At 55.8% G+C, this 66,612-nt stretch overlaps 6 protein-coding genes across 6 annotated transcripts in view; 2 read left to right on the top strand and 4 right to left on the bottom strand.

The window, feature by feature from the left end:
- The window catches only part of LOC136564089 (BPI fold-containing family B member 4-like), a 7,475-nt gene extending 2,040 nt beyond the window's left edge, over nucleotides 1-5,435 (top strand). The window contains exons 2-10 of the mRNA XM_066561860.1: nucleotides 783-924; nucleotides 1,358-1,462; nucleotides 1,916-2,062; nucleotides 2,338-2,401; nucleotides 3,114-3,174; nucleotides 3,799-3,890; nucleotides 3,986-4,028; nucleotides 4,715-4,769; nucleotides 4,936-5,435. Coding sequence (XP_066417957.1) covers nucleotides 783-924; nucleotides 1,358-1,462; nucleotides 1,916-2,062; nucleotides 2,338-2,401; nucleotides 3,114-3,174; nucleotides 3,799-3,890; nucleotides 3,986-4,028; nucleotides 4,715-4,746 — 686 coding nt within the window. The 3' untranslated portion in view covers nucleotides 4,747-4,769; nucleotides 4,936-5,435. The remainder of the gene's footprint in view (nucleotides 1-782; nucleotides 925-1,357; nucleotides 1,463-1,915; nucleotides 2,063-2,337; nucleotides 2,402-3,113; nucleotides 3,175-3,798; nucleotides 3,891-3,985; nucleotides 4,029-4,714; nucleotides 4,770-4,935) is intronic.
- A 7,306-nt stretch (nucleotides 5,436-12,741) lies between these two features.
- CDK5RAP1 (CDK5 regulatory subunit associated protein 1) lies at nucleotides 12,742-19,349 on the bottom strand. The gene is made up of 13 exons (XM_066561388.1): nucleotides 19,109-19,349; nucleotides 18,415-18,518; nucleotides 17,918-17,952; nucleotides 17,142-17,242; nucleotides 16,795-17,005; nucleotides 15,925-16,045; nucleotides 15,424-15,654; nucleotides 15,070-15,167; nucleotides 14,904-14,959; nucleotides 14,658-14,788; nucleotides 13,648-13,797; nucleotides 13,107-13,247; nucleotides 12,742-12,983 (listed from the first exon to the last, which is right to left on the bottom strand). Exons 1-13 carry the CDS (start codon nucleotides 19,347-19,349, stop codon nucleotides 12,903-12,905), a joined length of 1,701 nt encoding a protein of 566 aa, XP_066417485.1. The 3' UTR covers nucleotides 12,742-12,902.
- Nucleotides 19,350-20,532: 1,183 nt separating this feature from the next.
- On the bottom strand, nucleotides 20,533-27,242 carry LOC136564028 (bactericidal permeability-increasing protein-like). Its single transcript, XM_066561759.1, has 15 exons — nucleotides 27,128-27,242; nucleotides 26,200-26,299; nucleotides 25,461-25,589; nucleotides 24,882-25,037; nucleotides 24,443-24,506; nucleotides 23,955-24,018; nucleotides 23,420-23,511; nucleotides 23,079-23,255; nucleotides 22,805-22,864; nucleotides 22,512-22,679; nucleotides 22,158-22,225; nucleotides 21,889-21,931; nucleotides 21,475-21,538; nucleotides 20,906-20,982; nucleotides 20,533-20,640 (listed from the first exon to the last, which is right to left on the bottom strand). Exons 1-15 carry the CDS (start codon nucleotides 27,240-27,242, stop codon nucleotides 20,593-20,595), a joined length of 1,425 nt encoding a protein of 474 aa, XP_066417856.1. The 3' UTR covers nucleotides 20,533-20,592.
- Nucleotides 27,243-28,248: 1,006 nt separating this feature from the next.
- Nucleotides 28,249-35,342, bottom strand: LOC136564012 (bactericidal permeability-increasing protein-like). The gene is made up of 15 exons (XM_066561742.1): nucleotides 35,228-35,342; nucleotides 34,300-34,399; nucleotides 33,561-33,689; nucleotides 32,960-33,115; nucleotides 32,517-32,580; nucleotides 32,013-32,076; nucleotides 31,475-31,566; nucleotides 31,134-31,310; nucleotides 30,860-30,919; nucleotides 30,567-30,734; nucleotides 30,213-30,280; nucleotides 29,944-29,986; nucleotides 29,530-29,593; nucleotides 28,961-29,037; nucleotides 28,249-28,355 (listed from the first exon to the last, which is right to left on the bottom strand). Exons 1-15 carry the CDS (start codon nucleotides 35,340-35,342, stop codon nucleotides 28,308-28,310), a joined length of 1,425 nt encoding a protein of 474 aa, XP_066417839.1. The 3' UTR covers nucleotides 28,249-28,307.
- Nucleotides 35,343-39,372: 4,030 nt separating this feature from the next.
- Nucleotides 39,373-47,390, bottom strand: LOC136563994 (bactericidal permeability-increasing protein-like). The gene is made up of 15 exons (XM_066561717.1): nucleotides 47,276-47,390; nucleotides 46,195-46,309; nucleotides 45,815-45,943; nucleotides 45,223-45,378; nucleotides 44,800-44,863; nucleotides 42,847-42,910; nucleotides 42,299-42,390; nucleotides 41,958-42,134; nucleotides 41,700-41,759; nucleotides 41,407-41,574; nucleotides 41,053-41,120; nucleotides 40,784-40,826; nucleotides 40,370-40,433; nucleotides 39,800-39,876; nucleotides 39,373-39,534 (listed from the first exon to the last, which is right to left on the bottom strand). The coding sequence occupies exons 1-15, from the start codon at nucleotides 47,388-47,390 to the stop codon at nucleotides 39,487-39,489; spliced, it is 1,440 nt and encodes a 479-aa protein (XP_066417814.1). The 3' UTR covers nucleotides 39,373-39,486.
- Nucleotides 47,391-53,142: 5,752 nt separating this feature from the next.
- On the top strand, nucleotides 53,143-66,218 carry KIAA1755 (KIAA1755 ortholog). The gene is made up of 14 exons (XM_066561440.1): nucleotides 53,143-53,216; nucleotides 55,896-56,093; nucleotides 56,590-57,877; nucleotides 57,986-58,150; nucleotides 58,687-58,810; nucleotides 59,116-59,233; nucleotides 59,862-59,948; nucleotides 60,033-60,149; nucleotides 60,483-60,581; nucleotides 60,822-60,970; nucleotides 61,858-61,996; nucleotides 62,268-62,390; nucleotides 63,006-63,197; nucleotides 63,277-66,218. Exons 1-14 carry the CDS (start codon nucleotides 53,214-53,216, stop codon nucleotides 64,261-64,263), a joined length of 3,789 nt encoding a protein of 1,262 aa, XP_066417537.1. The 5' UTR covers nucleotides 53,143-53,213; the 3' UTR covers nucleotides 64,264-66,218.
- The last annotated feature ends 394 nt before the right edge of the window (nucleotides 66,219-66,612 follow it).

Genomic DNA, 66,612 nt, shown 5'->3' with positions numbered 1-66,612 from the left:
TCCAGTCAGTAGCTGGGACTCTCTTGGTGCAGGCCTGCTTGGCACTGGTCTCATTGGTGGAAAAAGTGGATTGCCTGGCACAGGTGCTCTTGGTGAAGGAGGGCTGCTTGGCACAGGCCTCCTGGGCAAAGGAAGTCCAAGTGGAGCAGAAAGTGGAGGTCCCCTTGGTGCAGGAACTGAACCCAGTGGAGCTGGAGTCCTTGGCACAGGCCTCCTAGGTAAGAAAGTTTGGCAAAGGAAAGGTTTGGGACCCTAACCCTAGGTAGAACAGTAAAAGCACTTTTGATCTAAGGCTGGTTCCAAGGAGAAAGCTGTGGAAGCAGCCATGTTGTGGCTGTTTTGTGTTCCCCTTGGGATGCCTTTTGCAGCTGCAGTGTGCCTGGAGCTCTGGGCTTTGTGGTTTTCAGAACACTAACCCTAGGTGTAACCCTAACCCCAGGAGGAGCAGTAAAAGCAGCTTTGAGGAGGGTGTCTGGGTGGTAAAGGACAGAATAGTAAGGAAGTTCTGTCTGTTGCAGGAGGACAGCCTGGCAGCAGTGGGCTGCTTGGCACAGGCATCCTTGGTGGGAAAGGCCTTGGAGCAGGACTCCAGGGTGAAGGACTCAGCACAGGACTCCTTGGTGGAGAAGCACTTGGCACAGGACTCCTTGGTGGGAAAGGCCTTGCAACAGGCCTCCTTGGTGGGGAGGGACTTGGCAATGGCCTCCTCAACAGTGGCCTCCTTGGCAATGGCCTCCTTGGCAATAACAGCCTTCTTGGAGAGACAGGTCTGCTTGGCACAGGGCCTCTTGGAAAAGGAGGTCTCCTAGGCAATGGAAGTCTGCTTGGACTCGATGGTCTTCTGGGTGAAGCAGGAGGACTGCTGGGTGCAGCAGGAGGGCTGTTGGGTGGTGGAGCCCCCCAGAAGACGACACGCTACGCCTGGTGAGTCAGAAGCCCCGTGGTGGGGCTCACTGCAGGGTGGCCCATGATATCCAGGGGATCAGACCTTCCCTCTCATACAAACCACCAGTCCTAGGCTCACAGCTCACAGGAGAATCTGTGACAGGGGAAATTCCAACCAGAAATGGGAAAAGTCTTACCTGTGGGAGTGGTGTGACATTGCCATGGGCAATACAGCAGGTGAGGCAATCTCCACCCATGGAGATGGCTGAGACTCAGGAGGACAGAGCCTTGAGAAACCTGACCATGCTTTGAGATTGGCTGTTTGCAGAGTGGGAATTGGTCCTTCCTCACCTTCACTTTTACATAGGAATATCCACAGGTCAAACAAGGAGCAGGAAGAGATGGGACTGTAGGATCTGCTCCTGCTGATCCTGCCATCTCAAGGTGGGTTTGCCTTGGTGTCAACCCCCAGGCTGAAGGTGCTGAACCTCGAGAACGCCCGAGTGTCATGGAAGGTTCTTCGTGGGACTGAGCTTGTGCTGAACCTGTACTCGAAGCTGGTTCTCCGCTTCCCAGGGTGAGTGAGGCCAGACAGTGAGGCCATGGGCACCTGAGTGTGCTGGGGAGGATGGGACATTCCTGAGCGCTGGACAAACACCAAGCAACAGGCTGGTGAGGAAAGCTGTGCTGCTGACTCTCCCTGGAGGCATTTCCAGCTGTCCTTACTCCACAGATGCTCACCATCCGTGGAAGTGTTCAATAAACATGTGGATATGGCTCTGGAGGACATGGTTTAGTGAACATGGCAGTGGTGCTGGGTTGATAATTGGCTTCTTGATCTTAGAGGGAAATTCCAACCTGAACAATTCTATGGTTCTGTGATCTGCTACAGGAGAAGGAGCCTGAGAGAAGTCCCAGAACTGAAGCACTGTCCCAGCTGAGGCTCTGCTTGCAGCTCCACCACAGGCAATGATCTCCAGTGCTACTTTGGCTTCCTCCATAACCTTCCATGCCACTTCTTCTTTTCCAGGATTTTTCAGTTTCTGAGCGGATCCTCAGTAGAAGCAAACATCACATCACACATTGCCCTGACCCAGGACTCCCCTGGTGACCTTAAGCTGGTGATTAAGGATTGCAGCAACCTCCTTGGCAGCTTCAGCGTCAGCCTGAGGAAGGGGTGAGCGTGGGGGTCAGTGGGGGCAGAGGGGCAGAACTTCAGTCTCAAATCTGGGCACGGATTGACAGCATAACAAGCAGATTTTGGGATTCAGATAACAAAGTCCTGAGCACCTGTAATTCCTGCTGAAGCCTGGGGGAGCTCTGGGCTTGCAGCATCTCTTATCAGAGAAGAGGAGAGGGCTCCTCTACAGAGGAGCTCAGTTTTTTCTTGACGTCAAGTCCTGGGTTTTGACAACTTCCCTGGTAATTTTTGTCTGTCTTTTCCCTCCCCAGCCTCCTCACCAATCTGGTGAGCAGCTTGCTGAACAAGTCTCTTAAGTCCCTTGTCCCTGCACTGGTGAGTGTCTGAATATTCTTTGCTGTGAAGCTGCATTTCAGCTGCAGCCAGTGCTCCTGCCAGAACTGCCTGGTAGATTTACACACGCACACACAGAATCACAGAACAGTTTGGATTGGAAAGGACCTCAAAGGTTAGTTAAAGGTTAGTTAGTTCCAATCCCCCTGTCCTTGGCAGGGACAATATCTATTATATATATATAAAGATATATATAAATATATATATATATATATATATATATATATATATATATATATATATACACACATACACACACACATACATAGACAATATACATTTGTGCATGCACAGATACATGCCTGCAGCCCATAAGTGAGTTACACAAAATTGCTGATCTTCCTTACAGTCAGAATTTATTTGTTAAGAGTAATTTCAATTTCATCATGTTGATGTTATGGGGTAATTTATACTCAGCTGCTCCCTATGGGGGTGAACAGAAGCAGCAGCTCAGTTTAGAGCAAAGTGGCCTTTTAGAGGATCTTTTACCTTGTTCATTAGAACCTGTGCCATTTTGAGAAGGGGGCTGAACAAATCATACAGCTCTTTTTCCATGGGAGAATTATGCTCTAGGATGAAATCAGGATGTTTGTCCCATCCTGATTTCAATCTGTGAAACTCAAGTGGTGCTGGGGAACGCGCTGCTGCACCCGCAGTGCTCTCACCAAGACTGTGCCACTCTTTGCCATTGCAGCTCTGCCCATTAGTGAACATGTGGGTCAGCATCATCAACATTAATCTGCAGTTCCTCAACCGTAAGTCATTACATTTCCTTTCCTATATTAAGTTTTAGAATGACCCTGGGGGTTGTGTGTCTGGCCACCTCCACAGGCAGCAGGTGTCCTCAGGAGAGCTGGAGCTGTGCAAGCAGGGGTCTCTGCATGGAGCAGGAGCAGCTTTTCTCTGCTGGCAAAGCTGCTGTGGGTGGCACAGTCCTGGCTCACCACCACTGCCAGACACTACAGTCCTGCTCTTCTTACAGGTGTTTTTCTAACCAGGGCTAGACCCAAGCTGCTGCCAAGAGCTGGCTATGCCAGGACCCCCAGATGCAGCCCCACAGAGCCAGAGGGTTTCCCCTCCCCAGCTCTGTTTATGTCAAACCTCACACACAATTGCTGCTTCACTGAAAGCAGATCTGTTCCCCCCAACATGTCCTTTATGATGGGATCTGCACCTGTGAGCTCCAGGGTAGCAGCTTTCATGGGAGCCTTTGAACCCCAGGGAGTTTGAGATCTACAGGAAGGAGAAGGAGTTTTTCCTCCTTGCTGGGTAGGACAGTGCTCTCCCAGCCTCTGCCAGATGCTCTGGGTGGGCACAGGGCTCCAGCAGGCTCAGTGATCCACAGATAGCTCTGCCCAGCCTTGATGGCCTCTCCCCAGGTGTCATCTCCTTTGGGCTTCTGGGGAAAATCTTCTCTGCCTTCTCCAAACTGCCAGTGACATCTGGGCACTATGTGGAGCTGGATCTGCAGGTAGAGCATGTCCCATCCCATTTTCCATCCCATGTCCCCACACTGCTGCCCTCCCTCCACATTCCCATGCTCTAACACCCCCTTGTTCTTTGCAGAATTCCCCATTCCCAAGCACCTTCATCGACTGGCTCCTTCAGAGTAAGTCCAGCCCCAGGGCTGCCACGGGGATCCCCACGGGTGTGTGTGAGCCAGAACAGGGCAGCTGAAATGAGGGACACAGTCCTGGGGAGTGGCCAAGAGTGGGGAGGGTTCTCATGGCTCCGGGGGGCACCTCTAAACAGTCCCACAGAGCACTTGTACCTCACAGGGCACTGCAGTGCTGGGGGTGTTGGGGTCCCTGGTCCTCAGAGATGGCTCCCAGCTCAGATGTGAGCAGCTTTGCTCCTGTGCAGTGGCAGGTCTGGAATACAGTAGCAAGAGAAAGTCTGTGCACTCCTACTTGTGCCCTGCACAGCCCTGGAAAAGTCACTTCACCTCTTATAAAAGGATTTAATAATATTTGCTTAATAAGAGTGAATAATGGTCCTCAGGATGCTGCGAGGATTAATTAATATTTGCAGAGGTGATTGGAAGAGCTTTCAGCTTCATATGCATGGAAAGTTAATATATAGGGAAGGGAAGGAAGAGTTGGAAGTCTTCCCAGCTTCCCCAGAGCCGTATTCCTGAGGGCACTAAATCATCTCTGCCCATAAAGCTGGGCCCTCTCAGGCCACTGGTACAGCAGGCACTGCTGAGCCTGTTCCCGTGCTGGGGGACACCAGGGGACTGTCAGGCTTTGGGCACCTGGAGAAGGGAGTGCACTGACCTGGGTGTGTCTCCCCCAGCTGCAGGTGTCAATCCCACGATCAATCCATAGCTGCAGGACCGGCAGAGCCCTGGGTAAGGAGGATTGGCTGGCTGGGACCTGGCTCAGAGCTCTGCTGCCAGCTGTGCCGGTGCCAGAACCTGGCCTGGGTGAGAAGAGTCCTGCCCCTGCTGCCTGCTAATGGGAGGTGATAGGGGGAGCACAGGGCTGCCTAAAATCTCCACTCTGGTATCCCTCCAGGTTGCCCCTGCAGGTGATTCCCCAGGAAGAGGAGGGAAGGGAGGAAAACGACTCAGTAGGTGGAGAATAGACATAAAAATGGAGAAACCCAACCAAGAAAAGACTCTTTCCTCTATTCTACATTTCAGCCTTCTCAGATTTTGGTGTCTCTGTCCAGCCTAGAGTTATCTGTGCCAATGATATTCTGTGCCAATAATGATAAGTCAGTAATTAGCCATATTGATAATTAGCTATGTCAGTGATCAGCCATGTTGATGACACTGTCCCTCCTGGCTGTCATGGCCACAAACCACTTGTCATGGCACTCACTGATGAAGGGATGACCTTGATCCCTTGGTTTTCCCTCACACCCATCCCAGCTTCACTTGGGCTGGGGTTTAGGCCAGGTAATGGCTCAGCACAGAGGGAACGTTCCAGGTGCTGGATGCAGACAGTCAGGCAGGGGGGTTTGGTCCCCTCAGGAATTTCAGAGACTGCACCAACTGCCCAAATCCTTCTGAGAAAGGAAGAGAGAAAAGGGACGAATTCAATGAGCTGTAAACACATTGTCTTTGCTCTCCTTCTGCTTCTTGATTGGCTTACCATTTCAAAAGGGATTTTTGCTGTTTCCAGTGATTTCATACTGTTAAAAAGAGGCAAAAAAAGCCCCCAGCCTAATCCAGGCGCACACTCAGCCTATTTGTTCCCAAACAGCAAGGCTTTGAACTGATCAGAGTGAATGCTATCCTGCCTTGTAATCTCCAAGTGGATTTGGACGTGCTGCATTGTGGGTGAGGTGGATTTGAGGCAGATTCACACCCTTCTGTTACTCCTTACAATAAAAATGATTTTTCTTCATCTGCATTCAGCACGTGACTTGGTTCCTTTCCAAACTGCCAAAGGATTTTTGCATTTGCAAGGGTTTTGTTATTTATCTCTCCCATCAGCTACAGGAGTAACTCACATGTGAGGAATATTGAATAGGTGAGTCTTCTGGAAAGGTGGGGAACCACAGGGGCTGCAGCTCCAGAGCCAGGCCTAAGGGAAACCCAAGCCCTGCCCAGGCTGCTGGACCCCCACTCTCACAGCTTAAAGTAGCTACAGAAACATGGTCAATGTGGCAAATAAATATTCCCCTCATTTGTATTTATGCAGATTTATTCTGCCCCTGTCCCTGAGCTGCTGGTTCTTTTAGTGTGTATTCCTGCTCCTGCCTGTTGCCAGTGAGCTGGGGGCTGTTTGACATGAACAAACACATCCCTGGGGCTCCAGGGAGACAGCTCCCCCATAGGCTGGGGTTGGGACCCCCAGGGAGGGCAGTGGCAGTGGCAGTGGCAGAGCTTGCTCCTGGCTGCACTGGCATCAAACCTCATGCCAGGCTGGCAGTGCCACAGCCCTGGAGCTGAATGGCTGCAGGGTGAGAGGGGCCAGGGACAGATGCCCAAGCCCTGCAGCCTCCAAACCCACTGGCACAGCACTGTGTGCCACCAACCATTTCCAAGTGTCCACATTGGCTCTGTTGGGCATTCCTGGTGGGCAGCACCCACACCTTTCTCTGCCTCTGCCCAGCATGGGTCCCTCTGGTCCTGCCCAGGGCCCCAGAGCCCCATCCAACAGGCACAGGGGAATTCTGGTGCTGTTAGCTGAGAGTTTGCAGCCAGCATCCTCCTGGTACCACACTGCCAGGGCCAGGGCTCCTGCTCATATCTTCTGAGGGGCAAAATGTTCCCCTGAAAACCCTGGAGGTTTTCGCTGCTCTTTTCCCAAGGTAAAGGTGTGGCTGATGTGTCACCAGTGCCACAGGACCACAGCCCAGCCTCTCCTGCTGCTCCTTCAGTCCCTTTACCTCACCATTGTGAGCAGACCATACCCTGAGCAGCCAACACCACCCCTGCCCTGCCAATTAATGGCAGAGGTAACAATGCCAATGAGATGTGGGCACAGCCAGAACACCTCACTCTGGCTGCAGCAACACCCACACCTGGGGGCTCGGGGAATGGGTCTTGGTGCTGACGATCTGTGTGTGTGCTCAGTGCACAGAGATGAAGGGCAGGTGCTGGGTGTCCTTTGATGACAGTGGCAGAGCTCTGTCACACGAGGACAGGATGGGTGGCAGCCTTTGGCCCGAGCTATTGAATCTGTAACACCTCATTGGGCACCTTCAGTTTCCAGTTCCTAAGGAAACAGAAGGAGGAGGGTGAAGGAGGTTCACTTGCTGTGAATGATTGCAAAAAGAGGTGTAAATATTTCCTCAGCAACCCTAGAGCCAAAATGCCAAACGCCAAACCTCTCCTGGTGGCATGGTGCCATCAGGCTGGGTCCCACCTCTGCTGCCCCCGAGGCAGGGTTGGGCAGCCCCTGGCCACTGTGAGCCCCGTGGGGACAGCAGCAGCACCTGCACTGCTCTGACCCCACCAATATTAATGAAAACAGTGCCATGGGGAATGTCCCCACTGCTGGCACCACCCAGCCCCAGGGTGCCAGGACAGGTGACTCTGGAACAGCTCAGATCCTCGCCAGCTCTGGCTTCAAGGGCGCTGATGGGGTTTCTCCTGAGGTTCCTCTCACCCTACTGGGTTGCCCTGTGGAGTCTCTCTCAGGCTTCTGCACCCAATGACGCCTGTGTGCTGTGCAGAGCACCCCAGGGGTACTGTCAGCACTGCCACTGCTCTACTGGCTGCTGAGTGCGGCATAGGGAAAGCTTTGCCACCAACAGTATCAGGGCTTTTCAAAATGGATTTGGATAAGAAACTGTGGGAAGAATCTTCCCTTTAATGAAATGTCAGAATGTTTCCCATTTTTAAAGGAAAGCTGGTTGTGGAATTGCCTCCTGTTTGGTTCTGATAGCTTCAACCAAAGCCTCCTACTATTATTTTTTAAACTTCCTGTAGTTAAATTACAGAAAGATGACATAAAAAAAAAAAAAAGAAAAAGAGAAGGAACAGATTAAAAGACACTAAATAACCCAAAGAGAAGGGAGCAACTTGTTTAGTTTCAAAACCCCATAATCAGCCTGACCAAAAGTGAATCTCATTTCTGTTCCCATCATTGTCCTCATGGATGCAGGAAGGGGAGGAGGACAATCCTTTCTGCCTGTTCATTTTCACAGCAGTGTGTTGAATATTAATCACTCTCAGACCCTCTGCTGGAGGCACTGCTGCAAATTGCCTATCCTGCAGCCACTCTGTAATTCCTACATGTGAGCCACAGCTGGGGCAGGCAAGGGATCCCACAATGACCTCGCTCTGTAAGTGGCAAACACACCCCCAGCAGTGTCCCTGAACACCCTGACAGCTCCATTAGACATGCCACTGTGCATCAGGCTGTTGTCATCCCTGGGCTTGCTCTCCAGGAATTAGACACCTTTCTCCTCCTCCTTAATGCAAGAAGTCGATGTAGGGCAGTGAGGTTGAGATTTGGGTGTTTTCAACACTGATGGACTTTGCTTTTGACACCCTTGAAGACATAATGAGAAAGCCCCAAGCCTTGTCCTTGTGCTGACAGCCCTGCCTGTCCCCAGGCTGGCCACCCTGCCTGTCCCCAGGCTGGCAGCACTCCAGCTCCACATTCCTGGTGGCAGTGGCAGCTGCCCCAGACTGGCTGCTGGGGAAGGTGGCTCGGGCCCAGCAAGAACAGGGACCCTGGGCAGGGACCCCCTTGAAATAATGTGAAATAATTCCCTTTCACATTTCCTGGTGGAAGTTCTGCTGAAGGGGAAGAGCCCCTGCCGGGCACACAAAGCACAGAAAGTCCTCTGTTTTTCACAGATACAGCTGTCCAAATGAATTGCAGCACCTTCGCCTCACGGGAGGCATTTTAATTACTCTATTGACTCGTGCTCCTGAGAGCCCCAGGCGTGTCAGAGCTCAGGCTGGGATCAGAGGGATGCAGAGAGACAGGGAGGGAATGCATGACCACCCCTGAGAGCGCAGTGCTGCCCCACTGCTGCCCCATCACAGTCCCAGTGCTCTGCCCTGCACACCAAGTGGTGCTGGGCCATTCCACGCTGTCCCTGACCAGCATCAGACCATCTTCATGTCTCTGATCTGTGTCTGACTGTTAAATAACTCAGCAGCAGGAGAAAAAATACTTGAAAAAAATATCTGGAAGATATAGAGCCATTAATGAAAAACATCAGAAAATAGATATCAAGTAATGACACCGCGATGAGAGCTTATTAATAGGAAAGGCTAAAGATAAAACTAATTTAAACCTGATGAGACAAGACATCTCATCTTCAGGAGAATGAGAAGTCAATAGTTGTCTGTCAGCAAAGGAAATAAATTGCTCACAAGGGAGGAGGGAAAGCTGCAGGACTGCTGGGCCCCAGAGAGCAGCAGTGCCTGTGACAGACTGTGAGATACCCTCTGAATTCACAAACCCCACAGCTCGGAGCTGCCACTCACCACCTCTGTCATTGCCATGCAGGTCACAGCCCAGGAGTGCTCCAGGGAGGCACACAGACATGGAGGAAGGCTGGGGACACACAATGCCAACCTGGGGGGGGCTGCAGAGCAGCCTGGGGCTGGTCTGGGGTGCACCAAGCAATGGCAATGGAGAGCTCATTGCATTTCCAATGGCAATGGAGAGCTCATTGCATTTCCAATGGCAATGGAGAGCTCATTGCATTTCCAGCACAGCACAGAGTTCACCATCGGCTGCAGAGGAGCCTGCAGGAGCAGCTATACCTGCCCTGCCAGAGCCCAACCACTGCCAGTTTCAGAAAGGAGGGAACTGTAGAACTGGTTTTAGAAGTGGAAAACAGTTTTGAAAGCTCTTTATGTTGCATTAAATCCCAAAGCTCTGTGCAAAGAGCTGGCTTCAGAAATGGTGATGAAAAACTGCTGAAGGAAAACTCGCAGGACCCTCAGCCCACAGCAGTCCCAGAGCAGGGAGGAGGAGGAGGCCTGGGGGAATGGGCTGGCAGGCACATGGAGCCTGTCTGCTGAAGTGAAAAGCCACGAGAAAAGAGGAGGAAAGCATTTCCCCTGGCACAGGCTAGCAGGCTGCTGGCATCACTCAGAGGCAATGCCTTGTCACCTGCCACCCCCTCAGCAGAGCAAGCTCCAGCTGACCTAAAGCAAACTGTGCTTACAGGCTTCCATAAGGGAAAACATCCATCCTTCCCTCCACCAGCACCATGACATGCAGAGGGAACACAGACTGCAGAGCCTGAGGGCTTCTGGGGGAGGACATGACACGCCATGGCCAGCTCTGGCACCGGGAAAAGCCTGACTGCTCTGCCCAAACTGCTTCAAAAGTTTGGAGAAGGGAGCAATTTTGGGCAGGAGACTGTAGGCAGTGATTGGACTCATTTTTGAGGCTGTCCTTAGGCCAATAAAAGCCAGTGCTGAGCAGGGAACAGGGGCTGTGAGCACCTGCTGCTCTCTGTCCCTCCACTCCCTGAGCACAGCCAAGACCTGAGGACAAGCAAGTTTGTCCTCTGATGGGGGCCAGGGGAACAAACAGGCTCTTGTTCTCCCTGACAGCGACCTTTCTGCCAGGTGAAACTATTTGTGTGTGCCGGTGATGTCCAGCCTCACCCACACCCTGCCAGCAGAGAGGAAAGTGCAGGCTGTGATTTACGAAATTCCGGTGTCAGGAGACACCCTCAGGCCACGGCTTTTGGAAAGTAAATGTCATCCCAGCACTTCAGGTCTGTACTGGGAAACCTGATCTGCCAAAAGCCTCCTTAGGTGTTTGCCCATGGGTGTAACTGGGGCAGGACTGACTGTAAGGGCACAGCTTCGACCTGCAGAAGGCACAGGTGTACATCAGGGAGATGGGAGGTCTGGGAGGGTTCAGGTTCTCATCCCTGCTCAGGGTGGGAACAGAAACGTGCAAGAACACAAAGGAGGTAGGAGTCCAGCTTTCTCAACAGCTGGATTTAGGCAGCAAACCTGAAAAGTGACACAGAATCCGCATCCCACCTCCAGGCCTCAAGAAAAACAACACATTCCTTCTTCCACGCAGTGCCAAAGGACTGACTCAGCCTCCAAGGTCACCGTAAGCACTTCCTAATGGATGCTTTGCTGCCTTAAAACCTCGGTCTTCATTCCCGAGGCCTATAAAAACTAAGGAGGCGAAGCAAATGGTGAGTGCTATGGCTCCCCGGGGAGCCCGTGCAGTGAGCATTATCACCTCCTCATCAAAATGTAAAACCCAGCTCTCCTCCTCATTAGTCTCCCACTTTTAAAATAATGATTGTAAAACGGCCACAGCTGGCCTCAAAGCAGGATGGAGGGGGGAGGGCACAATGTGGTCTGCATTTCCTACTTGGAATAGATGCTCCTTGGGAGGTCAAAATGAGCAGGGAAAGGTGGGTGTCAGCCCTTTTTCCAGGGTGCTGGCTTGGGCCCTAGTCCCAGAATGCCTGGGAATTATGAGCTGAAAGATTTGCCACAGGGCAGTTAAATCTGGAGACGGCTCAGTGGGCTTGATGAGCCAAGCACGTTGGCCTCAGTGCCCATCTCCTCTGAGGGCTGTTGGCTTATACATGCTGCTGCTTCCTTTGGGATTTCACCCAAACTGCTGCCTCTTCCTGAAACCCCCCTGGACCACAGGCTCATGCTCACTGAGCAGCACAGATTCAGGCCCTGGTTTGTGAACTTGGGCCAAATACACATTCCCATGTGGAAGCAGGAGGGCAGATCAGCCCTGTGTGCCTGTCAGCCCCTCAGAGCCCACATGGACTGTGCTGTCTGTGCAGATTCACTTCCTGAGAAGGGACTCAGCTCTGATAATAAACAAAATGTATTTGTTTCTTGACGCCTAATGAATATTCAGTGAACCATGCTGTTTTCAAAGAGAAACAATTATAGCCCAGGAAGAACTGAGCAGGAGAGGCAGCTTTTGAGCAAAACTCTTTCACATTTATTTTAAAATTCTGCAAATTCATGTTGTGACTGCCCTGCTACCAGCTGTTCCTTCAAAACTGGTCACTGGCTTGAGCCTTTTACAAGGATTTATTTTAATGACATGATTATCTGTATGAAAAGGGGTGATCCTTTCTCACATCTCAGTTTACTCACAAGTGCAGGTCACAGGTCCTTGTTTGAATTTCACAGAGCAGGCTGGAATGTGACACTGCGCAGCCAGGGTCAGCTGCAGGCTGATGAAAACAAGGAACTGTCAGATGCACTTGAAGAACTTACTGGCCATTTAAATCAGTACAACCACTTCTCTTGGTAAGCAAAGGGAAGGACATCCATAGATGTTTGGATTACAAAACTGCACCCCATGTTTTAAGCAGCCATCTCTTCCCTCCCATTCGCCAGGCCTGGAAACAAGGAAATCTTCTCCAGACAAGATCCAATCCTCCCCAGTACCAGAGGATTGTGTCTGGGGCTGCATTCCTTCAGCCCCAGACACAACAGATTCACTGGAGCATGTTAAACACCATTTTTCATTCCACAGTCCAGTGCCACATTCCAACACACAAGTGTGGTGTGGGTTCTTGCATCTCCTTTCCAAGCATTTTGCCAATATTTGGAAAGAATTAATTAATCTTCTGTTATTTCAGGTCTTTCTAGCCTTTGACAGTACTCCTGCCATTCTCCAGCAGCTACTGGGGCTGTGTTTTGTAGGTACTACCAGCTTTTTGCTCCTAAATTCAGCTGAGCTCATAGGAAGCAACTGCTCTGCACATGCATCTCAGGCTGGGCTGTGCCAGAGAACGTGATCACAGTCAGAGGACAGACCTGCAGCACTCTGAGGGTGGGACAAGCCTCAGGGCAAGTTAAAATACACAATCTCACAGTATGTGGATTTTGCAAGTTCACACACAGCTTCTACCCCTTTGAACCTGCACACACTATGACAGATAACTTGGCACCAAAGCAAAAATACATATGTATTTTATTATTTCATTAATAAATTTTAATATACATATATATCTTCCTGGTTCTACCATATCTCTCCACCTCACCACACTTCTTATTTCTTCATGGAGAACATGTGCTGCTTCCATCCAGGGCAGCAGGGATCCCTCAGTGAGAAGCAGCAGCACGGGACAGGGTGGTCCGGCAGAGCGGAACTCCCCGCAGGGTCTGCGAGCTGGCAGAGGTTACCTGAAAGAAACAGCACAGGCCTTCAGGCACTGGGGAGGATCCATTCTAATTTTAGGCTCTTCTGGCAGCAGCTGCCCTAGAGAACAGCACTGTGCAAGGAAATGAGCACTGCAGGTAGGTCACCTTCACCATCACATAGTCCCCGGGCTGGGCTCTGCCTGGAGCCCCGGGCTCAGCAGCATCCTCCAGCTCGGCGTCGGGGAAGATCACCTTGATGTTGCCATCGTTCCTCCCACACAGCTCCAAGGCAGAGCGTTTGCTGGGCTGGAAAGAGGACAGGGAACATTACCTGCATGGCAATTGCTCTGATTCACTGCTGGGCTTTATTGCCTCAGGAATTAATTGAGCACTATTGATGGTATTAAACCCACATTAACCAAGCCCTGGAACACAGCACTGTGTCCAGAGCTGCTGAGTGACACTCACACACCAAAGCACAAATTCTGTGCTTGGCCAGAGATGCATCCCTAACTGATCCCATTCCCTGTGCTCAGCTCAGTGCTCTGGCAAAGTCAGGCTGTCTGCTTAAGTGTGAAGAAATGGTCTTGGGAGTCCTGGGATTACAAGGGGAAAGTGAGAAGGGAAGGCAGAAGTGGTGACTGCTGTGCACAGCCTCAGATCCAGCAAGAAAGGAGGAAGACAATTCCACTCCAGGCCCACTCACCCCTTCCACCAGCACCAGCTGGGCCTGTCCCACCAGTGCTGCGTTGGCCCTCGCAGCCTCCTCCCGGAAGGTGGCAATGAGCTGCTCCAGCCGCCGCTTCTTCACATCTGCGGGGACATCGTCCTGCAGCCGGTGATGTGCCCGTGTCTTCTGCACACACAGAGCCAGAGCAGCCCCTCAGCACCCAGCCTGAGCCCAGAGCCTTGTCTGACCCATTGCTCCTACAGCAACAGCTTCCCACATTCCAACAGCATTTCAGTTTGTATCACAAAGGAACTATTCCAGTGCCAGCCATGCCCTCATGCTCCTCACATCTTTCTCTTCCACCTTTTAGGCAGAAGGTCTGATGCAGGGCACTGAGTATCAGTGGCTGTGAAACAGTTTTGCAGCTCCTGTGTGGGATGTGCCTGTGCCTGTCCATCCATAGACAGGCAACAGATTCTACTACTTCTAATCTATATACTGAATGGCAATCCAAATCCCTTTGCTTCCTTAAGTTTCCCAACCTTTTGTCCTCTTCCCCAACAGTATCATACACTCTGGAGAGCATTCTAATGGAGACTTACCAACTACCCACTCTTCTCATGGAAACACCTTCTCAAAAATTCACCACTTCCCTCCAGAGTTGACTGACAGACCCTCATAGCTGGGCTCCAGCCCAACTCCATTAGCACATTCCTCATCAGCAAATAATGGATTCTCAGCCTCTGCTGACACAGTTACTTCCCTGCAATGACCCTGGAGCATCTGCAGAGCCAGGTCACCAAGCAGTTACCAACCCTGACACTCCTACAGAGAAGGTGGAAGCCTCCCAGGCACAACAACAGCCCTTGCAGAACCACATACCCTACAAGGGCTGCCTGGGACAAATGACATCTACCAGTATACCAAATCTTTGGGTATGATTTTCATCAGCTTTTTAAAAAATGTGTTAATATGAGAAAGAGTACTGAGGAGTTTAGGGGACACAGCCAGAGATAACAGCCTTCTCCACGAGGGCCTGCGCTCACCTGTCTCATGCTGTAGGCAAACAGGAAGCCAACGTTGTAGCGGACTTCCCGCAGCAAGGACACCGTTTGCAGGTGATCCTCCTCTGTCTCTCCACAGAACCCAGCAATGAAATCACTGCTCAGGCTCACTCCTGTAACAGAGACACAGCTGTACACTTCCCTCATGGAAGACAGGAATGCTGCACTCAGGAAAGGACAGTGAGATACAGTCATGCTGAATTCAGACCAAGCCAAAGGAACACGCACCTGGAATAGAGTCACGCACGTGGTGCACAAGCTCTAAATATGCTTCTCTTGTGTATCTGCAATGAACAGCACATGGATTTGCTAACTGGAAACCAACAACATCAGTGAGGAGAAACCAGCAGGCAAATCAAAGGGCAGCACACAGGGCTCCTCATGGGTGACCCACCCTCGCCGCATGGCCTCCAGGATTCGTGTGCTCCCACTCTGGGCTGGGAGGTGCAGCTGTTTGCAGATGTTGTGTCGCTCCTGGATGAGCTGCAGGACCTGTGGTAAGTGATCAGGACATGTCTCAGACAGCTTAACTGTACCTGGGTGCCAAAGGAAAAGTCTTCCCTGGTTAAAAGCCAGCAAACTGCAAACCTGCCAGCTTTAGCCCCAACATCCAACTCCCAGGAGCTGCTGTTCCCAGTTTGGGAACCCACATTCTCTTTGTTTGGGAAGGCAGCACAGCCCATACCTCACATTTCAGAGCTGCCTTGCTGCCTCCAAGCAGAGGCCAATGTGTTTATTTTACACCTGCCTCATCAGGAAAATCCTTGGGGTGTGGAGAGGTGAAACGGATCCTCATTTCTGGATCAATCCTAGAGACCTGGTCCAGCAGGTGTGAGAAGCGCAAACCTCCCGCTTTGGCTTTGTAGACTGTGCTAAAACCACGGCTGAGGCCCGGGGCAGCCACTGACTGAAACTGCACCTCAGACAGGTCTCGAAAGCTGTTGACATTCTGACCCAAGAGGGTCACTTCTTTCACTCCCTACAAAATAGAGAGGAAGAAATATAACCTGGGCAGGATGGCTGAGCTGCAAGGTCAGCCATGGTTTTACTGCAAGGAGTTTCCAACAGAAGCCCTCCCATTCCTGTCAGTGCGTATTACAAGGGGAATCCAAAAGCCACTGGTGGAACCCCACCACAACCTCATCTCTGCAGATAAAGGCAGTGACACTGGTTACAAGTAGCACTGAAAACATTGTTACCAGGAACTACCCTTCCTGCTTGGGACAGGCAGGAGGAGGCTCTGCCTCACCTGATCCGAGAGCATCCTCACTTCCTGCAGGATGGAGGCGATGGGGCGGCTCCTTTCCCGGCCTCGGGTGAAGGGCACGATGCAGTAACTGCACATGTTGTCACAGCCCCGCATGATGGACCTGCCCAGAGGTAAAGCATGGGTCACCTCCCTCCTGCAGAACCATCCACGCTGCATCCTGGCCAGGATGAGCCCAGAACTGCTGCCTGCAGCCAGCTCCACACACACACCATCCACATTGGATTCAGCTTGCCCTGAGCTAACACCTCCTGATTTTTTATGCACATTTTTAAGAAAGCTGGAAAGAGCTAATGAAGCACAGACAGCCACTGCAGCCTGGCAGTGATCAAAGATCCTTCTACATCCCACTCCTGCAGAGTGACACTGTCCTTCCATACACTATGGGCACGCTGAGCAGATTTCATGTCTGACAATGCTACCACCAAAACTAAACAATCAGAAGTTATCATATGTTTCTCTCAGCAGAGAACAAGAAATAGCAGAACCTGGGGCAGGGGACCACAGAAGGAAGGGGATGAGAGAAGCATGGACTTCAGGAAGGGACAGTGGCACAGAAATCACTCAATGCAGCATCAGGCTGAAAGTCAGCATTCCCAAAGCAGAGGGAGAGAAGTCCACAACAGCCAGAGTTCAGGGAATGCTCTCCAGGGCTCAGTCACACAGCAAAGCAACAGCAAAAACACACACACACACACACACACACACACACACACACACACACACACACTCTGGGAGAGACAGTGCAGCCAGGCACTGCATCTCCTGGGCAGCTGTTGTCACTGACACATCTACTCTGCACAGATTTCCAAATCAGAGCCACGGAAACAAGCACTGGGAAAAGGTACTCACACAAATGCTGTTGTGCCACCTGCACTAGTCTGGACAGGCAGAATGTCAGCATAGGTCTCATCTAGGGACAGCAGGATGTTGGCAGCTTGCTGGCCAGACTCTGCCACTGCCAGCAGCCGGGGAAGATCACGGTAGGCATCAGGGCCTGCCACGACATCGACCAGCTTCTCCCTGTGCAGAATCTCCTCCTTAAGCCTCTCAGCCATGCATCCTGCCACCAAAGGAGAAGGCTCCTTGTGAGGCAGTGCCTGCTCTCCGTTACTCCCCTGCAGCCCCTTCCAGCTGCTTTCACCCCAGGCCAAGGTGGCTGCTGCCAGCGGGACTCAGGCCATGCAGCCCGGCCGTACCCAGGATCCCGATGCGGAGCGGAGCTCGAGCCTGGGGCCGCCGGGCCTTCAGCGCCTTGAGGTGCTGCAGACGGTTCCAGATGGCCTGCTCTGCCTTCTCCCTGGGGAGCCAGCACAACGGGCTACTGCAGCTGCTGCTCCTGCACTGAGCCCCAGCCTGAGCGCCCCAAGTGCTCTGTAAGGAGAATTCAGCTAAAGCAGGCAACCTAATGGCACCTGAGAGTGCGTTTGTGGTGTGCAGATTATGTCTTGTCTCTGTCTTATCTGCTATCACTTTGCTTGCCTCAGAGCATCTCCCCTGCAGAAATACTTTAGGGACTAAGCTCTTGGGGAGAAAAAGTGCCTTGGCCACACTACAAAGTACCCTGCAATAAGCATTTGGTGTCTTCTGCATTCAGAAAAAACAAGGAAAGTTCCCTTTGTATCAAGCTGCCCCTAAACATATTTCTTACACTTTTTAAGTACAGACACTGTACTAGAGAGTCGCTTCAAGAGAAGATAGACTATTTTAAAATAAAATCATTAATTGTGCAGGTCTCTCACTGCCCATGGCATATACACAGAGATTATACTACCAAAGAACTTCTCACTACCCAGAGAAGCAATTCACAGCACAATTAATGTTGTAAATCATAGCACCAGCCAGCCCTACCCTCAACTGAATAGCCAGTTTCACACCTGCACACTCCTTTCCTCATGCAACATCTTTATTGCCTTGGTTTTCAAATGGTAATTCCTTAAAAAGTGTCCCAAACCAGCGAGAAACATCTCCTTACCTCACGGAACAGGTGACAAGAAGAACCACATCTGCCTAAATCGAAAGCAACAAAAAGAGAAGAATCTATAAAAATCAAACAATAAGTTCTCATGCCCTGCCCAGGTAACCTGAAGAGGTAGACTATAAAACCCACTAAACTCAGGGAAAAAGACCTACCTGAGTACACAGTAGGTTTCAGCAAAAAGAGTTGCAAGAAAGAAACAGAAGACAAGCAGAGTCTTCACTAAATGGTAAAAGTAAACTCAAAGATGAGACAGGAGGATCCCGCTGTGTCCAATCCCTCTCCAACTGAGACAGAGCCCAGTAGTTTAAAGAAAAAAGACAACCCACAGCTTTCTACCACACTTGTTAAGCAGTTTCCTTCACTTCACAGAACTCAGACTGCAAAACTCGTAACATCCCACAGGGTTGCACTCCAGAGAAAAGCTGGGACTTGCAGGCACAGCCAGGGCATGAGGGCTGTGCTCCAGGAGAGCTGCCAAGGTGCTGCCTTACCTCACCCAGCTCCTTTGTCCTGGCATAGCCATTCTTCTGCAGGATGGCCCAGACGATCTCGGTGTCACTGACGTTCATCTGGCAGCCGTAGGTCTCCAGGTACACTGCAACAAAGGCCATGTGACACAGGAGCCTGCTCAGCTCCTATCCACAACCTGTCCTAGCCCCTGCTCTGAGGGAACAAGCCCTCAACCCCACCACTGGAGCCAGGCAAGCAGCACAAAAGCTGCCTGCACCTGCAGCCCACAAGGGATAAACCGAAGGGCAGGCTCTGGGAAAACTGTGTGCTCTGCAACATGGCAGGGCTGGGCTGTGACTGCAGAGCAGCAGCAGCTGTGTCCTTACTGAGATACAACACTCAGGGCACTGCACACCATCCTCAACGGGGCACCACAGCCCCACAAGGGCTACCACAGCCCCACTGACAGCCAGCACACAATGCGGGCAGGTGCCAGAGCAAGCTGCTCTCTGCTCAACTCCGTGGTGGAAAAACACGACTTTGTAGCCAAGAACTAAACTCCTTCTAGCGTCAAAACCCCCTCAGGGCTCCCAAAGCAACCAAACAACCCATTTCCCCACTCTGCTCTGACTGGGAAGCACCATTGTCTGCACCGGCCTTACGGCTGCGCGCAGCAAGGCCAGAGCAGGGGGGTTCGGCTGACTCCAACAGCTCCGACCCCGAAGACCCACAGACCTTTCGGGGCCCCGGGGGTAGAGCCCGGCTCAGGCGGCAGCTCTGGCGACGGCCCCGGCTGTCCCGCGGCAGCTGCCTTCAGGAAGTGCCGCAGGTCGGGCCCCGCGGGCAGCGCGAAGCCGCGCCACGCCGGCCACGGTCGCGGCCCGCAGCGCGCCCTGCGGGCGGCCCCAGTACGGGGAGCGGCCCCGGGCGGGCGGAGCAGCCCCGCCGCCCGCAGCGCTCGGGCCCCGGGCAGCATGGCCGCGGCCGGGGGGGCGCTTTGGGGGACGGACCGACCGGCCAGGGACGGAGCGGCCCCGCCGTGCGCCGACAATGCGGCTCCGCCGCCGCCTCCGCCCCTCGGCGCCGCGTTCCGCCCCGCCGCCATTCCGGGCCCGCCCCGCTGCTGGGCGGCGCCGCCGTGGGAATCCCAAAATCACAGAATTAATTAGGTTGGAAAAGAACTCCGAGGTCATCGAGTTCAGCCTGTGACCCAGAAACACCATTTCAGCCAAAACAGGGCACTGAGCGCAATGTCCAGTCTTCCCTTAAACACCTCCAGAGACGGTGACTCTACCACCTCCCTGGGCTGCCCATTCCAAGGCCTGACAACCCTTAATGTGAAGGAATTTTTCCTAATATCCAAAGTAAAAGTCCCCTGGTGCAGCTTAAGACCACGTCCTCTCAACCTGTCCCTTTTTCCCTGGGAGCAGAGCCTGACCCCCACATGGCTGCTCCCTCCTGTCAGGGAGTTGTGAGGGTGAGAAGGTCCCCTCTGAGCCTCCCTTCTTCCAGGCTGAGTCCCCCCAGCTCCCTCAGCCTCTCTGATGCTGCAGCCCCTTCACCAGCTCCATTGCCCTTCTCTAGACACGCTCTGAACCTCCATGTGCATTTTGAAGTGAGAGACCCATAACTGGAAAAAGGACTTGAGGTGTGGGCCTCACAAACGCCAGGGGGACAATCCCTTCCCTAGTCTGGCTGCCCTACTGGTTACAGGCCATGCTGATAGAGGCCAAGATGTCCTTGACATTCCTGGCCACCTGGTGCTTATGTTCAGCTGCTGTTGACAGCAACCCCAGGGCCATTTCCACTGTGCTCTTTTACACCACTCTACCCCAAGGTGAAGTGAAGGCACAGGAGAGCAGGACACAGGTGATCCATGGTGCCTCGCTACGGCCATGGAAACAGACCAACGAAGTGGTCCTGATCCAGCTACAGCTCCTACCTGGCCCAGTGCAGCCCCAAGCACAGACAGTGACACCAACAGCAGAGCCGAAGCACCAACACCTTTATTGCTGCTGAGAGGGAGGAGGAGAGCGGGTAGGGCAGGGGACCCCCAGCTCATGGTAGCACCGGGTGAGGCCCCAGCAGGAGGATAGAGGGTCCGGGCCAAGGCAGCAGTGCAGGACAGTGGCAGGACTGGTGGTCTTCAGCTCAGGCAGGGAAGGGCAAAGTGGTGAATGGAGCAGATTTAGTGCTGAAGGGCTCTCATCACCCTGTCTTCATCCCCGGGGCTGGAAGCGAACGTCTGCTCCAAGCAGCAGGAAATTCTGGGAGAAAGAGAGAAAGCGCTGGGCTGCTACGGGCCCTGGCAGCTGCAGTGCCCAGCGCCCACCACATCCCTGAAGGCAGAATGGATTGGGACCTGTGCTCTGGTTTGCTGCTGGGCCATTGGGATCTCAGTGAAGAGCACCCTCCCATTTGTCACTTTCCAGCACAGCTGAGGGAACTGGATTTGGAGGCTGTGCTGGTAAGCAGGGCTTTGTGGGCAGCAGGATGGGCCCCAGCTGGGGCCAGCTGCTCCCTCTCACTCACCTGGTGGAACCTCACAAGGATATTGGAGAGCTGAATCCTGTCCAGAAGTGGCAGAGGGAAGCCCTCATCTAAGCGGGCTGGAAAAGACAACACATGTGTCTGCACTGGCATGGGAATGGGAGTCAAGGGAGCACGGAGCACTCAGAGAAGGTGGCTACCTCCTTCCCCCAGCCCTTTCCTCTCCTCCACTGCTCCTGGGGCAGGCAGAGGAAACTCCTGCCAAGCTCCACAGAAGGGCTGCCTGTTGTGCCATGACAGCCCCCTTGGCCACTCCTGCCACCAGCCCCACTCTGGTCTGAGCTGCTGGCGAGGCAGGAGATGCAGGGATTCGGGGAGAGGGTCTGGAAAGCATTAGGATCTGCACAGGGCTCATATTTTCCATTGCGTTTGCTGCTGGGAGCCTGTCAGAGCAGCAAGAGGCTCCCTCTGCTTCACTGCCGCCTCCTGCACACACTTTGCCCTGCATCAGCCTTGGCAATGAGGATTTAATTAGTGAGCTGGGACCCCTTGGATGGAGCAACCTGAGTCGGGGGTGCTCCAGCAACCCCATTCCCTCAGTAGGTTCTCACCATTAAGATGTGGGAGGAGAACATTGGAAGTCAGGATGTTCATTATGGACTGCAGAAATTGCACCTGGGGAGTGGGGAGAGAGGGAGGAAAAGCTTTAGTCTGCAGGACAGGAGACATGCGGGCACTGGAGGACAATTCTAAAAAGAGACAAGAAGCTGGGCTGTGCACAACACTTTGCAGAGACCAGCAGCTTTGTCTGTTCACACTGGCAGTGTAGGAAATGTTTGGGGTGAGAGCAGCAATGGATCAGGCTCTGCATCCTTTCCCAGCCTTGCAGGCTGAGGCAGGAGGTGGCTGCTGGGTCAGTGTGGGGTCCCATGTTGGGAGGCAGCGAGGAATGAGTCCCTGTCCTGGCCCCCAGCAGGCTGCCAGCTCCATGCTGGGGGCTCTGGTTGTGGTCAAGGATAGCTTACCTGGAAAGTGCCAACAGCTGAATCCTTCAGAGAGAGCCTGATCCTGCACAGAGACAGAAGTGGTGCTGTGGAGGATGTGCCAAGGGAGGGAGCAATCCCACCCATCCATGGCCATGCAGATCCCACTCCCTCCAGCTCCAGCTCATTCCTTCCCTCCACAGCAAGCCCACGTCCCAGGGACCTTCCCATCCCCTCTCTGTCCCTGGGCACCCAAAACAGAAGGACCCCCAGCCACCCCCTGCCCAGTCAGTGGCTGCTCCCCTCTGTACCTGCCCACATCCAGGCTCCCAACTATGCGGCCGGATCTCACGTTGATGACAGCGGACACGTTCCCTGTCTGGGGAGAGAGCACAGAGCTCTGGCAGTGCTCACCCCACCTCAGCCCAAAGCAGACACCCAGGGGAACAGCCCTGACCAGCTGAAACACACCACTGCCCATCCAGGGGTGTGTCTGCATCCAGCATTAAACCTGGCATTTGTCAGCTCAGGAATTGTTCAGTTGGGGACACCCTCACTGTGCCTGGACAGCACCTGGGTGCGCCCCTGGCAGGATCTGGGCAACAGGACAGGGCACAGCTCAAACTCCCTTCTGCCCCATCACCACAGGCTGTGTCTGAACTCACCAGGCTGAGGAGGAAGAGAGGAGCCAGTTTGGAGTTGGGAAGGATGGCATAAGCCTGGATATCCACAATGGGCTGGAATGAGATTCCTCCTGGTCCAATAGTCAGGAATGGAGCAGTGGGAGCGGACAGCCTGAACTTCATTGGCATGTTTGGATACTTCTCCTCCAGCTGTGTGGGAGTAGGGAGAGGATGGGAATGATGGCACAAACCCCCAGTCCTCAGGGGAGAACACCTGGCACAGAGCAAAGCCTGTGTGTGCAGGAGCTCTGGGCAGGCAGGGCCAGACTGCTCACCTGGGGAATGAAGGCTGAGAAGATAGAGGTGTCCAAACTGAATCTCGCTTCCTTTGGGATCTGCAGGGAGATGATTGTCACACTGGGGCAATGTGGCACAGAGCAGCCCATGGCGAGCCCATTGCATCCCCAAATGCTGCCATGTGTGACAGCCCAGCCTCATCCCACAGCCCCCAGGTCTCTCTCTGTGGCTTCTCCAGGATTGCTGGCTGCTCCTGGAGCTCCTCAGCAAATGGAACCTCTTTCCCTGCCCTGTCCCACTCATGCCACTCACCATGGCCTCTGTGATTTCAAAGACCAGTGCCCCAGCCTCGTGGTAGGCAATGCCGGCTGTGTTGAAGAAGTAGCTGGAGGCTCCAAAGTAAACCATGCGCTCGTGATCCGAGGGGAAGGCCAGCGGCAGAGGTGAGAAGGGGACGGGGGAGCGGTGGGCCAGGGAGTAGAATTCACCCTGGGAGGAGGGAGAGACGTGGAGAAGGGCTGCAAATAGCAGTGGGTCTCACCTGCTGACTCACGCTGGCAAACAGCATTTGCAGCAGGTTCCAAAACCTCGGCTCCCACCTGCCTTTGGCAATGGCATTGGCCAAATCAAGTGTTCCCAGGGCTGCTTCTCACCTTCAGGTCTGCATCCAGAGACTGGGCGGTAGCTCTTGGGGGTGCCACCAAGGAGTAATTGATCCCAGTCTTGTTATCTATCCTGACTGTGACTGCAAACCCATGGAAGAGAGATGAGTATGAATGACATGGTTGGCAGCAGATGGCCTGCAATGGCATCTGGGCAGTGCCGTGATTGGGCTTCCTGGTGCACCAGCTCACTACCCACTGCTCCTCTGCTTGCTTTTGCTAGGAAGCAAAAACCCCCACTTTTCCCCTGTCTTTTTCACAGCCATTTCCTGGACCTGAGAAGTGGCCATCACCCCCAGTTAAGGTAGCCTACGCCCCCACCAGCCCATGGGCACAGATTCTGCAGGTATTCCCACAGCCAGACAGGACACACAGTGATTTCTCTCTGCTGAGAAAGTGCTCCCCAGCTCCCAGCTTGGGTGCCAGAACACCCCGAGATGGAGAGTGGACATAAAGTAAAACTTTCCTCACAGCTGGGAAAAACCAGGAAGAGCAGCTCCTAAACCCACTTAAAGCCCCCCAGTACCTGGCATCGTCTGGACCTGCTTCTGGAGCTTGTTTTGTACAGACTTGGCCACATTATCACACACCTGTGGGACAGAAAGGCCACAGAGCTGAGCAGGGGCAGCTGGGTCACAGCTCCATGACAAAGCTTGCTTAAGTAAATGAGCACACAGTGATGATTGCCTCCATTCATCAGGCAGCACATTAAGTGTCCAAGACACAAGCAGGGTTTATACCTACAAGCATCTGCCTGCAGCAATTTCCCCTCAGCACAGTTCAGCTCTGGGGAGACCCTTGGAAGGGAAATCTCATGTGGCCCATACAGGAATGAACCGTGCTGAGTAGCCAGGGAATGGCTGAGGAAGAGCAACAGAGAGGATTATCCTACCCACAGGGGTGTGCTCTGGCTATATTTGGATCCCTATACTTGATCCTTTGAGCACATTACCTACAAGTGAGGACTAAAGACAACCAGGAATCCCAGGGCTCTGCCTTTCACTGCTCACATACCGTGGTCTCTAAATGATTCTGCAACAGGGACGTAGCAGTCTTCTTGAATGTGTTGTAAAGCCACCTACAGAGAAACACAGAGAGAAGCCCTGCCTAGCTCAGTTCCATACTGCAGAAGTATGTGCCCAGGAAAGGGAGACGATATAGAACATCATCCTCAAGCAAGACCCGGGAACATCATTCCTACACTAAACTGGCATCTGGCTTTGCCCCAGGGTTTACATTTGAAAACAGACTCACTGGTAAACCCCACTCACCACCTTAAATGTCCAGCCACAACAGGAGAAATTCAGGCAGATTTAAGACCAGGCAACATCAGATTTGCCAACAACATACTCCTCACACGAGGGCCCCATTCTAATGGCAAAGCATCATTCCCATGGCATTCCCATATGGGCTAACACACAGCATTTCCAGAACTTCCAGTGAAGTCACATACGCAAGCTTGCCAGAAAAGCGCAACCCGACTTTGGAGGCGCGGGCACTGCAGTTCGAGGTGCTGATGGTGGGCCTCCCAGTGGTGTCACTGCCCAGCCTCAGGATGAATTTGATCGAGATATTTTCCACCTTCAGGTCAAAAGATCCGGGCCCACGGCTGCAGGGAGAAGGGGTAATAAGAAAGAGATATTTGTCAAAGCCAAGGCCTGGTGAAGAGACCTCAAATCTGCTTGAGGATGCATCAGTCTGGATCAGTCTCCCCCTTGTATGGTGCATCCAGAGGAGATTTGGAAAGTGTTTAAATTCAAGGGGAGCAAATTTCACTGGCACATAAACTAGGAGAGGTAACTTTTACACAGAGAGGAGTGAGAGCAATTAGGGGTGGTGAAAGAGAGACCTGAGGGTCGATGTATAACTCCCCTTTCATGTGCCTTGTTCCTGCCTCCCACCCTGTTTTATCCGGGGGATCAAAGTGACAGCTGCCCAAAACAGAAGGGAGAGGAGAAAAAACCTGTCGAATTCAAGAGTGGGAGACACAGAGTAGGTGCCTGAATAGGGAAAGGAAGAGCTGGCCACTCACATAAAGAGAAACTTCACCAAGCAGTCCCCATTCAGCTCAACAGAGGCATTGGAGATGGAGACCTGCAGGCCCACATTGGGGACTGGGGTAATCCGTGAGTGTGGCAAGCGGAAAGTGGGAATGTGCAGCCTAAAATATACAAATAAAATGAAAAATCATGTTACAGTGGTTCCACACTCCCAAGGACAAGGCAAAGGAGGGATGGAGGGAGGGAGACAATCAGGGAGGGAAGAAGGGTGAGCAGGATGGAGTCACTGCACTGGCAGCATTTCCAGCTGCAGTTCTGATGCTGCAAAGCTATGCCTGGCAGGGTCACACAGTGCAGAGTGGCACCTTTGGGAATGGGGCCCTTGCAGCCACCCAAGGCAGCTCCAAACACTGCGCTGCAGAAGAAGAGAGGCACCCGGGCAGCAGGGAGCTGGCATTTCCACAGGAACTGGGTTCCTGCTTCACATGCCTTGTCCCACAGGCAAGGCCATCTCCACTACCCAGGCTGTGATTGCACACAGTCCACCCATGCCCACACTGCTGTGACCCTCGTTCCATTTTTCGCCTTGGGCAAGGAGAAAAACAGGAACATGCACCAAGGACATGGCCAACATCTCAGGGACCTGTGGAGGGGACAGGATGCTCCTCACTGCTCAGGGGGCTCTCCACCATCCCCACTCCTCCTGCCCCTCGCCCTGGTCAGGAGGGCAGTGGGTGGCTCCAGGCCACTGGCAAGGCTCACAGGGCTTACCTGGAGAGCGAATAGTGCAACTCCCCCGATTTACCCGAGAAGTCTGGCAGCTTCAGCTGGGCCAGCTCCTTCTCCAGGATCGCGATCCCCTGCTCTTGGGCTACAGGGACACAGGGACAGCGTCACTCCACCACTCCACCACTCCATCATTCCAGCCACAGGAGCTGCAGCACACACTGGGCATGCAGCAGAAGGATCAAAGGAGAGATCCAGGTGATGCTGCCTCCCAGGCTGGTTTTAAAGCAAACCTCCGTGCACACAGCCCTGAGAGCACACAGGCAATGCTGCCTGGAGCCCTGCTTGCAGCCCCAGGGGAAGGTGGTGGCTGCAGAAAGGAGAGAGGTGTCCCAGCCTCACTCTCCAGGCAGTGCACTGGGGGAGAGCTGCATGAGGTCTGAGGCCCTGGGATGCTGTGTATTACTCACACAGTGTATTTCAATCCATAACTGTGCTCTGCTGGAGCCAGGGCCCTGCCTGCCTCGATAAAACCAGCACGGGGCCCATCCATCTCTGTCACAGCCCCTCCCTAAACTCCCCAGCTCCTCTCTCCTCTGCAGCTCCCTCCTCCAGGGCTCACGGCTCAGCTGCCTGGATGTGCTGTGGGACCAGCACCCTCCTGCTGTGCCAGCCTCCCACACTGCCTGGCTGCAGCTCCCTGAGACCCCACAGGGCTGGGCCCCTCTGCAGGGGCTCCATCAAGCTCTGGTGTAGGGGGCAGGCAGGTGCAGCAGGGGAAGCCCTGGCTGATGGTGCATTTGGCACCCCTGGCCAAGGATTTCCCCACCCTGTCCCTGTGCTCCTCACATGGGCACCCATGGCCAAGGATCTCCCATCCTGCCCCAGGACCCTGCACTTCTCACAGGGTACCTGGCTCCACACCTCTGCCACCAGCACATCTGTCAGGAGAGAAATCAGAAGCAGAACCCACCATAGTCCAAGCCTGCCTGGGTGATCCTCACCACGAAGCCGGGGTTGGTGGCTGTGCTGAGTGCCAGGCACAAGGCCAGTGCCCCACAAGCCACAGCCACGCTCTGCATTCCCATCCTGGCTTCCTGCAAGGCTGCACTATGTTGGGCTCTCCCTGCCCACACCACCTTTATATCCCTGCCAAAACAGGAACCTTGGGCAAAGGTGGTGTTAGGAACCATGGGGGCCTCTCTGGGACTTCCTGCTTGGCTACCACCCTGCTCCACTGTGCTGCTGGCACCATGGGCACATGGCCCAGCACAGAGGCACACCTGGTGCCACTCTCTGAAGGCAAGGAAGGAGCAGTGGAAACTGGGAGGCAACAGCCCAGTTTCCAGCTCTCTGTCACTGCCAGCCTGGGAATTCCCCGGGCAGCTTGTACCAGTGCCAGAGGCAGGACTGCTGCTGCTCTCCAGCCTCACACTGGCAGGTGTATGTGGGCTGGGAACCAGATGGAAAACCCGTGGACACAGGAAGAAAAATGAGACCACCCTGCCTCAGTTTGGAGAGAACTTGGAAAGAGAAGTCATCAGCCCAAAATAAAGCCTCTCTTAGCCATATCCAGGAGAAGTTCATTGTCACCCATAGGATTGGTCAATGGTCAGGATCAGTGACAACTGAGGTTGTCCCTAGACCTACAGGAACTTCAGCACAGAGAGGTCATGGTAGGCATCAGGGCCTGCCAGGACATCAAGCAGCTTCTCCTGTGCAGAATCTCCCCCTTAAGCCACTGTACTTTTTCCAATCACTCTGTCTCAAGGCTGGAGTGAAGGCACAGGAGAGCAGGACACAGGTGTTCCGTGGTGCCTTGGAATGACCATGGAAACAGCCAAACCAGGTGGTCCCAATCCAGCTCCCATCTGTCCCTGTGTGGCCCGAGGTGCAGACAGTGACACCAAGAGCACAGCCCCAGCACCGACGCCTTTATTGCTGCTCAGAGGAAGGAGGGGAGGAAATGGCCCAGGGCAGGGGACCCCCAGCTCATGGTAGCACTGGGTGAGGCCCCAGCAGGAGGATGGAGGGTCCGGGCCAAGGCAGCAGTGCAGGACAGTGGCAGGACTGGTGGTCTTCAGCTCAGGCAGGGAAGGGCAAAGTGGTGAATGGAGCAGATTTAGTGCTGAAGGGCTCTCATCACCCTGTCTTCATCCCCGGGGCTGGAAGCGAACATCTGCTCCAAGCAGCAGGAAATTCTGGGAGAAAGAGAGAAAGCGCTGGGCTGCTACGGGCCCTGGCAGCTGCACTGCCCAGCGCCCACCACATCCCTGAATGCAGAACGGATTGGGATCTATGGCTCTGGCAACCCCTGTGCCAGTTTTTCCCCCGGCAGGCTCTGGAGGCATTTCACAGCCACACTTCACTACAGATTTTCAGCATCCCCATTGTGACCCTGCTTTGGGGTTTCCCAAAGGCACCCCACAACAGGGGCTCTCTCTGCTCCTCTGGACCTGGTACAGCTGCTAACAGCTGAGGAGGCAGGGGCTGCATCCTAGCAGGCATCACAGCATCCATCCAGGCACTGCCAGTCAGGGAGAGCAGGGATTTGGGGCTGACACTGCTATAAAAAGCAGCATTGGAAACTCAGACCCCAGGCTTAAGAACTGGAGAATGATGTGGTGTCATCCCAGACACCCAAAATGCAGCCAAGAAAAGCAGAGAACTGGTTTTTGCTGAGAGCTCCCATCGATCACATCATGGCACAGCTGAGGGAACCGGATTTGGAGGCTGTGCTGGTAAGCAGGGCTTTGTGGGCAGCAGGATGGGCCCCAGCTGGGGCCAGCTGCTCCCTCTCACTCACCTGGTGGAACCTCACAAGGATATTGGAGAGCTGAATCTTATCCGGCAGTGGCAGACGGAAACCCTCATCTAAGCGGGCTGGAAAAGACAACACATGTGTCTGCACTGGCATGGGAATGGGAGTCAAGGGAGCACGGAGCACTCAGAGAAGGTGGCTACCTCCTTCCCCCAGCCCTTTCCTCTCCTCCACTGCTCCTGGGGCAGGCAGAGGAAACTCCTGCCAAGCTCCACAGAAGGGCTGCCTGTTGTGCCATGACAGCCCCCTTGGCCACTCCTGCCACCAGCCCCACTCTGGTCTGAGCTGCTGGCGAGGCAGGAGATGCAGGGATTCGGGGAGAGGGTCTGGAAAGCATTAGGATCTGCACAGGGCTCATATTTTCCATTGCGTTTGCTGCTGGGAGCCTGTCAGAGCAGCAAGAGGCTCCCTCTGCTTCACTGCCGCCTCCTGCACACACTTTGCCCTGCATCAGCCTTGGCAATGAGGATTTAATTAGTGAGCTGGGACCCCTTGGATGGAGCAACCTGAGTCGGGGGTGCTCCAGCAACCCCATTCCCTCAGTAGGTTCTCACCATTAAGATGTGGGAGGAGAACATTGGAAGTCAGGATGTTCATTATGGACTGCAGAAATTGCACCTGGGGAGTGGGGAGAGAGGGAGGAAAAGCTTTAGTCTGCAGGACAGGAGACATGCGGGCACTGGAGGACAATTCTAAAAAGAGACAAGAAGCTGGGCTGTGCACAACACTTTGCAGAGACCAGCAGCTTTGTCTGTTCACACTGGCAGTGTAGGAAATGTTTGGGGTGAGAGCAGCAATGGATCAGGCTCTGCATCCTTTCCCAGCCTTGCAGGCTGAGGCAGGAGGTGGCTGCTGGGTCAGTGTGGGGTCCCATGTTGGGAGGCAGCGAGGAATGAGTCCCTGTCCTGGCCCCCAGCAGGCTGCCAGCTCCATGCTGGGGGCTCTGGTTGTGGTCAAGGATAGCTTACCTGGAAAGTGCCAACAGCTGAATCCTTCAGAGAGAGCCTGATCCTGCACAGAGACAGAAGTGGTGCTGTGGAGGATGTGCCAAGGGAGGGAGCAATCCCACCCATCCATGGCCATGCAGATCCCACTCCCTCCAGCTCCAGCTCATTCCTTCCCTCCACAGCAAGCCCACGTCCCAGGGACCTTCCCATCCCCTCTCTGTCCCTGGGCACCCAAAACAGAAGGACCCCCAGCCACCCCCTGCCCAGTCAGTGGCTGCTCCCCTCTGTACCTGCCCACATCCAGGCTCCCAACTATGCGGCCGGATCTCACGTTGATGACAGCGGACACGTTCCCTGTCTGGGGAGAGAGCACAGAGCTCTGGCAGTGCTCACCCCACCTCAGCCCAAAGCAGACACCCAGGGGAACAGCCCTGACCAGCTGAAACACACCACTGCCCATCCAGGGGTGTGTCTGCATCCAGCATTAAACCTGGCATTTGTCAGCTCAGGAATTGTTCAGTTGGGGACACCCTCACTGTGCCTGGACAGCACCTGGGTGCGCCCCTGGCAGGATCTGGGCAACAGGACAGGGCACAGCTCAAACTCTCTTCTGCCCCATCACCACAGGCTGTGTCTGAACTCACCAGGCTGAGGAGGAAGAGAGGAGCCAGTTTGGAGTTGGGAAGGATGGCATAAGCCTGGATATCCACAATGGGCTGGAATGAGATTCCTCCTGGTCCAATAGTCAGGAATGGAGCAGTGGGAGCGGACAGCCTGAACTTCATTGGCATGTTTGGATACTTCTCCTCCAGCTGTGTGGGAGTAGGGAGAGGATGGGAATGATGGCACAAACCCCCAGTCCTCAGGGGAGAACACCTGGCACAGAGCAAAGCCTGTGTGTGCAGGAGCTCTGGGCAGGCAGGGCCAGACTGCTCACCTGGGGAATGAAGGCTGAGAAGATAGAGGTGTCCAAACTGAATCTCGCTTCCTTTGGGATCTGCAGGGAGATGATTGTCACACTGGGGCAATGTGGCACAGAGCAGCCCATGGCGAGCCCATTGCATCCCCAAATGCTGCCATGTGTGACAGCCCAGCCTCATCCCACAGCCCCCAGGTCTCTCTCTGTGGCTTCTCCAGGATTGCTGGCTGCTCCTGGAGCTCCTCAGCAAATGGAACCTCTTTCCCTGCCCTGTCCCACTCATGCCACTCACCATGGCCTCTGTGATTTCAAAGACCAGTGCCCCAGCCTCGTGGTAGGCAATGCCGGCTGTGTTGAAGAAGTAGCTGGAGGCTCCAAAGTAAACCATGCGCTCGTGATCCGAGGGGAAGGCCAGCGGCAGAGGTGAGAAGGGGACGGGGGAGCGGTGGGCCAGGGAGTAGAATTCACCCTGGGAGGAGGGAGAGACGTGGAGAAGGGCTGCAAATAGCAGTGGGTCTCACCTGCTGACTCACGCTGGCAAACAGCATTTGCAGCAGGTTCCAAAACCTCGGCTCCCACCTGCCTTTGGCAATGGCATTGGCCAAATCAAGTGTTCCCAGGGCTGCTTCTCACCTTCAGGTCCAGGTCCAAGGACTTGGGTGTAGCTCTTGGGGGTGCCACCAAGGAATAATCAATACCAAACTTGTTATCTATCTTGGCTGTGACTGCAAACATAAGGGAGATAAGTAAGGAGATGGTCAGGAAAGCTGGCAGCAGATGGCCTTCACTGGCATCTGGACAGTGCCATGATTGGGCTTCCTGGTGCATCAACTCACTACCAACTGCTCCTCTGCTTGCTTTTGCTAGGAAGCAAAAACCCCCACTTTTCTCCTGACTTTTTCACAGCCATCTCCTGGATCTGAGAAGTGGCCAGTGTCCCCCAGCTAAAGTAGCCAAAGCCCCTGACATTCCGTGGGCACAGATTCTGAAGGAATTCCCACAGCCTGACAGGACACACAGTGATTTCTCTCTGCTGAGAAAGTGCTCCCCAGCTCCCAGCTTGGGTGCCAGAACACCAGGACATGGGGAGGGGACACAAAGTAAAACTTTCCTCACGGCTGGGAAAAGCCAGGAAGAGCAGCTCCTAAACCCACTTAAAGCCCCCCAGTACCTGGCAGCGTCCGCATGTACCTCTGTAGCTCATTGTGCACAGACTTGGCCACATTATCACACACCTGTGGGACAGAAAGGCCACAGAGGTGAGCAGGGGCAGCCGGGTCACAGCTCCATGACAAAGCTTGCTTAAGTAAATGAGCACACAGTGATGATTGCCTCCATTCATCAGGCAGCACATTAAGTGTCCAAGACACAAGCAGGATTTATACCTACAAGCATCTGCCTGCAGCAATTTCCCTCAGCACAGTTCAGCTCTGGGGAGACCCTTGGAAGGGAAATCTCATGTGGCCCATGCAGGAATGAACCGTGCTGAGCAGCCCCCCGGGGTGGGGGGCAAGGGCGTGGCCAAGAAAGAGCAACATTAAGGATTAACCCACCTACAGGGATGTGCTCTTACTCTCCTTACATCCCTACTTCTGAGCCTTCTGGACGTTACCAACAAGTGGGAGCTTAAACACAACCAGTAAACACAGGACCCTGCCTTCCACTGCTCACATACCTTGCTCTCTAAATTCTTTCGCAACTTCCTCTCAATAACGCGGTGGAAGAGGTTGTAAAGCCACCTGCAGAGAAACACAGAGAGAAGCCCTGCCTAGCTCAGTTCCATACTGCAGAAGTATGTGCCCAGGAAAGGGAGATGATAGAGAACATCATTCTCAAGCAATTCTTCAAACATCATTCTCACCTGGGAACATCATTCCCACACCAATTTGGCATGTGGCTTTGCCCCAGGGCAAAGCCCTGTTTGAAAACAGAAACAGACTCACTGGTAAACCCCACCCAGCCCCTTAAATGTGCAGCAACAGCAGGAGAAATTTAGGCCAGATTTAAGAGCAGGCAACATCAGATTTGCCAACAAGCTACACCTCTAAACAAGGTCACATTCCAGTGACAGGCGGGCTAATACACAGCATTTCCAGACCTTCCAGTGAAGTCACATACCCAAGCCTGCCAGAAAAGCGCACCCGGACATTGGAAATGTGGGCACTGCAGTCTGAGGTGCTGATGGTGGGCCTCCCAGTGGTGTCACTGCCCAGCCTCAGGATGATTTTCATGTTGACATTTTCTACCTTCAGGTTGAAAGATCCATGTCCCTTGCTGCAGGGAGAAAGGGGAATAAGAAAGAGATATTTGTCAAAGCCAAGGCCTGGTGAAGAGACCTCACATTTGGTTCAGGATGCGTCAGTCCGGATCAGTCTCTCCCTTGTATGGTGCATCCACAGGAGATTGGGAAAGTGTTTAGATTCAGGGGAAGCAAATTTCACTGGCACATAAACTAGGAGAGGTAACTTTTACACAGAGAGGAGTGAGAGCAAGTAGGGGTGGTGAAAGAGAGACCTGAGGGTCGATGTATACCTCTCCTTTCATGTGCCTTGTTCCTGCCTCCCACCCTGTTTTATCCATCATATCTGGGAGAGCAAAGTGACAGCTGCCCAAAACAGAAGGGAGAGGGAGAGGGAGAGGGGAAAAAACCTGTCCAATTCAAGAGTAGGAGACACAGAGTGGGGTGCCTGAATAGGGAAAGGAAGAGCTGGCCACTCACATAAAGAGAAACTTCACCCGCCAGTCTCCATTCAGTTCGGCAAAGGCGTTGGAGATGGAGACCTGCAGACCCACATTGGACACTGGGGTAATCCGTGAGTGTGGCAAGCGGAAAGTGGGAATGTGCAGCCTAAAATATACAAATAAAATGAAAAATCATGTTACAGTGGTTCCACACTCCCAAGGACAAGGCAAAGGAGGGATGGAGGGAGGGAGACAATCAGGGAGGGAAGAAGGGTGAGCAGGATGGAGTCACTGCACTGGCAGCATTTCCAGCTGCAGTTCTGATGCTGCAAAGCTATGCCTGGCAGGGTCACACAGTGCAGAGTGGCACCTTTGGGAATGGGGCCCTTGCAGCCACCCAAGGCAGCTCCAAACACTGCGCTGCAGAAGAAGAGAGGCACCCGGGCAGCAGGGAGCTGGCATTTCCACAGGAACTGGGCTCCTGCTTCACATGCCTTGTCCCACAGGCAAGGCCATCTCCACTACCCAGGCTGTGATTGCACACAGTCCACCCATGCCCACACTGCTGTGACCCTCGTTCCATTTTTCGCCTTGGGCAAGGAGAAAAACAGGAACATGCACCAAGGACACGGCCAACATCTCAGGGACCTGTGGAGGGGACAGGATGCTCCTCACTGCTCAGGGGGCTCTCCACCATCCCCACTCCTCCTGCCCCTCGCCCTGGTCAGGAGGGCAGTGGGTGGCTCCAGGCCACTGGCGAGGCTCACAGGGCTTACCTGGAGAATGAATAGCGCACCTTCCCCGATTTACCCGAGAAGTCTGGCAGCTTCAGCTGGGCCAGCTCCTTCTCCAGGATCGCGATCCCCTGCTCTTGGGCTACAGGGACACAGGGACAGCGTCACTCCACCACTCCACCACTCCATCATTCCAGCCACAGGAGCTGCAGCACACACTGGGCATGCAGCAGAAGGATCAAAGGAGAGATCCAGGTGATGCTGCCTCCCAGGCTGGTTTTAAAGCAAACCTCCGTGCACACAGCCCTGAGAGCACACAGGCAATGCTGCCTGGAGCCCTGCTTGCAGCCCCAGGGGAAGGTGGTGGCTGCAGAAAGGAGAGAGGTGTCCCAGCCTCACTCTCCAGGCAGTGCACTGGGGGAGAGCTGCATGAGGTCTGAGGCCCTGGGATGCTGTGTATTACTCACACAGTGTATTTCAATCCATAACTGTGCTCTGCTGGAGCCAGGGCCCTGCCTGCCTCGATAAAACCAGCACGGGGCCCATCCATCTCTGTCACAGCCCCTCCCTAAACTCCCCAGCTCCTCTCTCCTCTGCAGCTCCCTCCTCCAGGGCTCACGGCTCAGCTGCCTGGATGTGCTGTGGGACCAGCACCCTCCTGCTGTGCCAGCCTCCCACACTGCCTGGCTGCAGCTCCCTGAGACCCCACAGGGCTGGGCCCCTCTGCAGGGGCTCCATTAAGCTGTGGTGTAGGGGGCAGGCAGGTGCAGCAGGGGAAGCCCTGGCTGATGGTGCATTTGGCACCCCTGGCCAAGGATTTCCCCACCCTGTCCCTGTGCTCCTCACATGGGCACCCATGGCCAAGGATCTCCCATCCTGCCCCAGGACCCTGCACTTCTCACAGGGTACCTGGCTCCACACCTCTGCCACCAGCACATCTGTCAGGAGAGAAATCAGAAGCAGAACCCACCATAGTCCAAGCCTGCCTGGGTGATCCTCACCACGAAGCCGGGGTTGGTGGCTGTGCTGAGTGCCAGGCACAAGGCCAGTGCCCCACAAGCCACAGCCACGCTCTGCATTCCCATCCTGGCTTCCTGCAAGGCTGCACTATGTTGGGCTCTCCCTGCCCACACCACCTTTATATCCCTGCCAAAACAGGAACCTTGGGCAAAGGTGGTGTGCGGAGCCACGGGGGGCGTCCCCAGGATTTCCTGCTTGGCCACCACCCTGCTCTGCTGTGCTGCTGGCACCGTGGGCACATGGCCCAGCACAGAGGCACACCTGGTGCCTCCCACCCAAGAAAGGGAAGGAGCAGTGGAAACTGGGAGGCAACAGCCTAGTTTCCAACTCTCTGTCACTGCCAGCAATCCCTGCCTGTGGCATCCTCAGTGGAGCAGAGCTGGGTTTGGCACTGGCAGCTGAGCCTGACAGAGCCACATGTCTGCAGCCTGCCCCCAGAAAAAACTGGGAACAGCCTGGGCTGCCCAGGAGCAGGGTCCCAGCCCTGCTGCTCTTCATCTCTGTCCCTGTCCCATGGCTCTCCTGGCTGCTCTGTGAGCTGCTTCTGTCACACCATGGACCTGCCAAGGGCACCAGAGCAGCCACAGGGCACCAGAGCAGCCATGGGCCACCAGAGCAGCCATGGGGCACAGCAGTGGCTAAAGAAGGCGGGTCACAGCTTCTCACCTCATGTGAGCAGATCACAGGGACCCCCACACCCAGCAGGGCTGGCAAAGGGGCACCTGCCTGGGCTGGGCAGCTGCACCAGGGCAACTACCTCAGTGCAGTGCCCTGCAACTCCAGATCCTATCACGGGTTCCTGCACAGAGCAGCCACGCACAGGAAGAGACATTCATCACCCCAGGATCAAACTCCAAAGACATCACTTCTGAGGCCTGATATGTCCCAGCTCCTGTCATGATGGCTGGATACAGGGGCAGGATTTGGGTGCAGCCAGGCAGGTGTGAGGGAGGAACACCCCTGTGCCCGCCCAGGCAGGAGAGCTGGGCTGGCTGGTCTCTCCTTGCAAGATAAGGGTGATGGAGGAAGAAATAATTCAGTCAATTTCATTTCCTGTGCCTGGTGTCCAGGCAAAGGAAACCTGATGGCTGCTGATGCAGGGAGATCTCATGCTGGATCCAGGGAAGTCCTGGCTGCCAGAGGCAACATCCTTCAGCCTGTGAGAAGAGCTCCTTGTGCCCAGAGCTTCTTTTGCCCAGAAAGAAACATGTATGAACAAAGGAGAAAGGCAAAAGCCAAATCCTCACTCACAGCCTCCTTGGCATTGTGACCCTCCCTGTCACCCATCATCAGCTCTTAACTGGGTCTGGCTCAGTTCAGAGCAGGAGATCCCAAACCTGCCATGGTGACAAGCCCATCTCACTGAAGGGCTGTGACAAAACAACGTTCAAGATGTTCAGGAAGAGCATGGAGGAAGCAGAACTCTTCCATAAGGAGAAATGAAATTTTATAAGGAATAGCATAGAGAGGAAGCAAAACCAGGAAGTCTTCCCCCAGGCTTTGAGCAAATTTTGAAGTTGAACTGAAAAACAAGCCTTCAAAGAGCCGAACTCTGACCAAACACTGCTGTGTTTGGCAAGGAGCAGCCAAAACCACATCTAAAGCTCAACATATGTGCCGGTCCCGGTAGTGCTTCCTGCAAGTGGTGACAGAGGGAATGGAACATGAGATCCTGCCCTGCTGGCCCCAACCCTTTGGACGGGTAAAGGCTTCTGCTGAGCTGCTCTGCCTGTCCTGGGAGTGTGGGGTCTGCTCCACTGGGGAAAGGCTGGCTCCCCCAGGCTGCTGGAGAAGGAATGGGAATGATCACATGGGAACCAGGAGCCCAGGAGGAGTCCTGTGCTGCTGCTGTCCTTTGCCCAGGACTGCAGGTCAACACCCCTCTCTCCACTGTCCATAGGCTCCCCCCCTGCTCCCCAGGTCAGAAGTCCCTCTGGCCCCACACGCTCCTCAGCACGTGTGGGCAGTTCCCCATCCTGTCCCAGCTCTTTCCACATCTTTCTTGTGGTGCTATGGCTCAAGACCCCCTGCAGCCACGTGCTGGGGCTACCAAGTAGTACAAACCAGCCAGGGGTTTGCTCTTTGTGCTCTGAGCAGTGCAGGCACATTTGCCATCTGCAAGAAAATCTGAATACATCTTTGTTCTGTGGTGCCATAACCTGCTCGTTTGCCATCTGCAAGGAAATCCAGACACATCTGTGTTCCCTGGTGCCATTACCAGTGGGGAATTCCCCGGGCAGCTTGTACCAGTGCCAGAAGCAGTACTGCTGCTGTTCTCCAGCCTTCCACTGGCAGGTGTATGTGGGCTGGGGAACCATAATGAAAAACCTGTGGGCACAGGAAAAAAAGTGAGAGCAGTGTGCCTGGGTTTGGAGAGAATATGGAAAGAGAAGTCATCAGCCCAAAATAAAACCTCCCTTACCCGTTTCCAGCCAGGACAAGTTCATTGTCACCCATAGGACTGGGCAGTGGTCAGAACCAGTGGCAACTGAAGTTGTCCCTAGACCTACAGGAACTTCAGCACAGAGAGGTCACGCTAAGCATCAGGGCCTGCCATGACATCAACCAGCTTCTCCCTGTGCAGAATCTCCCCCTTAAGCTTCTTGGCCATGCATCCTGCCACCAAAGGATCCAGCTGCTTTCACCCCAGGCCAAGGTGGCTGCTGCCAGCGGGACTCAGGCCATGCAGCCCGGCCGTACCCAGGATCCCGATGCGGAGCGGAGCTCGAGCCTGGGGCCGCCGGGCCTTCAGCGCCTTGAGGTGCTGCAGACGGTTCCAGATGGCCTGCTCTGCCTTCTCCCTGGGGAGCCAGCACAACGGGCTACTGCAGCTGCTGCTCCTGCACTGAGCCCCAGCCTGAGCGCCCCAAGTGCTCTGTAAGGAGAATTCAGCTAAAGCAGGCAACCTAATGGCACCTGAGAGTGCGTTTGTGGTGTGCAGATTATGTCTTGTCTCTGTCTTATCTGCTATCACTTTGCTTGCCTCAGAGCATCTCCCCTGCAGAAACTCTTTAGGGACTAAGCTCTTGGGGAGAAAAAGTGCCTTGGCCACAGCACACAGGGGAGCGTCGGGAACGAAGCGGCCGGCGAGGGACGGGAAGACACCGCCGCCGCCTCCGCCCCTCGGCGCCGCGTTCTGCCCCGCCGCCATTCCGGGCCCGCCCCGCTGCTGGGCGGTGCCGCCGCGGGAATCACAAAATCTCAGAATTAATTAGGTTGGAAAAGAACTCCGAGGTCATCGAGTTGAGCCTGTGACCCAGAAACACCATTTCAGCCAAAACAGGGCACTGAAATCCTGGCCATGTCCAGCCTTCCCTTAAACACCTTCAGGGACGGTGACTCCACCACCTTCCTGGGCTGCCAATTCCAAGGTCTAACGACCCTTAATGTGAAGGAATTTTTCCTAATATCCAACGTAAAAGGCCCCTGGTGCAGCTTAAGACCATCTCCTCTCAACCTGTCCCTTGTTCCCTGGGAGCAGAGCCTGAAACCCACATGGCTGCTCCCTCCTGTCAGGGAGTTGTGAGGCCTCACCCTGAACCTCCCTTCTTCCAGGCTGAGGCCCCTCAGCCTCTTTGGTGCTCCACCATCTCCCCTGGTTTCATTGCCCTTCTCTGGACATGATCCAGCACCTCCATGTCCTTCTTGAAGTGTGGGACCCAGAACTGGACACAACACAAACCCTTCCGTGGTCCTGTTTCCCCACTATGGCTGGTACAGGCCAGGATGCCCCTGGCCTTGTTGGCCACCTGGTGCTCATGTTCAGCTGCTGTTGACAGCACCCCAAGGGCCTTTTCCACTGTGCTTTTTTCAACCACTGCCCCAAGGCTGAAGTGAAGGCACAGGAGAGCAGGACACAGGTGTTCCGTGGTGCCTTGGAATGACCATGCAAACAGCCAAACCAGGGGGTCCCAATCCAGCTCCCACATGGCCCTGTGTGGCCCGAGGTGCAGACAGTGACACCAAGAGCACAGCCCCAGCACCGACGCCTTTATTGCTGCTCAGAGGGAGGAGGGGAGCAGGTGGCCCAGGGCAGGGGACCCCCAGCTCATGGTAGCACTGGGTGAGGCCCCAGCAGGAGGATGGAGGGTCCGGGCCAAGGCAGCAATGCAGGACAGTGGCAGGACTGGTGGTCTTCAGCTCAGGCAGGGAAGGGCAAAGTGGTGAATGGAGCAGATTTAGTGCTGAAGGGCTCTCATCACCCTGTCTTCATCCCCGGGGCTGGAAGCGAACGTCTGCTCCAAGCAGCAGGAAATTCTGGGAGAAAGAGAGAAAGCGCTGGGCTGCTACGGGCCCTGGCAGCTGCAGTGCCCAGCGCCCACCACATCCCTGAAGGCAGAATGGATTGGGACCTGTGCTCTGGTTTGCTGCTGGGCCATTGGGATCTCAGTGAAGAGCACCCTCCCATTTGTCACTTTCCAGCACAGCTGAGGGAACTGGATTTGGAGGCTGTGCTGGTAAGCAGGGCTTTGTGGGCAGCAGGATGGGCCCCAGTTGGGGCCAGCTGCTCCCTCTCACTCACCTGGTGGAACCTCACAAGGATATTGGAGAGCTGAATCCTGTCCAGAAGTGGCAGAGGGAAGCCCTCATCTAAGCGGGCTGGAAAAGACAACACATGTGTCTGCACTGGCATGGGAATGGGAGTCAAGGGAGCACGGAGCACTCAGAGAAGGTGGCCACCTCCTTCCCCCAGCCCTTTCCTCTCCTCCACTGCTCCTGGGGCAGGCAGAGGAAACTCCTGCCAAGCTCCACAGAAGGGCTGCCTGTTGTGCCATGACAGCCCCCTTGGCCACTCCTGCCACCAGCCCCACTCTGGTCTGAGCTGCTGGCGAGGCAGGAGATGCAGGGATTCGGGGAGAGGGTCTGGAAAGCATTAGGATCTGCACAGGGCTCATATTTTCCATTGCGTTTGCTGCTGGGAGCCTGTCAGAGCAGCAAGAGGCTCCCTCTGCTTCACTGCCGCCTCCTGCACACACTTTGCCCTGCATCAGCCTTGGCAATGAGGATTTAATTAGTGAGCTGGGACCCCTTGGATGGAGCAACCTGAGTCGGGGGTGCTCCAGCAACCTCGTTCCCCTCATTGAGTTCTCACCATTGAGACGTGGGAGCAGGGTACTGGAAGTCAGGATGTTCATTAAGGACTGCATCATTCGTACCTGGGGAGTGGGGAGAGAGGGAGGAAAAGCTTTAGTCTGCAGGACAGGAGACATGCGGGCACTGGAGGACAATTCTAAAAAGAGACAAGAAGCTGGGCTGTGCACAACACTTTGCAGAGACCAGCAGCTTTGTCTGTTCACACTGGCAGTGTAGGAAATGTTTGGGGTGAGAGCAGCAATGGATCAGGCTCTGCATCCTTTCCCAGCCTTGCAGGCTGAGGCAGGAGGTGGCTGCTGGGTCAGTGTGGGGTCCCATGTTGGGAGGCAGCGAGGAATGAGTCCCTGTCCTGGCCCCCAGCAGGCTGCCAGCTCCATGCTGGGGGCTCTGGTTGTGGTCAAGGATAGCTTACCTGGAAAGTGCCAACAGCTGAATCCTTCAGAGAGAGCCTGATCCTGCACAGAGACAGAAGTGGTGCTGTGGAGGATGTGCCAAGGGAGGGAGCAATCCCACCCATCCATGGCCATGCAGATCCCACTCCCTCCAGCTCCAGCTCATTCCTTCCCTCCACAGCAAGCCCACGTCCCAGGGACCTTCCCATCCCCTCTCTGTCCCTGGGCACCCAAAACAGAAGGACCCCCAGCCACCCCCTGCCCAGTCAGTGGCTGCTCCCCTCTGTACCTGCCCACATCCAGGCTCCCAACTATGCGGCCGGATCTCACGTTGATGACAGCGGACACGTTCCCTGTCTGGGGAGAGAGCACAGAGCTCTGGCAGTGCTCACCCCACCTCAGCCCAAAGCAGACACCCAGGGGAACAGCCCTGACCAGCTGAAACACACCACTGCCCATCCAGGGGTGTGTCTGCATCCAGCATTAAACCCGGCATTTGTCAGCTCAGGAATTGTTCAGTTGGGGACACCCTCACTGTGCCTGGACAGCACCTGGGTGCGCCCCTGGCAGGATCTGGGCAACAGGACAGGGCACAGCTCAAACTCCCTTCTGCCCCATCACCACAGGCTGTGTCTGAACTCACCAGGCTGAGGAGGAAGAGAGGAGCCAGGCTGGAGTTGGGAAGGATGGCATAAGCCTGGGCATCCACAATGGGCTGGAATGAGATTCCTCCTGGTCCAATAGTCAGGAATGGAGCAGTGGGAGCGGACAGCCTGAACTTCATTGGCATATTGGGGTACATCTCCTCCAGCTGTGTGGGGGTAAGGAGAGGATGGGAATGATGGCACAAACCCCCAGTCCTCAGGGGAGAACACCTGGAACAGAGCAAAGCCTGTGTGTGCAGGAGCTCTGGGCAGGCAGGGCCAGACTGCTCACCTGGGGAATGAAGGCTGAGAAGACAGAGGTGTCCAACTTGAATTCTACATCCTTTGGGATCTGCAGGGAGACGATTGTCACACTGGGGCAATGTGGCACAGAGCAGCCCATGGCATCCCCAAATCCTGCCACGTCTGACAGCCTCATCCCACAGCCCCCAGCTCTCTCTCTGTGGCTTCTCCAGGACTGCTGGCTGCTCCTGGAGCTCCTCAGCAAATGGAACCTCTTTCCCTGCCCTGTCCCACTCATGCCACTCACCATGGCCTCTGTGATTTCAAAGACCAGTTCCCCAGCCTTGTGGTAGGCAATGCCGGCTGTGTTGAAGAAGTAGCTGGAGGCTCCAAAGTAAACCATGCGCTCGTGATCCGAGGGGAAGGCCAGCGGCAGAGGTGAGAAGGGGACGGGGGAGCGGTGGGCCAGGGAGTAGAATTCACCCTGGGAGGAGGGAGAGACGTGGAGAAGGGCTGCAAATAGCAGTGGGTCTCACCTGCTGACTCACGCTGGCAAACAGCATTTGCAGCAGGTTCCAAAACCTCGGCTCCCACCTGCCTTTGGCAATGGCATTGGCCAAATCAAGTGTTCCCAGGGCTGCTTCTCACCTTCAGGTCTGCATCCAGAGACTGGGCAGTTGCTCTTGGGGGTGCCACCAAGGAATAAGCTATCCCAAACTTGTTATCTATCTTGGCTGTGACTAAACACAAGGAAGAGAGATGAGTAAGGAGATGGTCAGGAAAGCTGGCAGCAGATGGCCTCCGCTGGCATCTGGACTGTGCCATGATTTGGCTTCCTGGTGCATCAACTCACTACCAACTGCCCCCTCTGCTTGCTTCTCTTTAGAAGAGGAAAAAACATTTTCTTCCTCAATGTTTCTCAGCAATACAAACCATCTCCTGGACCTGAGAAGTGGCTAGTGTCCCCCAGCTAAAGCAGCCAAAGCCCCCCAAGTCCATGGGCACAGATTCTGAAGGAATTCCCACAGCCAGACAGGACACACAGTGATTTCTCTCTGCTGAGAAGGTGCTCCCCAGCTCCCAGCTTGGGTGCCAGAACACCAGGACATGGGGAGGGGACACAAAGTAAAACTTTCCTCACGGCTGGGAAAAGCCAGGAAGAGCAGCTCCTAAACCCACTTAAAGCCCCCCAATACCTGGCAGCGTCCGGATGTAGCTCTGTAGCTCATTGTGCACAGACTTGGCCACATTGTCACACACCTGTGGGACAGAAAGGCCACAGAGCTGAGCAGGGGCAGCCGGGTCACAGCCACACTCCCAGCTCCTTGACAAAGTTTGCTTAAGTAAATGAGCACACAGTGATGATTGCCTCCATTCATCAGGCAGCACATTAAGTGTCCAAGACACAAGCAGGGTTTATACCTACAAGCATCTGCCTGCAGCAGTTTCCCTCAGCACAGTTCAGCTCTGGGGAGACCCTCGGAAGGGAAATCTCATGTGGCCCATGCAGGAATGAACCGTGCTGAGCAGCCAGGGCGTGGCCGAGAAAGAACAACATAAAGGATTATCCCACCCACAGGGGCAGGAGCACCGAGTGCCCTGAAGCTGAGCTTTGCTCAGTTCCTACAGTTCTGTGTGCCAGGACAGGAGAGTGCATCCCTCTGCCTCTGTCATGCACAAGTGAAGCCCTGGCATTTGTGGGGATTTTATTGCTGGCTAATCACTACCCTGGGAAATTTATTGCGGGGCACTGTCCTGCAGATGGCTGAGGAAATCCACACAAGCTCTTTTCAATGTTTTCACTGTAACATCACAGCAACCACGGGCAGGATCTGTCTGTCATCTGTCTGACTGGGCATGCAGCCCACAGAGCTGATGGTCAGATGGAGCGCTGCGGAGGGGCAGCGACCACACTGACAGAGATGAGGAGGAGGAGGCGACACAGCTTTGGGCATGGCCTTAGTGACAGCAGGTTGCAGCTCTTCCCTGTCCCCAGTGATATTTTTCTGTCTGTGCTGGAAATGCTCCATTGCTGCCTGTGAGGATGTCGCTGCAGGCAGAAGAATGCAGTCCCAGTGACTGGGATTTCCCCATGACCCTCATTTCTCTGTGACCTGGATTTCCCTGTGACAGGGATCTCCCTGTGAATGGACTCCCAGAACTGGGAGTACTAGAACTGCCCAAGCATTGCAGCAACAGCAGGAGGCAGACACAGGCTGCCTGGCCTGGGTCGAGGCCCAGCTGTGCCCAGGGTGCAGCTCAGTCCCTGCTCCTGCCCTCTCCTGCCCATTGCCCCTCACACCATGACTCCACAAAGACAATGAAGAATGTGTGTGGGGCAGAGGGAGTTTGGAGGAGGAACAGAGGGCAGTGGGGTCCCTTTGCAGTCCCAGAGCTGTCCTCCTTCCAGGTGACAAAACAGCAGAAAAGGCCTCTGAGCCCTGGTGCTGTTCCTGCTGCCAGACCATCTGCTGCCACACACCCCAGGGGACTTGGGAACGGTGTTGCATGGAATTGGGAATAGAGCCTGGGCAGGATGGGATCTGCTGCAGGAATGGGATTTGCCTGTTCTCCAAATGCCTCCTTCCCAAGCAAGGTTCACATCCAGAGAGGCTGTAACTCATGCCAGTTATCCTTGTAGTAATTATTGCTAACAGCTTGTTTCCGTGTCTTGTTGCAGGTCTCCTGCACGTCAGTGTCTGTAGTAGGCAGCGGTACCAGAACTCCCTGACCCCCTCAGTAAAACAAAACACCAAATGTCTCAAATCCAGGAATGAGAGTTTCCCCTCAAGTGCTCCCCAAAGCCCTCCAGAATATGGCTGGTTAAAGGACAGCTCTGATCAGGTTACAATGAATTTGGCTGAGACATAAGATCAAATTAACTGACCACATGGAAAGAAAAGTCTTTGTTAATTAGGAACCAATTATGCTGGGCTTTGGCAAAGTCTCCAGGTTTCAAATTCAGCCTGAGTCACTCTATCCTATGGAGCCTGCGACGCCCATTCCTTTGGTTTTACTGAATTGGCAACACAGTCATGTGCTCTGGCTATAGTTACATCCCTACCTCTGATCCTTCCAGCACATCACCCACAAGTGAGGGTTAAAGACCACCAGAAAACCCAGGGCCCTGCCCTCCACTGCTCACATACCTTGTCTTCCAAAATCTTTCGCAACCTGGACTCAATAACGCGGTGGAAGAGGTTGTAAAGCCACCTGCAGAGAAACACAGAGAGAAGCCCTGCCTAGCTCAGTTCCATACTGCAGAAGTATGTGCCCAGGAAAGGGAGACCCTAGAGATGCAAGCCCCTGGGAACATCATTCCCACACCCATTTGGCATCTGGCTTTGCCCCAGGGTTTACATTTGAAAACAGACTCACTGGTAAACCCAACCCACCCCCTTAAATGTGCAGCCACAGCAGAAGAAATTTAGGCCAGATTTAAGACCAGGCAACATCAGATTTGCCAACAACATACTCCTCACACAAGGCCCACATTCCAATGGCAGAACCACATTCCCATAGCAGGTGGGCTAACACACAGTGTTTCCAGACCTTCCAGTAAAATCACATACGCAAGCTTGCCAGAAAAGAGCACCCGGACTTTGGAGATGTGGGCACTGCAGTCCGGGGTGCTGATGGTGGGCCTCCCAGTGGTGTCACTGCCCAGCCTCAGGAGAATTTTGATGTAGATATTTTCCACCTTCAGGTCAAAAGATCCATGGTCCCGGCTGCTGGTAGAGGGGGATGAGAAAGGGAAGTTTGTCAAAGCCAAGGCCTGGTGAAGAGACCTCAAATCTGCTTGAGGATGAATCAGTCTGGATCAGTCTCCCCCTTGTATGGTGCATCCAGAGTAGATTGGGAAAGTGTTTAGATTCAGGGGAAGCAAATTTCAATGGCACATAAACTAGGAGAGGTAACTTTTACACAGAGAGGAGTGAGAGCAAGTCGGGGTGGTGAAAGAGAGACCTGAGGGTCCACGTATAGCTCTACCTTCACATGCCTTTTACCTGCCTCCCACCCTGTTTTATCCATCATATCTGGGGGAGCAAAGTTACAGCTGCCCAAAACAGAAGGGAGAGGGGGAGGAGAAAAAACTTGTCCAGATCCAGAGTGGGAGACACAGAGTGGGTGCCTGAATAGGGAGAGGAAGAGCTGGCCACTCACATAAAGAGAAACTTCACCCGCCAGTCCCCGTCCAGCTCAGCAAAGGCGTTGGAGATGGAGACCTGCAGGCCCACGTTGGAGATCGGGGTAATCCGTGAGTACGGCAACTGGAAATCACGAAGGCGCAGCCTAAAAATATACAAATAAAAAGGAAAGTCATGTTACAGTGGTTCCACAGTCCCAAGCACAAGTCTAGGGAGGGAGGAAGAAAATCAGGGAGGGAAAGAGGGCAAGCAGGATGAACAGGGCCAACATGTCAGGGATCTGTGGAGGGGACAGGATGGTCCTCACTGTTCCAGGGGCCCCACCCTCCCCACTCCTCCTGTCCCTCGCCTGGGTCAGGGGGCAGTGGGTGGCTCCAGACCACTGGCAGGGCTCACCTGGAGAGCTCATAGTGTACCTTCCCCACACGCAAGACACGAGAGTCCCCTGAGATATCTGGCAGCTTCAGCTGGGCCAGCTCCTTCTCCAGGATCGCGATCCCCTGCTCTTGGGCTACAGGGACACAGGGACAGCGTCACTCCACCACTCCATCATTCCAGCCACAGGAGCTGCAGCACACACTGGGCATGCAGCAGAAGGATCAAAGGAGAGATCCAGGTGATGCTGCCTCCCAGGCTGGCTTTAAAGCAAACCTCTGTGCACACAGCCCTGAGAGCACAAAGGCAATGCTGCCTGGAGCCCTGCTTGCAGCCCCAGGGGAAGGTGGTGGCTGCAGAAATGAAAGAGGTGTCCTAGTCCTCACTTTCCAGGCTGCCAACCAGGCGAGGTGTGTGGGAGGTCGGAGGCACTGGGCTGCTCCATGCCCATTGCTAGCAGGTGAAGATGGATGGAGGTTATGTCCTAGGGAGCAGCACAGCATCAGTGGGTGCTGCACCCCAGCCTCCGTCTGAGAGGGGGAGTCACGTTCTCTCTCACACGGCTGGCAGAGCTGCCTGGTAAATGAGCTGTTTCTCACACAGTGTATTTCAATCCATAACTGTGCTCTGCTGGAGCCAGGGCCCTGCCTGCCTCGATAAAACCAGCACGGGGCCCATCCATCTCTGTCACAGCCCCTCCCTAAACTCCCCAGCTCCTCTCTCCTCTGCAGCTCCCTCCTCCAGGGCTCACGGCTCAGCTGCCTGGATGTGCTGTGGGACCAGCACCCTCCTGCTGTGCCAGCCTCCCACACTGCCTGGCTGCAGCTCCCTGAGACCCCACAGGGCTGGGCCCCTCTGCAGGGGCTCCATCAAGCTCTGGTGTAGGGGGCAGGCAGGTGCAGCAGGGGAAGCCCTGGCTGATGGTGCATTTGGCACCCCTGGCCAAGGATTTCCCCACCCTGTCCCTGTGCTCCTCACATGGGCACCCATGGCCAAGGATCTCCCATCCTGCCCCAGGACCCTGCACTTCTCACAGGGTACCTGGCTCCACACCTCTGCCACCAGCACATCTGTCAGGAGAGAAATCAGAAGCAGAACCCACCATAGTCCAAGCCTGCCTGGGTGATCCTCACCACGAAGCCGGGGTTGGTGGCTGTGCTGAGTGCCAGGCACAAGGCCAGTGCCCCACAAGCCACAGCCACGCTCTGCATTCCCATCCTGGCTTCCTGCAAGGCTGCACTATGTTGGGCTCTCCCTGCCCACACCACCTTTATATCCCTGCCAAAAAGGGAACTGCTTGTCATGGTGGTGTGCGGAGCCACGGGGGGCGTCCCCAGGATTTCCTGCTTGGCCACCACCCTGCTCTGCTGTGCTGCTGGCACCGTGGGCACATGGCCCAGCACAGAGGCACACCTGGTGCCTCTCACTGAAGGCAGGGAAGGAGCAGTGGAAACTGGGAGGCAACAGCCTAGTTTCCAGCTCTCTGTCACTGCCAGCAATCCCTGCCTGTGGCAGCAGTGGATGCTCAGTGGAGCAGAGCTGGGTTTGGCACTGGCAGCTGAGCCTGACAGAGCCACATGTCTGCAGCCTGCCCCCAGAAAAAGCTGGGAACAGCCTGGACTGCCCAGGAGCAGGGTCCCAGCCCTGCTGCTCTCCATCTCTGTCCCTGTCCCATGGCTCTCCTGGCTACTCTGTGAGCTGCTTCTGTCACACCATGGACCTGCCAAGGGCACCAGAGTAGCCATGGGCCACCAGAGCAGCCATGGGCCACCAGAGCAGCCATGGGGCACAGCAGTGGCTAAAGAAGGCGGGTCACAGCTTCTCACCTCATGTGAGCAGATCACAGGGACCCCCACACCCAGCAGGGCTGGCAAAGGAGCATTTGCCTGGGCTGGACAACTGTACCACTACTTCAGTGCAGTGCCCTGCAGTAGTCACTTCCAGACCCTGTCACAGGGCTCCTGTACAGAGCAGCCATAGAGATGAGGAAACATCCATCACCCCAGGATCAAACTCCAAAGACATCACTTCTGAGGCCTGATATGTCCCAGCTCTTGTCATGATGGCTGGAGACAGGGGCAGGAGCTGAGTGCAGCCAGGCAGGTGTGAGGGAGGAACACCCCTGTGCTCCCCCAGCCAGGAGAGCTGGGCTGGCTGGTCTCTCTTTGCAGGACAAAAGTGAGGGAAGAAGAAATGATTCAGTTACTTTCATTTCCTGTTGGGGTCCAGGCACAGGAAACCCATGGCTGCTGATGCAGGCAGATCTCAAGCTGGATCCAGGGAAGTCCTGGCTGCCAGAGGCAACATCCTTGAGCCTATTAAGGATGTTGTGAAACGCAGCTGTTGCTCAAGCACAGCAATCCCTTGGGGCTGCAGCCTCAGGAGACCCCAAGGGATGAGGCCATGTAGTTCCTGCTACAGGAACTCGGCACGTGAAGATCGAGGATAGAGAGACCAAGGCATTCTGTTCCCCTTTGCCTTTCGTCCCACAAGTTTTCAGCAGGGTCACTTGCAGGCTGCCTGTCAGACAACCAGTAAATGCCCACCAGGCTTGTATGAGTGGCTACAGCTTTTGAAAGGGGCACAGCAGTCACTGTCAGCTCTGGGACCTGGGAAACAGGGACATGGCAAGGATGGTGCCTGCAGAGAGGGACAAACCACCCAAGGAAGAGCTGTGTCCCACAGGCACCCACCATCACCACCCACAGTGACTCTCCATCAGTGCCAGCCCAATCCATCGCTGGGAGCCAGGAGCCTGTGAGCAGAGCTCCTTGTGCCCAGAGCTCCTTTTGCCCAGAAAGAAACATGCAAGAACAAAGGAGAAAGGCAAAAGCCAAATCCTCACTCACAGCCTCCTTGGCATTGTGACCCTCCCTGTCACCCATCATCAGCTCTTAACTGGGTCTGGCTCAGTTCAGAGCAGGAGATCCCAAACCTGCCATGGTGACAAGCCCATCTCACTGAAGGGCTGTGACAAAACAACGTTCAAGATGTTCAGGAAGAGCATGGAGGAAGCAGAACTCTTCCATAAGGAGAAATGAAATTTTATAAGGAATAGCATAGAGAGGAAGCAAAACCAGGAAGTCTTCCCCCAGGCTTTGAGCAAATTTTGAAGTTGAACTGAAAAACAAGCCTTCAAAGAGCCGAACTCTGACCAAACACTGCTGTGTTTGGCAAGGAGCAGCCAAAACCACATCTAAAGCTCAACATATGTGCCGGTCCCGGTAGTGCTTCCTGCAAGTGGTGACAGAGGGAATGGAACATGAGATCCTGCCCTGCTGGCCCCAACCCTTTGGACGGGTAAAGGCTTCTGCTGAGCTGCTCTGCCTGTCCTGGGAGTGTGGGGTCTGCTCCACTGGGGAAAGGCTGGCTCCCCCAGGCTGCTGGAGAAGGAATGGGAATGGTCACATGGGAACCAGAAGCCCAGGAGGAGTCCTGTGCTGCTGCTGTCCTTTGCCCAGGACTGCAGGTCAACACCCCTCTCTCCACTGTCCATAGGCTCCCCCCCTGCTCCCCAGGTCAGAAGTCCCTCTGGCCCCACACGCTCCTCAGCACGTGTGGGCAGTTCCCCATCCTGTCCCTTCTCTTTCCACATCTCTCTCGTGTGCCGTGGCTCAAGACCCCCTGCAGCCACGTGCTGGGGCTACCCAGGGGTGACAGGAGCTGGGTTGTGGCTGTGAGCAAGGACACCAGCCATTTTTGCCATCTGCAAGGAAATCCAGACACATCTGTGTTCCCTGGTGCCATTACCAGCCCGGGAATTCCCCGGGCAGCTTGTACCAGTGCCAGAGGCAGGACTGCTGCTGCTCTCCAGCCTCACACTGGCAGGTGTATGTGGGCTGGGGAAGCACCAGGGAAAACCCACGGTCTCAGCAAGAAAAGTGAGAGCAGCCTGCCTGGGTTTGGAGAGAACTTGGAAAGAGAAGTCATCAGCCCAAAATAAAACCTCCCTTACCCATTTCCAGCCAGGACAAGTTCATTGTCACCCACAGAACTGGGCTGTGGTCAGGACCTGTGGCAACTGTGGTTGTCCCTAGACCAACAGGGACTTCACCAGCCTCGGAGAAACCCTGTCATCGAGGTGTGGGGAGCTGCGGCTCCTGCCCACTGCACCGCTTGTGGTCCCAAAGCTGATGCTGTCCACTGTCACCTGCACATCTCTGACAGCCTCTGACCCAGCAGCAACTAAAAATACAGCTGAGGAACATGTGGGGGCTCCTCCACGGTTGTTTTCCCAGCTGCAGGCTCAGCATGACCCAGCCTCATCTGTTCTTGGAGCTCGAAGAGCTCTGGGCCAGTGTGGGGTCACTGCTGACGCCAGCCCTGACCACTTGATCCAACACAGACAGGAGGGACACCCAGAGACCCCAGAGCTCACAGACTCAGAGCCCCATGGGGCACAGCCAGCAGCAGATGTGGGGATGGCCCCTGGATGTGGGCAGGAGCCACCAGGGTCCCACCAGCAGCCAACCCCAGAGACCAGCCCTGATGCTGGGCTCAGCATTCTCACCCTCCCTCCACCCCAGCATCCAGTGACAGCCCAGGGGACCCTTGGGACCAGCACTGCACTCAGTGTGTCTCCCCCTGCCAAGGGCTGCATTCCCCCAGACAGGCGGGCTCCTCTCGCAGCACGCCAGCTTGTGACACAGTCTGGGAGCCTCATGGGAGACAAAAGGGGACACAGAGAGCCAAAGGGGTTGATTTTGCAGAAAAGTAAAAATAAAAATGCAAGAACTGTGACCTCGAGCAGAGCCTAGGGGGATCTGAATGGTGGCTCTGTGCCGGCAGAGGGGCAGGGCAAGAGGCCATATGCAGCCTGTCCCAGCAGCTGCTGAGGACAAACAGGACATGGAGAATGGGAGCAGCAGAGGAGGGTGAGCTCATGGGGTGAGGGGCCCCGGGGGCACCCGGGTGGCCCCCAGAAGCTCTGCCTTTTGCTGGACTTGCTCCCCAGCACCCTGACTCTCAGCCTTGCTGTCTGAGGCTGGCCAGAGGGCATGGGGAACTGTTCTGGGGGATGTGGGGATGCAAAGCTAGACCTGCTGATTACCTCTGCAGGTTGTCCTGACTGAGCACAGGTGGCAAGAGACACCTCAATGTGCAGGTGGGGAGCTGCTGCTCTGGGTGCAGGGTGTGGGGTCCCTCTGGGCTCAGCTCCGCATCTCTCTCTTCCTGCTTACCTGTACCACAGAGGGATCCATCCTTTGTGCTGGTCCAGGACACAGTCACACTGTCTTCCTCCCTGCCCTCAACGCCCTCTCCTGGCCCTGTTATCCATTAAGAGATGCAAGAGCCACAGCTCTTGGGTCCATTTCAGAGGTGACCATGCAATTAAAAAAGGTCACAGCCTTGAGTTCACCTTCCCCTGCACTCAGAGGAACTATGAAAAACCTGAAGCTAGTGAGTGAACTAGAGCAATTACAGGAGCAATTGGCTGCTGGTGGGGATGGTGAGCTGCCCAGCTGGTCCCAGTTGGCACTGGGGATGCTGGCTTGGAGCCAAGGGCCAGTCCTGCGGTGGGCTCAGCTGGGCACCCCAGCCTGGTACCCATGGCCAAGCCTCTGCCCACCCACAGGACCAGCACTCGTGATCCATACGGGCAGCGGGAGGCTCTCAGCAGCTCCCAAGGAAATGGGAAGCGAACGCGAAGGCCTCACTGGCGCCGTCCTCCCTCCCACACGCCAGCAGCCCAGCTGCACCTCCTCCCGTCTCGGCTTGTTTTCACAGCGTGTCCTTTGGCCGCTCGCTGATCCCTGGACAAATGTTCACTAGCGAGACAGCCCCGGCAGGCTGCAGCCCACGCTGAGGCCGTCCCACCCGCCCCGGTGCTTTCCCAGCCCCAGTCCCGGCCTTGAGCCCATTCCCACGAATGCAACAGTGGAAATGATTGCAGCCTGAGCAAGGCACAGAGAGGCTGAGAGTGCTGGGTGTTGTGCAGGGCTGGCAGAGCTGGTGATGCTGTGCCCACAGTGCATGGGGCTGGGAGAGCTGTGACCAGCATGCCTGGGGCTGGGAGAGGTGTCTGTGCCCAGGACTGGCAGGGCTGTGTGAAGCAGCATTTTGCCTTAGGAAAGAACAAATCTGTGGCTTTGGCTCTTATGCTGGTTGTTTTTGTACAGTTCTGGTTGCTGAATCCCATGATCCTGCCCCTCAGTAGGTCCTTCCCATCCCTGGAACAGTTCAAAGTCCCAAGAGAGGCACTCACTGTCCTGATGCTGCGCTTTTGGGACAACTCAGGAATGGGAACTGGGAGCCACAGGATCCATCCAGGACACAGACCACTGCCGAGGAATCACACTGACCCCGGATGGATTGGAAAAGAGGGACACCCCCGTACAAAACTCCTGTATGAGCACATCTGCACACATGTACAAACACATGTATGCACACATGCACACGTACACACACATGCCCATACAGCTCTGCGTGTTCCCGGTGTGTTCCAGGACCCTTCGCCTGCAGCTGCTCCGGGGGGACGGCGGGGGCTGGGGGAGGACCCCCGGTACAGTCCCCTCCTGCACCCGCTCAGGGTCTCTTTCTCCCTCCACTCCGATCCCATCCCATCCCATCCTGCCGGGGGCCGCCCCCCGCCCGCGGGGACACACAGGGGACTGTCCCCGGGGGCCGGGTCTCGGGAGCGTGCGGGAGGCTCCCGCCGGCGGGCACAGGAAAGCGGCCCACCGCCCCCCCGGCTCTGTCCGGGCCACCCCCGCCAGCCCCCTCCTCCCCTCCCCCGCCCCGCCCCGCTCCCGCTTTCTTCGCCTTTTCTTTCTTTTCTTTCTTTTCCTTCTTCTTTTTTTTTTTTTTTTTTTGTTTCTTCTTTTTTTCCCCCAGAAGAGGCGCGGCGGGCGGAGGGGACCGGGGGGGCCGGGGCTGCCCGCCCCCGCCCGCGGCTCCGGAGGCGGCGGCGCCGGGAAGAGCCGCCGGCGGAACGGGGACCGGCCGGGAGCCCCGGGCCGGGGAGAGCCGGCGAGGAGGAGGAGGAGGGACGGGACGGTCTGTGCCGCGGCCCCCGGCCCCTCTGCCACTTCCTGGGAAACATGGTAATCCCTGGGGTAGTAATCCCTGTCCCTGCCGCTGCCCCTCCCCGTGGCTGCCGATCCCGCGGGCACCGGGTGGGTACGGGGTGGGCAGCGGGAACGACAGCACAGGGAGGCCGGGAGCGAAGGGGGAAGGAGGTGCAAAGGCAGAGGTGGGTGTGGAGGTGGGTGTCAGGGCAGAGGTGGGTGGGAAGGCAGAGACAGATGTGAAGGTGGAGGTTGGGTGTGCAAGTTTGGGAATCAGGTGTGGAGGAGGCCGTGGCCGCTTGGGCAGGTGTGTGCGGGGCTGCATCCTGCGATGCTTAAACTTCCCTGCAAAGTTAGCGAGGGGGATGGCGTGCAGCGGCCGGGAGCTGCCGTGTGAGCCGTGCCAGCGCCGGGGACGCTCGCAGAGCGATTGGGGCGCTGCTCACCGCAGCCGGCACGTGCCGTTGCCTCGGGCTCTGCGCTGAGCGCGGGCCCCGCTCTGGGCCGGGCTGAGCGCTTGCATCGTGCCCTGCCAAAGCTGGTGACAGACAGAGGAATTGGTATTCAGGACTGGTCCCAGGCTCAAACCTCTCCTTCCTGAGCAGTGGGGAGAAAGGAGCTGGAGCTGAGTCACCCTGTGGCTTCGGGCATGGGTTAAACAACTTTACCACACCAAAACCCCAAAGCCCAGCCCGTCTTGTTGATGTAAACCAGTTTAAAAATATGGGTATTTGGGGAGAAATATCAATCTCTATTTAACAGCGCTTTGGCTTATTAAAATGGAAATAGCTTTGCAAATGTAAATCTCCTTATGCTCCCTAATGCCTTTGTTCCAGCTCCCTCCCAGCGGGTGGAGGGGCTGCTTTTGGATTCCTATGGGCTCCTGGCCGGCCCGGATGCAGCTTCGCCGAAAAACTTGGAGCTGCTGCACCATGGTTACCCCGAAAAGCCTCCCCCAGTGATGAAGTGCTTTGTCACACTCCATGAAAACATTTTTGGTCAGTCATTCCAGGCCAAAATATTCCCCAGCACAACTCAGGCTGTGTCTGGTGCCTCTATCAGTCCCTGGTTCTCTACTGACATTGGCTCACACAGTCCCTGCCACTGCATGAAGTCCTGGGTGATAAGACAACAGGAAACAGCCTCAAGTGGTGCCAGGGGAGGGTTAGACTGGATACTAGAGAAAAATTTCTTCACTGAATAAGTTGTCAAGCACTGGCACAGGCTGCCCAGGCAATGGTGGAGTCACCACCCGTGGGAGGATTTAAAAGACTGTTGGAGGCAAGGCAGGCAGTTCTGGCTCATCTCTCATGGCAGCATTCAGAGCTGGATAGATCCTCCTGTGCTGTTGTGGCTCCTCGCCTCAGTGTTGGGATGGGGAGGAAGTCCAGCTGGGTAGTGCTGGGCATGGAGGTGGTGGGCACCTGGCTAGGTTCAGCACTGGGGACCAGGTGGCTGCACCGGGGCCCCACTGGAGCAATATGAAATGGGGTGCTGGGCTTTGCCCTTCATCAGGGATCTTCCAGAGTAAGGTCTCCAGTCCATTCTAGGAACTGTACACAATAAGACAAAGCTTGAGGAGAAAGGTCCAGGGGCAAAAAGCCTGGACAGGAAACACAGTGGCAGATCAGGGCCCTGAGAAGGGACTGGCTTGCCTCATCTTCTGCCCAGCTCTCTGGCTTCTCCTGTCAGGTGTAGGGGCAGGAGATTCCTGTGTCAAGACATGGAAAAAAAGTCATGAAGAATTAACCAGAGCATGACTGTAAAGTGCTTTAGCTAAAGCGCATTAAAACTAATTAAGCTGAATTAACCATGGCCCTTTTGTCTCTGTATGGGCTCCTGGACCAGGGATTAGCTGCCTGAAAGTAATGCTCACCTTGAGCTAATCCCACCAGACTTCCTGGGTGCTCTTACGGGAGGGAGCACGACCCAGCTGCTTGGAGGATGCTGCTCTTCCCCACTCACCAATGGGGTCCCCTTGACAGGTGTGCCAGACTCATCTCTGAGCTGCCAGGAGCGCAGCCCGGGCATCACAGGAGCTGCGGGATGGGTTCTCTCCATGTACCAGCCATGCCACACAGCCTCCAGCTCCTGCAGCACTGAGAGAATGAACTGGGAACGGCTGGTCCACAGGTGGCACAGCCCCAGTGTCCTCACCCTGCTCTGGGGCAGTGCGGGGGGATGCAACACAGCAGAACGCTTCCCAGAAAATACAGGAATAATTCTGAGTTTGGCGAATTCAGCAATGAGTCTGGACCAAAACACCCTATCCATCTTCAGATGTTTGTCCTTCCTCCCATCTGCTGCATTCCTGCAGCGAGCTGCGGAGCCCGGCACAGCCCCACGATCTGTCTGGTCTGACTCCTCTTAACCCCTCGGCTGCTGCGGCTCCTCTGCCTCCTCATGGCTGGCGGCCGAGCAAGGCGGCTGCTGCCTCGGGGCTTATCCCAGGCTCCTTAACCACAGCCCGGCGCTGGGAACCGGACCCGCCCCGGCTGCGCCGTGCTTGCTGTGCTCCATCCCGGCTCCTCCCGTTTCCAGCCCAGGAGGGTTTGGAGCCCCTGAGCTCAGCAGCATTGCCAGTGTGGGCATCCCAGGGTCCCGACAGTGGCACAGCGCAGCGTGGGATGGTGGGCAGAGACAGCGGGTCAGGCGGAACGGTGTCCCTGCTGTGGGGCCGCTCTCCCACCAGCGACACTCGCCTCTCTCCCGCAGGATGCCGGGTCACTGGATGCGGCGGTGCAAAGTGCTCTCCAGGCCCTCTACCCGCCCTTCGAAGCCACGGCTCCCACCGTCCTGGGCCAGGTGTTTCGGCTGCTGGAGACCAGCTACCAGGGGGATGGGCTCTGCTGCCTGCTCCAGTTCCTCATCCCTGCCAAGCGGCTCTTCGAGCGCCTGCGGCAGGCGGCCTGTGTAAGCCCCCGTGCCCCACCACGGTGCCCCCATGAGCCGCTCCCAGACACGGGGGTTTGCCCTAAAGGGTCCTGCCTGCATGGGCACGCTGCCCTGTGGGCTCCCTCCCTGCACGTCCACTCCTTGTCCCATCCGCTCCCTGCAGAGGGGACCATGGCACACCCGGCTCCCTGGGATTTGTCCAGCGTATGTGGTTCCTGCAATAAGGGCAGAGGGACTCTGGGGTCATATTGTCTTGATCCTAGAGAGGCTTAAGCAGGGGTTTTCCCTCTGTAAGCACATGGGTAGACTCTCCTCTGTGGGAATAGCCATGGCTCAGGGTGGGCTTGCAGGGCTGTGCTGCAGGGCCTTGGCTCAGTGACGTGCATTGGGTCACCAGGCTCTTTCATCCTCATCACGGGAGGCACGGGGCTGGGCAGCAAGAGCATGTGGGGGTGGCTGGGAGGCACCGAGCTGGCAGGGCTCCCTCATGCACTGTGTTCTTCCTCCTTCCCAGGCTCCCTACTTTAACCGCATCTTTCTCCATGAAGGCTGGCCCTTGTGTCTGCACGAGAAGGTGGTTGTGCACCTCGCACCGCTCAACCCCCTCCTGCTGCGCCCCGGGGACTTCTACCTGCAAGCAGAGCCCTGTGAAGAGCACACAGCGCGTGTCACCATCAAGCACCTCTCCCTGGACCTGCGCTCCGTGGAGGAGACACCTGTCCCCGAGGCCACCCACGCTCTGCTCTTCACCAACGCATGGCTGGAGGAGGTGAACAGCAGCTGGGCCGGGGCTCCCCTGCACACCTGCCTGGTGGCCACCGAGAACGGCGTCACCCCACTGCCATGGAGCCGGATTGCCACGCCTGAGTTCACTGACAAGCCCAGGGCTGGAGCTGACAGTGTGCCCGCTGGTGCCTGGCATGAACCTGCTCCTGAGACTGCACCTGGCACACTTGTGCTCCATGGCACAGTGAATGTCCCCACGCCCTACAGCAACATTGTGGGCACCATCCCAGGCTGCAAGGCCACCTCTCGGAAGTCAAGCCAGGGACGATACCCGGGACTGATCAAGGTGGAGCAGGCAGGTCTGCGGAAGAAGCCAGCCACGCTGGCTGTGCCCAGCCTCAGTGAAATCATCAGCCAGAACCTGGAGGGGGAGTATGTGGACCTGCTGGAGCAATCCCAGGAGGACTTGGATGTCCTGACCAGATCCCTGTTGCCCACCTGTCTTCCAGGGAGCATAAGGGCTGGGGCTGACGAGATGCTCCCCTGGGCAAATGGGGGATCAGGAGCAGATTCTTGGCCCTGTGGGGGAGCACTGAGCTCAGAGGAGAGTCCCTGCAGCCCGTGCCTGGGGAGTAAGATAAGCCAAGAGCCAGGGTCACATGGCCCAAAGTGCCGCCAACGTGACTCCTACATGGCCGCGCTGCAGAACCCAGTGAGCTTCGGCTCTGGGCTGATGGCAGCCATCCTGGAGGAGCCCGACAGCCCTGGCTCCGAGCTGCCCCCTGCCACCCCCCGTGAGACCCCCACACAGCACAGGAAGGGGGCTGGCAGCCCCATGCTCCTCACCCGCCAGTCCCGCCGAGCGGCTCCTGCGGTGCCGGGCCGAGGGGGGTTGGTGCAGAGGGGCAGCCCCCGGCTCCCCCCAGGTTCCAGCCACAAGTTCTCCTTCCTGAAGGGCACGCGGCTTGGGGCAGCCCCCGAGGATGAAAGAGTCAGCAGCCAGCACGAGGGGGCCTGGAAGAAGATGTCGGCCATCTACTCACCCAGGATGGGCAGAGCCAGGGCAGCAGGGAAAGGTACCATCCTGTGGGGCTGTGGCACCTGACCAGGCTCTGCTGGAGCTCTGCTATTCCTCTGCTTCGCTGAGTGTCACCAGCTCCCCTCTCCTCTATCCCTGTGCACAGGTACGAATGCAGCCACTGCTGCTCCTGTGGAGGAACGGTCTCTGGAAAGTTCCAGCTGCAAGAATGGTCCCTCTGTGCCCAGCACTGGCACTGCTGTTCGGGAGCCTCCAGCCTGGCAGGACCTGCACGCTGGGCTGCTGCGCTCAGGCATCATCTGCCTGCCAGGTACTGCTGGCACCATGAGCCTGGGGAATGGGCGGGAGAGGCCTCTGGATGGAAACACAGGCTGCTGGAGAGAGTGTTTTGCAGGAAGGTTTCAGGGCTTTGCTGGAGGCCAGAAATACTCCAAGCGGAAAATTTTTTTTCAGCTGGGCAAAAACATTAAAAACATAAATGCAGGCAGCCTGTGCAGAGCAGCTGCCCCGGTCCCAGCCGCCCCAAGCCCTCCCACACCATTCCTCTCCAGTGAAGCTGTTCAGCTTTAGCTGCCAAACACTAAACATTTGGCTCCTTCTTTTTCCCAAGAACCAAAAAGCATTAACAAAACCCATCTTCTCAGGAAAAACGTCCCCACCAGCTCTGGAATTCCAGACATTCATGCCAAGAGCACCCCTGGGCTGGCTATCCTCCTCCCAAAGGGCCAGAGGGGCTGCACCATGGCAGGCTGAGCTGAGGCAGCACTGATGGTTACCCCAGCCCATTGTGGGGTGCTCAGGTCTGGCAGCTGGCTGCCAGAGGAGTCACTCACCCTTTCTCCACAGGGAGCTCGGACAGGCTGGGCAGGGCCCTCCTCCTGGTGACCACCAGTGGCAGTGCCTGGCGGGCTGCGTGGTGCTCAGCTGCTGAGCTGGCAAGGCTCATCCTCTGCCTCTGCTCCCTCCCCAGGTAAGAGCCTGCACAACCTGCCAGGGACCCCCAGCTGCTGCCTGGCTCAGGGCTCCCAGGCTAAGTTGGGATGGATTCCCAGCATCCCACACACTCTGGTTTGGGCACATCCCTGAGGTGCCTGGACCATGCCCCTGCCAGAGGCACGTGCTCTGAGACCTTGGCAGGGACATCCCACAGGGATGAGGCTACTGCCTGTGCCTGTGGGTTCCTGCCTGCCTGGGGGTGCAGAATGTGGGAGGGGGCTTTGAGAGGGCCCTGTCCCAGGGAAGGACCCCCACTCCTGCTGTGTTTCCCCTCGCTAGGCAAGAAGTGAAGAATGGTGAGAGGCGAGAAGCAAAGGATGCTGGGCTGACGGTTGTGGTGGATGCCCGGAAGCAGCCGCCCGCTCCTGTCCTATTCTCAGCCCTCCGCTCTGTCCAGGTATGCCAGGCTCTGTGTGCCTGTGCCATAGACATGCCAGGGGTGTCCCTGTCTGGGAGGGAGTGCTGCCTCCTTTTGGGGGTCCCTCAGAGCCTCCCTGTGCCCACTCTCCATGTGATCCCTGAAGGTCCCTTCTGAGCCCTGCCATCACTCAGCAGGCATCACCAAGAGCCCTTCAGTATCCTGATATGTGAGTTCACCAGGAAATGGGCTCTGCAGTGACAATCCACTGTCATGGCAGAGTCCTCGTGCCAATGCCCAGGTAGTGCCACAGGAGTGCCCTGTGCTGTCCAGGGGCTATGGGGTCCCCCCTGCCACAGCCTTTGTATGCCCAGTAAAACCCACATTGGCCCTGATGCTCGTCACATGGAGAAGTGTCACTGGTGTCAGAGAAGGGGTTCACTCATGAGGCTCTTCCCATGGTCCTTTGCCAGGGAGGCAAGGTGGCTGGGACAAGGTCATGGCCTGAGGGAGATGTTTCCATCTCCTACACCAGTTAGAGTGGGAGCCTTTTCCTTTGCAATGAGCTCACCAGCCTCAGCTGACCTAGGAAAGTCCCACACTGCCGTGGGTGACCTGAGGGCTTTGTGTGGGGTTTGCCCTGGTGATTCTCCCCTGCCTCCCACAGAGTGTGTCTCCAGGCTGCATTCACAGCATGCTGCTCCTGGCCGAGAAGGAGCTGGTCTCCCACCGTGAGAAGCTGTCTGGGGTGCAGGTGAGCCTGTCCCCGTCCCCTGAGCTGGTGCAATAGGGGGTTATTCTCTGCTCCAGGCAGCCTTACAAGCCCTGTGCCCTGCAGGTGGAGACCCTGACATCGCTGAAGGCTCTGGGCCGCCACGTCGACAGCTCCCAGCTGCCCCCAGAGCTGGACGGTGCCTTCCCCTACTGCCACGGCGAGTGGGTTCAATTCTTCCAGGTGTCTGTTACCACGCCATGAGCCATTGCCTCACCTCCCCTGTGTCCCTCTGTCCCCACTGCGTCTTATGTGTCCCACACACATCCCTGGAAAAGCAACAGGGAGGGCTGGGAGAGGGGAATGAACAGGAGAGCTCTGAGCACAAGGAGGGTCAAGCTCCTTCCTAGGTGCTCCTGCCTGCAGCTGCCCATCCACCTCCTCACTCCCTTCCTCATCAGTTTTAACCCAGTGCCTCACAGTATTTCCTGCTCTGTCCTGGTGCTTCTCCTCCTCTTCCTCCTCCTCCTCATGGGCAGGCTGCCCCCACTGACCCACGGTGTGTGTCCCCCACAGAAGCTGCAGCCCTTCACAGCCAGCCTCAGGCGGGCATCGGAGCTGCTGCAGCACTGCATCCAGGAGCTGCAGAACACCAATGCACTGGCTGGGACACAGGTAATGGGTGGCAGCACCACAGGTTGGGGACATTCCCAATGTGCCCATCTGCAGTGCAGCCACAGCAACATTTCCCTCCAGTTCCCCAAAACTTGGCATAACCATTCCCAGACTGGCTGCTCTTGGCCACGGGGCTGTTCCCTGTCCCCTCTGCTCCTGCCTGGGGAGCAGCCCCTGTGCTGGCTGAGACCCCAGGTGAGGCCCCAGGTGAGACTCCTCTGACCCTCCCTTCCTCCACAGGATGCAGCTGCAGGCATCAGGAGGCACCAGGAGCTGATGCAGAAGGTGCTGAGTGACGCTCAGCTGGTGCGGGTGCAGCGCGAGGGGGGGTTCCTGCTGGCCCGGCTGCGCAGGGAGGCCGCCCGCCTCTGCGCCTCCGACCACATCAGGTAGGACAGGGCAGTTCTGCTGGTCGGGGGGGGGACAATGCCAGGGACCCCTGCTCCTGCTGCTGGCTGACAGAGCCACCTCCCCATGGACAGCCCGGTCCCCGTGAGCCCAAGCTATTGCCATGATCAATTCTGCTCTGGAAGCATGGACCACATGTCTGGGACAGCCCATTGCAGGAGTCCCCTCATCCTCACTGGGGCCAGATCCCTGAGAGGGTCTCCTGTCCCAGGCAAGGCCAGATCTGTCGCGCTCTGCAATGCCGGCGGCAGTGCCTTGGGCTGGGCTCGGGAAAAGCCACTAGAGGGGGCCAAGTCCCGGCCATGCCGCGCCCAGCCAGCTCTGCTGTGCTGTGCTCCTCTGGCCATGCCGTGATCGTCCGGTGATGTGCACTTGTCTGGCCGTGCCACACTCATCCAGTGATGTCACAATCTGGCCGTGCATGGCTCCTCTGGCCATGCTGCAGTCATCCAGTAATGTCACCCCCACCTGGACGCGCCATACTCCTCCAGTGATGCCGTCATCTGGCCATGCTGTTACTCTCCAGCCATGCTGTAACTGGGCCATTCCATACTCACCCGGTGATGTCGCTGTCGGCCGGGAATGCTGCACCCATCTGGTGATACCGCACTGCTCCAGTCACACCATGCTGCTCCATAGTCATGCATTGAGGCAGCACTGCTCCACTGCTCCCTCCTGCTCCCTTCTCTCCCTGTACTGATAGACGGGGCTTTCCCATCCCATGGTCCCTGCTATCCATTTGCTCCATGGCTTGGGAAGATATCCAGGTGCCTGCAAGGCTGGAGCTGGGCAAGAGACCTGCTCCCCTCCACTTTGTGCTCACCTGGCAGCACCTGGCCCTGATGGCCTCTCTCCTCCCAACCCCCAGGACTGGTATGGAGTTGGCTGAGGGGCTGTATAGTCAGCTGGAGGAAGAACTTCACAACCTCGTGTCCCAGTCCAACAGCTGCCTGGAGCGCCTGCAGTTCCTCCGCAAGGTCCGGGAGCTCGAGACTCAGTTTGGCAAGGTGAGCTGGGTGTCCCTGGGGTGCCACAAGTTGAAGTTTGCCCTCTGTCTTGTTCCATGATTGAGTGCTTTGCTCACGTTTCCTTTATTTTTGATGATGATAGAAGCCTGGAGAATGGCAGGATTGCCTGAGCTTTGATTTTCATTATAGGTGTCTGTGTGTGACTGAGCATGGGCTGGGGTGCTGGGCTGGGGCAGGAAGGGGAGGTGCTGTGGACACGCTGCTGCTGCCCTGGCTGGTCCCTCCTGATCCCTGTTGTGCTCTCTCACAGCTGGGGTCCTGGCTGGATGGGGAGGCAGCAGCTCGGCTGCAGGAGATGGGCACCGAGGATTGGAGTCCCGACAGCTGCCAGGGCTCCACCGAGCACTTCAAGGAGTTCCTCACCCAGGCCACAGTATGTCTGGAAGGGCTTTACTGTAACAGACATCCCCTGGGTTTGGAAAGAGGCTTCTGGGCAGAACTGAGTGTCCCTGATCTGTTGAGTCACACTGCAGTTGCACACTCAACAGTTGGGGACTGTTGAGTCCCCAGCATTGTGGGGACTCTGGGCAGTCCTGCTCCTGTGAGGGGGTGGCTGCACTGTTCCTTGATGTGTGCTGGGCTGGGACTGCTGTCCTTGCTGCACTCCATCCTTTTTCCTACAAAGCCTGGGCATCCATCAGACAACAAATAACATTGTGATGAAGATCTTCTGGTTCCCCTGGATGTGTAGGCCCTTTAGTCACACGCACTGCAGGGAGGGTGAGGCATGGTGACCCCACTTAGGACAGGAGGTGCATTGGGTGCATTTTAAACCAGGCCAGGCAGAGCAGAGATTTGGAGAATCCCATTGCTTTGTTAGTTCTCACTTGCCCAGAAGTGTTTCCCATCCAGCTGTAATGGTGATGGATGGGCTAATGGCGATGCCAAATGCCACCTGCAGTGCATCACCCTGCACATACTCTGCACATGTATCCCAGGTCAGCACCATTCCCAAGTGTGGAGCTGATCCCTCCTCCTGTCCCTGCAGGCTTGGTACCAGCATGGCCTCACCCTGTGCCAGGAGGCAGCTAAGGTCCGAGGCAGGACATTCCCTGAGGCAGATGCCTTCCAAGTGTCTGCAGCCCTTTTCCAGTCAAAGCTGATGAGCTTCTCCCAGCAGCTGGAGCGACGGCAGGCAGAACGGGAGATGCTGCAGGAGCTCGTCCAGTTCTCCAACAAGGTGGGTGCAGGGGATCTCCCCCCGCAGGACGTGGTACTGCTGGTGGCCACGAAAGCAGCCACTGTCACCTCTTTTGCAGGTGGCAGGGCTGAAGCTGGACTGCCGGCAGTGCTCGGCCCGGGCGCAGCGTGGGGAGGGCCAGGCACTGCGGTGCCTGCAGAGATCCTTCCAGAAGCTCTCGGTGGAGTTTGCCCTGGAGAAGCTGAAGGAGATGAAGGCTCAGGTGCGCAGGATGCAGAGCAGCCAAGGGTTGGCAGCCTGGACAGAGGCACAGCACAAGTACCAGGAGACCCGGCAGATCCTGGAGGAGATGCTGGCAGAACTGCAGGAGGCCTGGGGAGCACAAGCTGACGGGCACGGAGACTCCTCCAGCCCCCCCAGCCCAGGGTCTGCAGCTCCTCACATGGAAGTCCCGGTGTGCAGAGCAGCCCCCAGCCCCGAGCCAGCAGTGCTGGGGGGCAGGGGGCTGGCAGAGCAGCCAGAAACCAGCACTGAGGGGCCAGGACAGCCCCAGGGACCGGGACAGTCCCAGCCCAGCACCACTCCTGGCTCCACGCTGGGTGTGGAGCAGAGCTCTCTGCAGCCCCACTGCCAGCTGGAGCCTCAGGATGCCTGCACCTCTCACCACCACATCTCTGCTGACACCCCCCATCCCAAGCCCAAGAGCAAAGCTGGCCTGGGAGCGACAGGACACCTCACCCAGGAGCGCAGCCAGCCCCGTCGGAGGCGTCCCGTCACCCTGCCTCCCTGGACACGCTTCCCAGGAGCTGACCCACCATGTCCTACTGCTGTGTCCCATGGGACTGCCTCAGATCCCAGCACAGCTGGTGCACCAGCGGGGCCACAGGCAGAAGCTGCCCAGTACTTCCAGATTTCCAGCCAGAGCAGTTTCTCCTCTGAAGACTCAGATTCACAGAACTCCATGGAAGAAGTCCCAGCAGCAAACGTGGCTTTGCCCAGGGACCTCCAGAGTCCCAGACCACCCTGCCCATCCGAAAAGGCCCACCAGATCATTTACCTGGAGAACCACCACACTGAAAGTTCAACTAAAGCAAATGCCAAGTAACCAGTCCCTCCAGTTTCTGTCCAGCTGCATAAGTCTAGATCACAGACTGGATGAGACTTCCCATGCTCAGAGGTGGGATGCTGGAACTTCTTGCCCCACCCTCAGTCCAAGAATCTTTGGTTCCCTGTTCTTAGTGTTCTACCTGCCATGGATCAGCAGTAATTCCATCATCAGCTCACAGGGTTCATTCACAATCTACCAGATGTGTAGCAATCCTCCCATAAAGTGCCTTTATCCCTACCTTGTCTCAGGCAGTGGGGAGGGTTCCCACATTAGAAACTGTGCCTGGAGTATCCTAGGGGAGTGCAGACCTGTGAGATGTTCCTGTCACTCACTATGCTCCCTGCTCCACTGGATGATTTTACCATCCCTATGCTGCTGCTGCAGCCCTGTCTGAGCCCCAGCAGTGGGCCCTGGGTTTGTATGTGCTCATTAACACAGGACTAACTCCATTAGCATTAATAAACCTGAAGAGAAGCACCTGGATGGTCCTCATGGAGGAGAATGAGAAGTTGTGTCCCACTGAGAGCCAGCTGCTGGGGTTCCAGGTTCCAACTGTTCCCACCACCCCAGCACAGTGCCCACAGGCACCTGGTGCCACCAAGAATGCCCCCTGTGCCCCCTACATGGGCTGTGCCCACAGCCTGGCTCTCCTACTTGCTGCCAGCACCTTGGCCCTGCTAAAAGGACCCTTTTGTAAGGGTTAAGTGCCTCAGTCTCCTGTTCTCCCTCCCAGTACATGAGCACAGTGGTGTCATCCTGCCCAGCCTCCCCACTCTGTTTTGGGAACGTGCTGTCCTGAAGCCTTTGGGACCCATTTGGTCTGGGTGCGACCCTGCCGATCCCAGCCCAAGGCAGCCCGAAGTCCCCAGAGACGCTGTCCCCGCAGGCACATCCCTGCTCAGCCTGTTGGGGCAGCCGGGAGGGGGTGATGGCAGGCGGGACCCCGACTGGCGACTGGCGGGGCCAGGCCCTGGCCGGCCGCCCCCCTGGGCAGCCACAGCATGAGCTAATCAAGAGACATCAGAGGAGAAGCGATCTCTGCCTTGGAGGCCGTTCCAGAAAAACACCCTCCTCCTCCTCCTCCTCCTCCTCCTCCCAGCCCAGCACGGTCACGGCTCGCACCCTGCGGGATGCTGCGCCTCGGCAAAGGGCACTCGCCCATCCCAGTCTGGCCGAGCATCACTCATACCCCCCTCAGCCTTGTTTTTGCCAGATCCCAGAGCCAAGCCCCGCTGAGCTCCTCACGGCCCCAGCTGCCCCCCGCGGGCGCCACGCTCCTCCTGTCTGGGTCATTACTGAAGCATTAACGGCACCGACCCCGGCCCTGCCCTGTCTCAGGACCTCTGCCTCTCACCACTCCTGGTCCTACACAGTTGTCTGCTCTTTACTTCTCCCTACAGTTTTTTTAGACTCCATCTTCCCCAGCTCAACACGGATTTCCCTACTGATGATTCTGTCCCAGCTCCACTGAAATCCTGGTCGCTGAGTCCATCCCATTCCTTTTGGTTTGAAAGTCATCCTGGAGAACCTGGACAGGTCTGCACAGCCTGTCCTGTGGAGCCTCGAGTTTGTTCCATTCTCCAATAATGCCACGTCCTGAGTGGCACCAAGGTCCCTGAGCCAGGACATTTCTACCTCTCCATGATATGTCCCTGCTCCCCATCCCCATGCCCTACAGCTGGGTGTGCCCATGTGGCCAGTGCGAGCCGTGCCCATCTGGATGGGACCCAGCTCACTGCCAGAGCCAAAAACCTTTTCTCCCTCCAGCATCATTCCAAGCCAAGCCTGACAGTTCCCTTGCTCAATTTTCCATCCTGTTGAGAGCTGATCTGCTCTATCCCCCCCATTACAGCTTTTAGGTTGGAGAAATAGCACTTTCCAGTGAAAAGGAGAGTCATTTTTCAAACCAGATGGAATTATGATTCTTCTGAATAAAGCAAACAATGACTTTCCTGTTGTTTTCTTTTTCCATAAGTAAAATAAAAAAAAGGATATTTTGCAAATCCTGAGTTTAACTGATAACAAAAAGGGGAATTTCCGGCCTGTGACTGGAGGGTGAATCGTTTCCCTGGAAGGGTTCTGTGCACTCCAGAGCTGTCAGCCCCCACAGCTGGATGGGCATACCCAGATCCCTCCTTCCCTCCTACCAAAACGTGTTTTGCAACATTCTGGCAAAAATTTTCTTATCTTTGCTGATCCTTCAGCACATGATTTATGACTCCCCAGTTTGACCAATTAAGCCATAACCTTTCCAGAAAGGCAAGTACAGGAGTTAATCAATGTCTCCTTTCCCTTGTGAAATGGCAAAATCATTTGTCAGGGGCTGGCAGGGATCCAGCAGTGTGG

Source organism: Molothrus aeneus, chromosome 17 (assembly GCF_037042795.1).
Source record: "Molothrus aeneus isolate 106 chromosome 17, BPBGC_Maene_1.0, whole genome shotgun sequence".
Classification (NCBI taxonomy): domain Eukaryota; kingdom Metazoa; phylum Chordata; class Aves; order Passeriformes; family Icteridae; genus Molothrus; species Molothrus aeneus.
Note: the sequence above shows the minus strand (reverse complement) of the source record. Positions and strands in the feature narration are given on the sequence as shown.

Bases quoted from the DNA above. Each gene is read 5' to 3' on its own strand.
- LOC136564012 (XM_066561742.1), bottom strand. From the start codon at position 35,342: ATGGGAATGCAGAGCGTGGCTGTGGCTTGTGGGGCACTGGCCTTGTGC. The intron at 30,735-30,859 runs GTGAGCAGTCTG...ACTCCCACACAG, and splicing joins TCTCAGCCTTCATTCCCCAG to CTGGAGGAGAAGTATCCAAA. The intron at 29,987-30,212 runs GTACAGAGGGGA...GTCTCTGTGCAG, and splicing joins GGGAGCCTGGATGTGGGCAG to GATCAGGCTCTCTCTGAAGG.
- LOC136563994 (XM_066561717.1), bottom strand. From the start codon at position 47,390: ATGGGAATGCAGAGCGTGGCTGTGGCTTGTGGGGCACTGGCCTTGTGC. The intron at 39,877-40,369 runs GTGAGAACTCAA...TGTCTTTTCCAG, and splicing joins CCTGCTCCCACGTCTCAATG to CCCGCTTAGATGAGGGCTTC. The intron at 39,535-39,799 runs GTGAGTGAGAGG...TCTTTCTCCCAG, and splicing joins TCCTTGTGAGGTTCCACCAG to AATTTCCTGCTGCTTGGAGC.
- KIAA1755 (XM_066561440.1), top strand. The intron at 60,971-61,857 runs GTAGGACAGGGC...CCCAACCCCCAG, and splicing joins TGCGCCTCCGACCACATCAG to GACTGGTATGGAGTTGGCTG. The intron at 63,198-63,276 runs GTGGGTGCAGGG...CCTCTTTTGCAG, and splicing joins TCGTCCAGTTCTCCAACAAG to GTGGCAGGGCTGAAGCTGGA.
- LOC136564028 (XM_066561759.1), bottom strand. From the start codon at position 27,242: ATGGGAATGCAGAGCGTGGCTGTGGCTTGTGGGGCACTGGCCTTGTGC. The intron at 24,019-24,442 runs GTATGTGAGCAG...TCTGTCCCACAG, and splicing joins AGAATCATTTAGAGACCACG to GTGTGTGATAATGTGGCCAA. The intron at 20,641-20,905 runs GTGAGTGAGAGG...TCTTTCTCCCAG, and splicing joins TCCTTGTGAGGTTCCACCAG to AATTTCCTGCTGCTTGGAGC.
- CDK5RAP1 (XM_066561388.1), bottom strand. From the start codon at position 19,349: ATGCTGCCCGGGGCCCGAGCGCTGCGGGCGGCGGGGCTGCTCCGCCCG. The intron at 15,168-15,423 runs GCAGGTGTAAAA...CACTTACCACAG, and splicing joins CCAAGGATTTTCCTGATGAG to GTCCTGCAGCTCATCCAGGA. The intron at 13,248-13,647 runs GTGAGTGGGCCT...TCCTCTTTCCAG, and splicing joins AGCTGGTGCTGGTGGAAGGG to CCCAGCAAACGCTCTGCCTT.